Raw genomic sequence first — 72,089 nt, forward strand, 5'->3', positions numbered from 1 at the left:
ATTAGAAAGAATTTTGATGGAAACTAACGAACCTCAGAGCTAGAATCTGGTGCTACGAGTATATATATATATATATATATATATATATATATATATATATATATATATATATATATATATATATATATATATATATATATATATATATATATATATATATATATATATATATATATATATATATATATATATATATATATATATATTTTAGAGAATGCGGTTGAAAAGGTGATAGTCGAGTAATGTAGACTATGGATTCTTCGAATGGAATTTAAGTATAGTGAAAGTGCTCAAAAATGTTGTATTTATGCTAATAATTGATAAAACTATGTATATAATATTTAGATGACACGCTGAATTACATAAATACATCAATTTTTTAAAAGTAGTTTTTGGATTACTAATTTAGGATGTAATTTCGAAAGGTTTTATATTCAACTGTTTTTCCAGTACTTCAAGAGATCCAAATAATTAGCCTTTAATAGATATCCTCACTAATCCCAGACTTCAGGAAAGGAAACAAGTCAAATTATATGTCGAAAAATTAATGTCCTTGACATAAGTATCATAACTGCAAAATAAAAACATCGCGCTATAATCACAGAAGAATTTTCAGAAATTATGAAAGTTTAAAGAATACCTTTATTCACACATTCTTTAGCGTAAAATTGAGGAAAAACTGAATAAAATACGCTAAACCACCTTCGCTCTCCCCACAAATTGTATCACTTGAGAAAATGCAATAAAACGCTCCATTTGTCTCCCCTCCACTACATTTTCTAAACACTAGAAATACTCGTAAAGAGTCTTCGACGTTTATTTTCCCCAGAGTGCATCTTAAACACAATTAAAAATCCCACACATGAGGGGGGGAAAAAACTCTCTTTCTTTCTTTGAACAATTAAACTATAAACCTCGACCCGTACATAGGCCGCGGCTCGATGAAAGTTTTGCGCTTCTTCTTGCAAGTTTACTAAAGAAGTTGAACCCGACTAATTAAGGGAGTGAAGTTCCCTCCATCTCAGTGGAAAATTGTGAGACTTTCGAAATAAAGAATTCCATTATGGCGCTTAATATTTTATTAGTTTCTCCCCTCTCTTAAAGAGTAAAAATTTGAATATGGTTTTATCTTCTAAAGCTCATAGGCTCAACTCTATTTCTAAGCGTTTTTTATTATCTTCCTGAGATCTCCCGGCAAAAAAATGCACAACTTTTACCGCAGTTATTGTTAATTTTATTGATGTTGTGGTTATTGTAGTTGCAGTGGTTGTCGCCATTTTTGTTTTGGTTGTTGTTTGTAGATCAGGGTAATATACACACAGAGGAACATCTCACTGCATTTGCAAAAAACTTTTACCGTCACTTTGACACCTCGTCACCTACTTACCATCACCTCCCGTAACTTGTCACCCGTCGCCATCTATGCTCGGTCACCCTTCACTGCTTACCCTTTGTCATCTGTCCCCCGTCACCTGTTCCTTGTCATCTGGCACCGCCAAGTCTTGGGGAAGTTTGTGAGAGGCAACTCAGCTGTTGATGCCTCGTAGATCTCTCCTTCTTGCTGTAAAATTCTTGGAAATTCACTTTGCTGGCACTACCGCCAAGGAAAGGGTAGACGGGGGATGTGGCAGGGAAGGGAGTGAAGGGGACTACGAAGGGAATAAAAGGGAGAGAGTAGGAATTGCGAAATGTGGCGGAAAGGATGTTGGAAAAAAGAAGGGAGGGGGAGAAGTGGAAGAGAAGAGTGGAAGATGGCCAACATGAAGTGTGGGGGGAAGCAAGATGAAAAGGAGGCAGAGAAATGTGGTGGAGAACACAGGGAGAGAATAGAATAAGTGACAAGAAGTTCGGAGAGAGGAAGACACGTGGAAGAAAAGGAAAACGGAAAAGGTGGGGAAGAAGAAGAGGGAGGAGAGGAGCGAATGACGATAGGGGTAAAGAATGGAAACGAAAAAAAAGTGGATACAGAAAAGGAGCTGGAGATAGGGTAAGGAAAGCAGAATGAGAGATAGGTAAGCAGTTTATTCAACAAAGAGGAATTGGCAGATAAACGAGAAAGAGCAGATTTGAAGAAAGTTTTAAAGAAAGGAAGAAACTGCCCCATTTGTAAACTATCCAACCTCACTTACGAGTAATATTCACGTTTAATTATCCTACTGTAAGAGTGCGGTTACTTGTTTCATCTCTTTGTCAGTCCCCTTCATGAAGGGGGCTTCAATTCTGACGAAGTACTCTTGAGTCAAAGAACTGAGCCAAATGCTTCCCATCCTTGGATTAAATCTAATTATCTTCTTTTCAACGGTGCTGTATGATCTCAGTGGATGAAGCTCTTCCTCTTAAATAATATTGTTGATCAGACGGCCAGCGGCTCATCAAGGAGATTCTATCTCACAAACGCAAGCACAGAACTGAAGGTCTGTGGTCGTAGATGGTGACGTCTGCTAATATTTCCCAAGTGACTTGCAACTCCCTCAAGTAAAAAAGTTATAACCATTTATATATATATATATATATATATATATATATATATATATATATATATATATATATATATATATATATATATATATATATTCATTATCACACTGGCAGATTCCCACCAAGGCAGGGTGGCCCGAAAAAGAAAAACTTTCACCATCATTCACTCCATCACTGTCTTGCCAGAAGGGTGCTTTACACTACAGTTTTTAAACTGCAACATTAACACCCCTCCTTCAGAGTGCAGACACTGTACTTCCCATCTCCAGGACTCAAGTCCGGCCTGCCGGTTTCCCTGAAGCCCTTCATAAATGTTACTTTGCTCACACTCCAACAGCACGTCAAGTATTAAAAACCATTCGTCTCCATTCACTCCTATCAAACACGCTCACGCACGCCTGCTGGAAGTCCAAGCCCCTCGCACACAAAACCTCCTTTACCCCCTCCCTCCAACCTTTCCTAGTCATTCTGTTTCGCTCCATTCTCTCTACATGTCCGAACCACCTCAACAACACTTCCTCAGCCCTCTGGACAACAGTTTTGGTAATCCCGCACCTCCTCCTAACTTCCAAACTACGAATTCTCTGCATTATATTCACACCACACATTGCCCTCAGACATGACATCTCCACTGCCTCCAGCCTTCTCCTCGCTGCAACATTCATCACCCATGCTTCAAGCCCATATAAGAGCGTTGGTAATACTATACTCTCATACATTCCCCTCTTTGCCTCCAAGGACAAAGTTCTTTGTCTCCACAGACTCCTAAGTGCACCACTCACTCTTTTCCCCTCATCAATTCAATGATTCACCTCATCCTTCATAGACCCATCCGCTGACACGTCCACTCCCAAATATCTCAATACATTCACCTCCTCCATAATCTCTCCCTCCAATCTAATATCCAATCTTTCATCACCTAATATTTTTGTTATCCTCATAACCTTACTCTTTCCTGTATTCACTTTTAATTTTCTTCTTTTGCACACCCTACCAAATTCATCCACCAATCTCTGCAACTTCTCTTCAGAATCTCCCAAGAGCACAGTGTCATCAGCAAAGAGCAACTGTGACAACTCCCACTTTATGTGTGATTCTTTATCTTTTAACTCCACGCCTCTTGTCAAGACCCTCGCATTTACTTCTCTTACAACCCCATCTATAAATATATTAAACAACCACGGTGACATCACACATCCTTGTCTAAGGCCTACTTTTACTGGGAAATAATTTCCCTCTTTCCTATGTACTCTAACTTGAGCCTCAATATCCTCGTAAAAACTCTTCACTGCTTTCAGTAACCTACCTCCTACACCATACACCTGCAACATCTGCCACATTGCCTCCCTATCCACCCTGTCATACGCCTTTTCCAAATCCATAAATGCCACAAAGACCTCTTTAGCCTTATCTAAATACTGTTCACTTATATGTTTCACTGTAAACACCTGGTCCACACACCCCCTACCTTTCCTAAAGCCTCCTTGTTCATCTGCTATCCTATTCTCCGTCTTACTTTTAATTCTTTCAATAATAACTCTACCATACACTTTACCAGGTATACTCAACAGACTGATCCCCCTATAATTTTTGCACTCTCTTTTGTCCCCTTTGCCTTTATACAAAGGAATTATGCATGCTCTCTGCCAATCCCTAGGTACCTTACCCTCTTCCATACATTTATTAAATAATTGCACCAACCACTCCAAAACTATATCCCCACCTGCTTTTAACATTTCTATCTTTATCCCATCAATCCCGGCTGCCTTACCCCCTTTCATTTTACCTACTGCCTCACGAACTTCCCCCACACTCACAACTGGCTCTTCCTCACTCCTACAAGATGTTATTCCTCCTTGTCCTATACACGAAATCACAGTTTCCCTATCTTCATCAACATTTAACAATTCCTCAAAATATTCCCTCCATCTTCCCAATACCTCTAACTCTCCATTTAATAACTCTCCTCTGATGATTCATATATATATATTTATATATATATATATATATATATATATATATATATATATATATATATATATATATATATATATATATATATATATATATATATATATATATATATGAATCATCAGTAATAGACCAGATCATACAGTAGACTTTAATGAACACTGAGAAAATGGGTAAAAATTTACGGTTTCTATGAATTTAAAAAGACGTATATAACATTTTGGAGAATTACGTTAATCATCAATATTCAGTAAACGTCAAACGAGGACAAACATTTATAATAATTCACAGACGATCAAACAAAGAATGTAAGATGTCAAAGGAAACTAAAATACGTGAACAGATACCAAAGGTCAATGGGCGCCAGGAGAGGTTACGAAAGGTCCTTTGGGGTCAGGAAAAGCCCAAATTTCCTTAATTATTTCGAGAACTGTTTGGGGGTACCCTGCAGACAAATGGATTCTTGGATTAATTAAAGGCGACCTAGGAACGTACCTCCCAGTTGAGATATCTTGGATTCTGCTTCAGTTCTCTCTCTCTCTCTCTCTCCCTCCCTCTCTCCCTCCTTTACTCCTGTTTCGTGTCACAGAAAATATGGGGATACACTAGAGAGGATGCATAGAAGGGAAACAAAAGTGTAATCTTCATTAAGGATGAGACCCTTTGACGACGCGGAACACTTACTGTATACTCACGAAACCTGACTACCAGATGGGCGCATTCAAACTTTTAGGATAGGACTCAAAGAATCATTTGAAATGCATAGTAACACACTAACTCAACACAAGGGCATGAAATTCCGTAGAAAGAGGTTCAACATAAATGTGGAAAAAGATTGTTATTGTTGTGACCGCAGCAGGTTTCCTTCTGTAACTATATGTACTGAAACCTCTCGGGTGTTTGGAAATCGGTCTGACAGCAATATTACCCACGAGAGTTGAGAAGATGCAATTCTGTTGCTGGCTGTGTTGAGAGTTCAGAGCTGAATTCATCTTCATGCAGAGGGACTGATCACCTCAAATACTATCTCTCCAAGGTTGTTGGACTGATTGTATCATCTTCATTTCACTACTACACCCACTGATGAACTATTCATTCAATCTGTTCAAGTCATTCATAACATCATTCTCAGTTTGTAAACATCTTTTTTTTTACTCTTCATCATCTGGAAACCACAACATGTTGGAGTTGATTGTATTTGCCTTGTCGTTCTCATGTACCAGAAGTAGCATTTGTCTCAGGACTAATTCTTCTGAATGCTTGTTTCTTTTTTCCGTCTAATGTTTGATTCGTCACAGCGATTCTGTTTTTCATGTACATCCTGAATCGGTTTAGTGTACATCCATTCACTCCGAATTGAACCTCCGGTTTCTAAATAAGTCTTTGGTTAGGCATTGTCAATTGCCTTCGGATATTCTGACAGCTTTCAAGCTGCCGATCCGTCTCTGCTCTTCAAGATTACCGTCAGCCTTTTGTAGACTTTTTGTAGGCTCCTGAGGCAACACTTACTATCAATAAAAATCTGCTGGAGATAAAAAAACGAAGTTCAATCCCATCAAATGTTTCCTCAATCTTCAATTCCTTCAATTTTCCTTTCCATGACATGCATGTCAAGACTACTAGTCCGTATCCGCGCAACACTGATTTTTTTTTTTTGTCAGTCTTATAGTTTTTCTTTCGTGTGACTTAATATATTGTAACGAATAGCTCGTCAGTGGCATCAACTACGTCTTTCAGTATCATTAGTTGTATCTCGTCTGGCTCCTTGACACTTGTTTTATCTTCGTTTTATTAACCTGCAATATCCACCCTTGTTCCCTCGGGTAGACAGACAGAGTTTTCATTTCTTTTCTCACAGACCTCTTTGACTTTTCTCGTGGCTCTTCCCCAACTCCGTTCAGTCTCTCCACCTGATTTTGTCTCTTAATTTGCCTTGTCTACAGTGTCTTTTCGGTATTAATACGCCTATTGCCTTCCTTCTGTCTCTGAGAAACATTTTCTGATCTTTTACGTTTTTTTCATTCATGATGTGCTGTAATTCTATGATCGCTGAATTTTATCCACATTCCGTTGCTGTTCTACTCTGGCGATACTTTTCTGTTAGGTAGTTCTTCTTAGAGTCAATGATGAGTCCATTTAGTTCACTGATCCAACAAATCCAATACATGAACTTCCTCTCTCCTTCCTGAGCTCCATCCCGTATTCCAGACTCTGGATTATATGGAGAATAGACCATTAAAATGATTAGCAAAAAAAAAAAAACTCACTAAACCATCAGTACAGGCTTGACATCATTGTTTATAAATTCCCAAATATGAACATTTGCCTCTGAATTTCATAAATTTAATGCTTAAAAAATGTTCATTTAGGACAATATATCGCTCAAAATTAATTTTTTTAAAGCCAGAGAGTTACGTTTTCTAAAGTAAAGGTTCGTCGTCTCATTACTCGAGTCACTCATTCTGATCTTGTTTTGTACAACCCAAAATATAACAAAAAATGCATCTTAATATACATAAATTTGTGAAAATTATTTAATATAAAAAACAGTACAATTAAGTTATACAAAAGTTTGGCACTGTGCTGGTGACATAATTGTGCCAGTAAATGGCTGAGCTTAGTGTGACTAGTACAGTATATGGCTGAGCTTAGTGTGACTAGTACAGTATATGGCTGAGCTTAGTGTGACTAGTACAGTATATGGCTGAGCTTATTGTGACTAGTACAGTATATGGCTGAGCTTAGTGTGACTTGTACAGTGTATGGCAGAGCTTAGTGTGACTAGTACAGTATATGGCTGAGCTTAGTGTGACTAGTACAGTATATGGCAGAGCTTAGTGTGACTAGTACAGTATATGGCTGAGCTTAGTGTGACTAGTACAGAATATGGCTGAGCTTAATGTGACTAGTACAGTATATGGCTGAGCTTAGTGTGACTTGTACAGTGTATGGCTGAGCTTAGTGTGACTAGTACAGTATATGGCTGAGCTTAGTGTGACTAGTACAGTATATGGCTGAGCTTAGTGTGACTAGTACAGTATATGGCTGAGCTTAGTGTGACTAGTACAGTATATGGCAGAGCTTAGTGTGACTAGTACAGTATATGGCTGAGCTTAGTGTGACTAGTTCAGTATATGGCTGAGCTTAGTGTGACTAGTACAGTATATGGCAGAGCTTAGTGTGACTAGTACAGTACATGGCAGAGCTTAGTGTGACTAGTACAGTATATGGCAGAGCTTAGTGTGACTAGTACAGTACATAGCAGAGCTTAGTGTGACTAGTACAGTATATGGCAGAGCTTAGTGTGACTAGTACAGTATATGGCTGAGCTTAGTGTGACTAGTACAGTACATGGCAGAGCTTAGTGTGACTAGTACAGTATATGGCAGAGCTTAGTGTGACTAGTACAGTATATGGCAGAGCTTAGTGTGACTAGTACAGTATATGGCTGAGCTTATTGTGACTAGTACAGTATATGGCAGAGCTTAGTGTGACTAGTACAGTACATGGCAGAGCTTAGTGTGACTAGTACAGTATATGGCAGAGCTTAGTGTGACTAGTACAGTATATGGGAGAGCTTAGTGTGACTAGTACAGTATATGGCTGAGCTTGGTGTGAATCACTAGTATTTATCTGAGCACTGTGTGACTCACTAGTATGACTATACCATTGAGTATTGTGTGGCTAGTGTATGGCTGAGCTTGGTGTTATTTACTAGAATATGGCTTAGCATGGTGTTTCACTAGAATATGGATGAGCATGGTGTTTCACTAGAATATGGCTTAGCATGATGTTTCACTAGAATATGGATGAGCATGGTGTTATTCACTAGAATATGGCTAAGCATGGTGTTACTAGTACATGTCTTGCTTGCTGTGACTCACCAGAATATGGCTGTGCTGGTGTGATGTATCAGCATAAGGCTGTACTTTAATGTTTAATGTTATTCGCTTTTAAATACCTGAGATAGGTGAGGCTTTCTAATATATAGCTGTACTTTATGTGTTTCATTAGTTACTTTATTAGGAAAAATATTCTACGTAGAGATAGTATATACAAAAGGGTAAAATGAAGTTGCTTGTTTATCCCCGAAGTGACCAAGTTAATAACTCTAAAGAAACTTGGGTAAACTACCAAATGATTTTGTAGATAAGACTCACTTCACGTGTTAATCTTGTATTCTGAAAACATTTCCCATTATTTTTAGCTTTTTCATGACTTTATAAAACTTTGCAGTCTACCTGGAGGATGTTCCAGGGGTCAACGCCCCCGCGGACCAGTCCTTGACCAGGGCTCTCGATGGATCAGGGGCTTGTCAACTAAGCTGTTACTGCTGACCGCACTCACTCTAACGGACGAACCACAACCCGGCTAATCGGGTACTGACTTTAGGCACACTGTCCCACTAAAGATGATCTTTGAAGAGTATCTTATAAAAATTCCGTAACTGAAAATTAAAAAAAACAAAAATGTAGAACATAAACCACAAATAAAATTATATTCAAAAGCCCATGGAATGTGCACCATTTATTTTGCTTTAGTTGGCAGAACGCCATTTCGATTTAACTACAAGGAAATTCAAGAGAAGTGGGACCAGCACCAGGGTTGGGATACATGGAGAGCACAGCCATCACAGACAAGTGCCATCAATTACCTAACCTAACACGTCGAGGACACCATGAGAGTCAGGGGGAAGATCCTCTGCTTCCACTTACACTAGTAGCTGCACCTGTAACTACACCTGTAACTACGTTTCTATTTATATTTGTAACTACAGCCTTACAGATAGGTGTAATTATACTGTAATGCCAGCATCTGCTCTTACACCTTTACCTACACTTCCCACACACACACACACACACACACACGTAAAGAAACTAGAGAAAGTGCAAAGGTTTGCAACAAGACTAGTCCCAGAGCTAAGACGTATGTCCTACGACGAGAGGTTAAGGGAAATCAACCTGACGACACTGGAGGACAGGAGAGATAGGGGGGACATGATAACGACATACAAAATACTGAGAGGAATTGACAAGGTGGACAAAGACAGGATGTTCCAGAGATTGGACACAGTAACAAGGGGACACAGTTGGAAGCTGAAGACACAGATGAATCACAGGGATGTTAGGAAGTATTTCTTCAGCCACAGAGTAGTCAGTAAGTGGAATAGTTTGGGAAGCGATGTAGTGGAGGCAGGATCCATACATAGCTTTAAGCAGAGGTATGATAAAGCTCACGGCTCAGGGAGAGTGACCTAGTAGCGATCAGTGAAGAGGCGGGGCCAGGAGCTCTGACTCGACCCCCGCAACCTCAACTAGGTGAGTACAACTAGGTGAGTACACACACACACACGTACGTACGTCTCCTTGAGACCAACTTGCCGGAAATGCATCATCGCCTCTCTCGATCGATAGGTTGGTTGACGGGTAGAGGGAACCAATGAATTTATTGGTGGCGGAAGATCACTTCTCTCTCCTCTCTCTTGCTTCACCTGTCTTTCTGATTTTCTTCTCAATTTTTTTTCTCTTTACTATCTTGTGTTTCCTTTCTTCCTTTCGCCTCTCCAATGTTTTCATATTTCTGGCCTATTCACAGTAATTATTTTTATTCTATCTCTCTCTCTCTCTTCCAGCTCATCTCTTTATTTTCCCACTCTTCTCTTTCTGTTCTAGCTTTCCTCTATCTCTTCCACCTCTCATTTTTGTCTTTCCCTCCCGTTTTATCTACTTTTTTTATATTTCCTACCTCTCGTCTCTTAGACTCACTCTAGATTCACCCCTTCCCGTTTTCGTCTCTCCTCTTTCTCCTTTCATTCCTCCTGAATCTGATCTCTTTTCTCTCAGCATTCTCTGTACTCTCCCTTTTCTCTTCTGCCTCCACTCCTTTCTTCCATTCCTCCATCAAGCTAACAAGCTCACTTGTGTCTAATGGCCACTAACGTTACGTCCATTTGACGACAAAGGGTAACGATGGAGGAGGAGGAGGAGGAAGAGGAGGAGGAGGAGGAGGAGGAGAAGAAGATGAAGACGATGATGATGGAGGAGAACGAGGAGGAGGAGGAGGAGGAGGAGGAAAAGAAGACGATGATAATGGAGGAGAAAAAGGAGGAGGAGGAAGAGGAGGAGGAGGAGGAGGAGGAGAAGGAGGACGAGGAAGGACGAGGAGGAGGAGGAGGAGAAAGGGAGGAGAAGGAGGTGGTGGTGGTGGTGGTGGTGGTGGAGATATCAAGAACGACGAAGTAGATTTTGTCCGGAATATAATAAACAAGAATTTAAGCTTCAGTTATTCAATGAAAAAAATAGGAATGAAGTCAAAGACGCACACTGCGGAACAAACTTTACTGGGCAAGATCTATGCCAAGCCAAAATATTTCGGTTTGGCTACGTCGCTAGATTTTTTTTTTTTTGAAAAATAAAAGCATTATTCTTTGTTACATATTTTAACCTAGAACAATATACAATAACTACTAGATACAAACCAGTGCTTTGTTCATTAATTTAAGGGACACTGGCCACTCTATGGATTGGACTAATTCCAAAGAAACATTGGAAGCATCACTTTTTAAACATGATGCACAGTATATTTCAAATATGAGTTCTGGCATCTATAAACTTGACAGTTTTAAAGTCTATAATATAGTTTCTAATCTGAAGGGTGAAAATATTTTTTCAAAACATTTACCGCTGTTTTCTTTCCCAAAGAACCAATTTGCCCTATGAATTTAGCCTCTCTGTTACACACTGCACTGCATCTCATGCAACTCTTTGCACGTAGTAAGCCAACTGGAGTCTTTCTATGTACAATTTGTCTTTGAAACTGAATCTGTGTTGTATTGTTTTGGGTGTACGTGGCACTGCAGATCCGTTAGTTTTGTGCACTGGCCGGCAGGTCTCCTTCATTGTTCTTCTTTCAAAACATAGTCTGTTAGGTGTACTGCAGGACTGGTTACTGAAGCAGCTTGAAACACTCACAGACATATACACACACTCGTTCACACACACTCGATCACACACACACACACACACAGGAGAGCTTTCTGAAAAAATGGAGAAAGAGCTCTCTGTGAAATTGGAAAGGAGGTTGGAGCAGGAAACAAAGAATTGGGAGGCACAAGTCGAAACTGCAGTAGCCAAGATAAGGGTCCTAGAAGTTGAGATAAATAGGCTGGAGCGAGTTACAGGGGCAGTGACCAGAGAAGACACAGCATATGAAGCTGCGAGGCTGAACAGGAAGGAAGGAATTATGAATTATGCTAAGGTCACATCAATCTGTCAAGGAGGACCAAGGAGTGAAAGGGAAGATCAGCTGGTTGCAGATGGAGAGGGTGATAGGTCGAATGCTGAGGCACAACAAGGCTATCAAGAGCCACTGGAAAAATCAAGGGAGAAACTGACCACATACAGGCAGGATCCAGAGTCACAGAGGGTGAGGCAATGGGAGGAAGAAAGAGCAAAATCAGTGTTTATCCATGGGCTTCAGGAGAGAGAGGAAAGGACACACACTGAAAGGAAGCAGGAAGAAGGAAAGGAGATTGAGAAAATCATCACGGAAATAGGTGAAGAGATGGACGAGATTGTAAATTTTCAGAGAATAGGGGGGTACTCGAAGGGGAGAAACCGACCAATCAAGCTGATTCTCAGGACGGAAACAGTGCGGAACAGGATCCTCCAAGAGAAACCACGATTGAAATACTCGGAAGAGTACAAGAGGGTGTTCCTAGACAGAGACAGAACAAAATCAGAACGACAGCAGCTGAGGGAGAGGACAAAAAAACGAAAGGAGCTAGGAAAAGAGTCAAGGAGGGAATCAGCAGAGGTCAGTCAGAGCAGGACAGAACAGCAAGGGCAAGCACACACACAACTACTCTCAGAACCATACAACCTATCACACCATCCCAACACACACTACAATCCATACCCACAGCCTCCACCCAACATCGAGCTATAGAATCCCACAGTATGCCACCAGGTCTCCCACCCCCACAGGCCCCCCAAACCACAGTGTTGGAAAGGAAACTGAAGGTATGGTACACAAACGCTGATGGAATAACAAATAAGTGGGAGGAGTGGCACGAAAGAGTCAAAGAAGCATCACCGGACATCATAGCTCTTACAGAAACCAAGCTTACAGGTATGATAACAGATGCCATCTTTCCAACGGGATACCAAATCCCGAGGAAAGACAGAGGGAACAGGGGGGGTGGAGGAGTGGCGTTGCTGATCAAAAATCGCTGGAATTTTGATGAGCTGGAGAGAGGAGATAGCGGAGAAGAAAGTGATTACATAGTGGGAACACTTCACTCTGGAGGTCCCAAGGTGGTAATAGCAGTGATGTATAACCCACCACAGAACAGCAGGAGGCCAAGGCAAGAGTACGACGAGAGCAATAGAGCGATGGTTGACACACTGGCTAGAGCGGCCAGAAGAGCTCATGCATGCAGTGCAAAGCTCCTGATCATGGGGGACTTTAACCACAAGGAGATCGATTGGGAGAACTTGGACCCACATGGGGGCCAAGATACATGGAGGGCTAAGATGATGGAGGTGGTACTGGAGAACTTCATGTACCAACACGTAAGGGACACTACAAGAGAGAGAGGAGAGGATGTACCAGCAAGGCTGGACTTAGTATTCACCTTCAGTAGTGCAGATATCGAGGACATCACATATGAAAGACCCCTTGGGGCCAGTGACCATGTGGTTTTAAGCTTCGAATACACAGTAGAGCTACAAGTGGAGGGAGAAGCAGGAAGGCCAGGACGAATGAAGCCAAACTACAAGAAAGGGGACTACACAGGAATGAGGAACTACCTGAACGGGGTTCAGTGGGACAGAGAACTGGCAGGGAAGCCAGTTAATGAGATGATGGAATATGTAGCAACAAAATGCAAGGAGGCTGAGGAGAGGTTTGTACCCAAGGGTAACAGGAGTAATGAAAAAGCCAGGATGAGCCCATGGTTTACCCAAAGGTGCAGGGAGGCAAAAACCAAGTGTGCTAGGGAATGGAAGAAATATAGAAGGCAAAGGACCCAGGAGAATAAGGAGAACAGTCGTAGAGCCAGAAACGAATATGCACAGATAAGAAGGGAGGCCCAAAGACAATATGAAAATGACATAGCAGCGAAAGCCAAATCTGACCCGAAACTGTTGTACAGCCACATCAGGAGGAAAACAACAGTCAAGGACCAGGTAATCAGGCTAAGGAAGGAAGGAGGAGAGACAACAGGAAATGACCGTGAAGTATGTGAAGAACTCAACAAGAGATTCAAAGAAGTGTTCACAGAGGAGACAGAAGGGACTCCAGAAAGACGGAGAGGTGGGGCACACCACCAAGTGCTGGACACAGTGCACACAACCGAGGAAGAAGTGAAGAGGCTTCTGAGTGAGCTAGATACCTCAAAGGCAATGGGGCCAGATAACATCTCCCCATGGGTATTGAGAGAGGGAGCAGAGGCGCTATGTGTACCCTTAACAACAATATTCAATACATCTATCGAAACAGGGAGATTGCCTGAGGCATGGAAGACAGCAAATGTAGTCCCAATCTTTAAAAAAGGAGACAGACATGAAGCGTTAAACTACAGACCAGTGTCACTGACATGTATAGTATGCAAAATCATGGAGAAGATTATCAGGAGAAGAGTGGTGGAACACCTAGAAAGGAATGATCTCATCAACAGCAGCCAGCATGGTTTCAGGGACGGGAAATCCTGTGTCACAAACCTACTGGAGTTCTATGACATGGTGACAGCAGTAAGACAAGAGAGAGAGGGGTGGGTGGATTGCATTTTCTTGGACTGCAAGAAGGCGTTTGACACAGTTCCCCACAAGAGATTGGTGCAAAAACTGGAGGACCAAGCAGGGATAACAGGGAAGGCACTACAATGGATCAGGGAATACTTGTCAGGAAGACAGCAGCGAGTCATGGTACGTGGCGAGGTGTCAGAGTGGGCACCTGTGACCAGCGGGGTCCCGCAGGGGTCAGTCCTAGGACCAGTGCTGTTTCTGGTATTTGTGAACGACATGACGGAAGGAATAGACTCTGAGGTGTCCCTGTTTGCAGATGACGTGAAGTTGATGAGAAGAATACACTCGATCGAAGACCAGGCAGAACTACAAAGGGATCTGGACAGGCTGCAGACCTGGTCCAGCAATTGGCTCCTGGAGTTCAATCCCACCAAGTGCAAAGTCATGAAGATTGGGGAAGGGCAAAGAAGGCCGCAGACGGAGTACAGTCTAGGGGGTCAGAGACTACAAACCTCACTCAAGGAAAAAGATCTTGGGGTGAGTATAACACCAGGCACATCTCCTGAAGCGCACATCAACCAAATAACTGCTGCAGCATATGGGCGCCTAGCAAACCTCAGAACAGCATTCCGACATCTTAATAAGGAATCGTTCAGGACCCTGTACACCGTATACGTTAGGCCCATATTGGAGTATGCGGCACCAGTTTGGAACCCACACCTAGCCAAGCACGTAAAGAAACTAGAGAAAGTGCAAAGGTTTGCAACAAGACTAGTCCCAGAGCTAAGAGGTATGTCCTACGAGGAGAGGTTAAGGGAAATCAACCTGACGACACTGGAGGACAGGAGAGATAGGGGGGACATGATAACGACATACAAAATACTGAGGGGAATTGACAAGGTGGACAAAGACAGGATGTTCCAGAGTTTGGACACAGCAACAAGGGGACACAGTTGGAAGCTAAAGACACAGATGAATCACAGGGATGTTAGGAAGTATTTCTTCAGCCACAGAGTAGTCAGTAAGTGGAATAGTTTGGGAAGCGATGTAGTGGAGGCAGGATCCATACATAGCTTTAAGCAGAGGTATGATAAAGCTCACGGCTCGGGGAGAGTGACCTAGTAGCGATCAGTGAAGAGGCGGGGCCAGGAGCTCGGACTCGACACCCGCAACCTCAACTAGGTGAGTACAACTAGGTGAGTACACACACACACACACACACACACACACACACACACACACACACACACACACACACACACACACATGCACACACACACACACACACACACACACACACACACACACACACACACACACACATACAAAATACTGCGTGGAATAGACAAGGTGGACAGAGACAGGATGTTCCAGAGAGGGGGGACCCAGAAACAAGGGGATGTTAGAAAGTATTTCTTCAGTCATAGAGTAGTCAGGAAGTGGAATAGCCTAACAAGTGAGGTAGTGGAGGCAGGAACCATACATAGCTTTAATATGAGGTACGATAAAGCTCATGGAGCAGGGAGAGAGTGGACCTAGTAGCACTCAGTGAAGAGGCGGGGCCAGGAGCTGAGTTTCGACCCCTGCAACCACAATTAGGTGAGTACAATTAGGTGGGTACACACACACACACACACACACACACACACACACACACACACACACACACACACACACACACACACACACACAAGAGTCAGAGGTATCCCTGCTCGCAGATGACGAAGCTAATGAGAAGACAAGCAAACGAGAACTAGGAAAGGCAGGAGAGGTATCTGGACAGGCTGGAAGCCTGGTTTGACAAATGGATCCAAGTACAAAGAGTTGAAGCTTTGGGAAGGAGAAAGAAGACCGCAGACGGAGTACAGACTCGGGGAGGAGGGGAGGGAAAGACGGCAAACATCACTCAAGGAGAAGGACTTTTGGTGAGTATCATCCCGAGAAAATCCCCTGGGGTGCACTTCAGTGATATAACTGCTGCAGCAAATTCGTGTCTGGTAAATCTGAGAATAGCTTTTCGGCATCTAAGTAAGGAGTCACTGTACACCTTGTACGTCAGGCCCATATTAGAGTACACAGCACCAGAATGGAGCCCAGACCTGGTGAAGCACAACAAGAAATAGGTGAAAGTGCAGATATTTGCAACACGATGTGACCCGGAATTCAGAGGTATGTTTTATGAGGAGAGGTTAAGGGAACGTAATCTGTTGACACTGGAGGACAGGCAGACTTGGGAAAGAGGGATATTAAAATGACGTACAAGGTACTGAGAGGAATACAAGGTGAACTGGGACAGAATGTTTCAGTGATGGGAAATTGGAAAAAGAGAGTATGACTGAAAGTTAAAAATCCAGATGAGTCATAGGAATGTTAAAAAGTATATCTATAGCCTTATACTTGTTAGAGAGTTGAACAATGTGCAGAGTGATGTAGTGGAGGCAGGAGCCATATATAACTTTAAGAAGAGGTACGACAAGGCCTTGAAGCCAGGATAGGGTGGATCTATTAGCGAAAAGGCTTAGCCAGTAGCTGTGAATCGATCTCTTTAAACACAAATAGTTGAGTACATATTGGTGAGGACACACACACACACACACACACACACACACACACACACACACACACACACACACACACACACACACACACACACACACACACACACACACACACACACACATTGGCTGGCTGTTAGCCGATCCGGCTAACAACCGGATCCAAGACCAAATTTCCTGTTATTTATGTGTATATTCCCTAATAGAAAAGACGAGTGTATAAATTAACTAAGCAGTAAAGATACCATCTGTGCTTTGCTGTAAAATAAGCAGAGATAGAATAACAGCTCTTATCTAGTAATGTATTTGCTGGAACTCTTAGGCTAACTGCCCTGGAAACGTAAAATTAGAGAGAAGACAGAAACAGAGAGTAAGAGCTTCACGTTTTGTAAATGGCTGCTACATTAAAGCCATAAAAGACTTGAGTCAGATCTTCCAAGCATAACACACTAGACATGAGTCAGGTCTTCTAAGCAGACCACACTAGACTGGAGTCAGGTATTCCAAGCTGAACACACTACACGTGAGTCAGGTCTTCCAAGCAGAACACATTAGACGTGAGTCAGGTCTTCCAAGCAGAACACACTAGACATGAGTCAGGTCTTCTACGCAGACCACACTAGACGGGAGTCAGGTATTCCAAGCAGAACACACTAGACGTGAGTCAGGTCTTCCAAGCAGAACACACTAGACGGGAGTCAGATCTTCCAAGCAGAACACACTAGACATGAGTCAGGTCTTCCAAGCAGAACACACTAGACATGAGTCAGGTCTTCTAAACAGACCACACTAGACGGGAGTCAGGTCTTCCAAGCAGAACACACTAGACGTGAGTCAGGTCTTCTAAGCAGACCACACTAGACTGGAGTCAGGTATTCCAAGCTGAACACACTAGACGTGAGTCAGGTCTTCCAAGCAGAACACATTAGACGTGAGTCAGGTCTTCTAAGCAGACCACACTAGACGGGAGTCAGGTCTTCCAAGCAGAACACACTAGACGTGAGTCAGGTCTTCCAAGTAGAACACACTAGACGGGAGTCAGGTCTTCCAAGCAGAACACACTAGACATGAGTCAGGTCTTCCAAGCAGAACACACTAGACATGAGTCAGGTCTTCTAAACAGACCACACTAGACGGGAGTCAGGTCTTCCAAGCAGAACACACTAGACGTGAGTCAGGTCTTCCAAGCTGAACACACTAGACATGAGTCAGGTCTTCCAAGCAGAACACACTAGACGTGAGTCAGGTCTTCCAAGCAGAACACATTAGACGTGAGTCAGGTCTTCCAAGCAGAACACACTAGACATGAGTCAGGTCTTCCAAGCAGAACACACTAGACGTGAGTCAGGTCTTCCAAGCAGAACACATTAGACGTGAGTCAGATCTTCCAAGCAGAACACACTAGACATGAGTCAGGTCTTCTAAGCAGACCACACTAGACGGGAGTCAGGTCTTCCAAGCTGAACACACTAGACGTGAGTCAGGTCTTCCAAGCTGAACACACTAGACGTGAGTCAGGTCTTCCAAGCTGAACACACTAGACGTGAGTCAGGTCTTCTCCAATGACCATACTAGGCGTGAGCCATGTCTACCATGTAGACCACATCAAACACGAGGTAGGTTACTCCCAAGGCCACTACAAAGGTAAGTGTGGAAAAGCACGGAGACTCGTGTAGTGTAATGTCTTCCCCTGTGTATACTTACACTACGAACACTTTTCATCCAAAGTAGTGTACTGCACTCACGCGTCTGCACGTTGTGATTGTGTGTGTGTGTACTCACCTGACTGTGGTTGCAGGAGTCGAGTCATCGCTCCTGGCCCCGCCTCTTCACTGGTCGCTACTAGGGCCACTCTCTCCCTGCTCCTTGAGCTTCCTGCTACCTCTTCTTACAGCAATGTATGGACATGAGTCCACTACATCACTCTCTAGACTATTCCACATCCTTGCAATTCTATCGCCGAAGAAATACTTGATAACATCCCTGGGACTCATCTGAGTTTTCAGCTTCCAGTTGTGACCCCTTGTTGCTGTGTCCCATCTCTGAAACATTCTGGCCTTTCCACCCTGTCATTTCCTCTTATATGTTGTTATCATGTCCCCCCCTATCCCTCCTGCCTTCCAGTTATTAAAGTATCATGTAGGCTAGCCGTTGCTGGTTGAAATGAGGCCTCCATAACTATTCAAGCTTCAGGGCCCCAAAAATTTAGGTTCGCCACTGTATAGAATTAAATTTATTAAATTTTTCATCCTCCCACACACCCCCAAGAATATATTCACAGCTTATAGTCCACTGCTTCTCCATCCATCAGTTTATCCTTCAATTCCTCCCTGTGATAGATTATACGTGTCTTCCACTAGACACATGGCACATAAGTGTGTCCGTAGCTGCAGTGAATCATGTAGCCGAACACAGGATGCATTCATTCCTGGTCGTAGTGTATGACGGAGTCAAAATGCATGTCTCCATGGCTGCAGTGTATCATGGAGCCAGACAAAGATATGTGTTCATAGCTGCAGTGTATAAGTAAATCTGTGGCCATAATGTGTCACGTAGCCAGACGTAGGGCATATGTGTCTGTGGCCGCAGTGTATCACTGAACCGGACACAGAAGACATGAGACCAAAAATTGATGTGACGTTCAAGATAGAGGAAGGAAGGAAAAAATTAGGAATTTGATGAGCTCGTTCTTGTGGGTATGTGGGGGAAGGTGGGAGAGGTGGGGAGAGGCGGGGGAAGGTGGGGGAAGTGGGGAGAGGTGGGGGGAAGGTGGGTGAAGAGGTAGAAGAGAAGGTAAACAATCTGAAGGTGAGAAAAAGTAAAGGAGGTGAAGAGAAGAGGAAGGAGGAGGAGATGCAAGAAAGAGGGATGTGGTGCAGAGATAAGATAGAAGGAAATGGTAGATGTGATGGGAGGAAGAAGGTGGGAGAAGAAGGGAGGAAGTAGGGGAAAGAAATGAAAGAGATGAGGAGATGAAAAGAGAATGTGACAGAAGAGAAGGGGTAGGAAGAAATGGAGAAGGATGTAAAGAGTCAAAGATGTAAGGAAGGAGAGAGAATGGGGGCAAGGTAAAGAGAGAAGAACGATAATAAAATAGTAATGTGAGGTAGTAAATGGATGAGAATACACACACACACACACACACACACACACACACACACACTCTCTGATACACTCACATTTGCTCACACTCAAACTCACTCTCTCTCTCTCAGAGTTAAGGTTCCTGGGAATGGAAAACAGTTAAGCTTCATCCAAAGGAGAGAAGTAGCTTCAATTCCTTGAATCAATCTCACTTCCCCAGCACCTGGGCACCTTCACTGAAGGTGCTCACAAAACAGCTAAATGCATTAAAGCGAAGCATTTACCCAAAACATTCACGGAAATTAAAACTGATTCATTCTCGACTTCATACAAACTTCATCTTAAAATATATACCCATTCGCAAGTTGTTTTTTTTCTAATTAAACAGAGAGAGAGTCGAACATCCCATCAATTTCGTGGATCATTGTACGAACCCCAACATATATGGATGGGGCTCGTGGCCGCCATAATTCACCAGAATTCGCTTTAAAAAGAGTTTGGCCTTCTGTAGCCCTTGTCTGCGTCGCTTCCACCACGGATTTACGACCAGAGGTGGAGCGTGTGTGTGAGGGAATATAATTCGAATCGCTGTTCTTGTTCCTCCACTGAGTGTAAATGATCTTTTGGACCATTTCTTCGTCTTCTTCTTCTTGATGCTGCTATTGCTGTTCTTTTTCTTCTTCTTGTTTTCATTTTTCTTCTGAAAGTAAATTATCTTTGGGAACTCATTCACTTTCTTTTATTGAAAGAAAACGAGCTTATGGAACACATTCTTGTTTTTTTTTTACGAGGTGTAAATGAAACCAGTTTTCTTCTATCACTGAGTGTAAAGGATCTCTTGAAGCCCCTTCTTTTCATTTAGAATAAATAATTTCATTAAACAACACTTCTCTCACTGAGTGTAAACGATCTTGTGAATCCCTCTTTTTCACTGAGTGTAAATGAAATTTTAGAACCGTTTCCTGTTCTTCCACTGAGTATAAATTAGTTTACAGAACCACCTTCACTCTGCACAGGGTGAAAATAATCCAATTTATCTTCTTGATCTTCTTGCATAAATGACCATTTGAATTTGTTCGTTCTCCCACTGGGTGAAAATAACACTGTGGATCCTCTTCTTTTTTTTTAACCACTTTGAATGAGCGGTCTTGCATGTCATCCTCTTTGTTTTTTCCCTTGAGTGTAAATGATCTAAGTAAGTAAGTTTATTCAGGTATACACAAATACAGTTACAAAGATTATCATACATAACAGCATATCTTGTAGAATCATTTCTTGCTCTTCTCATGGGTGTTAATGATCTTTTTCTTTCACTGGGAATCAACGATCATGCGGTTCCTCTTCTTATGATCCCACTGGGTATAAATTATCATGTGGGTTCTCTTCTTGTTCTTCCACAGGGAGTAAATTATCATGTGGGTTCTCTTCTTGTTCTCCCACAGGGAGTATATTATCATGTGGGTTCTCTTCTTGTTCTCCCACAGGGACTATATTATCATGTGGGTTCTCTTCTTGTTCTCCCACAGGGACTATATTATCATGTGGGTTCTCTTCTTGTTCTCCCCCAGGGAGTATATTATCATGTGGGTTCTCTTCTTGTTCTCCCACAGGGAGTATATTATCATGTGGGTTCTCTTCTTGTTCTCCCACAGGGAGTATATTATCATGTGGGTTCTCTTCTTGTTCTCCCACAAGGACTATATTATCATGTGAGTTCTCTTCTTGTTCTCCGACAGGGAGTATATTATCATGTGGGTTCTCTTCTTGTTCTCCCACAAGGACTATATTATCATGTGGGTTCTCTTCTTGTTCTCCCCCAGGGAGTATATTATCATGTGGGTTCTCTTCTTGTTCTCCCACAGGGAGTATATTATCATGTGGGTTCTCTTCTTGTTCTCCCACAGGGAGTATATTATCATGTGGGTTCTCTTCTTGTTCTCCCACAAGGACTATATTATCATGTGGGTTCTCTTCTTGTTCTCCCACAAGGACTATATTATCATGTGGGTTCTCTTCTTGTTCTCCCACAAGGACTATATTATCATGTGGGTTCTCTTCTTGTTCTCCCACAAGGACTATATTATCATGTGGGTTCTCTTCTTGTTCTCCCACAGGGACTATATTATCATGTGGGTTCTCTTCTTGTTCTCCCACAGGGAGTATATTACCATGTGGGTTCTCTTCTTATTCTCCCACAGGGACTATATTATCATGTGGGTTCTCTTCTTGTTCTCCCACAGGGACTATATTATCATGTGGGTTCTCTTCTTGTTCTCCCCCAGGGACTGTATTATCATGTGGGTTCTCTTCTTGTTCTCCCACAGGGACTATATTATCATGTGGGCTCTCTTCTTATTCTCCCCCAGGGACTATATTATCATGTGGGTTCTCTTCTTATTCTCCCCCAGGGAGTATATTATCATGTGGGTTCTCTTCTTGTTCTCCCTCAGGGACTATATTATCATGTGGGTTCTCTTCTTATTCTCCCACATGGACTATATTATCATGTGGGTTCTCTTCTTGTTCTTCCCCAGGGACTGTATTATCATGTGGGTTCTCTTCTTGTTCTCCCCCAGGGACTATATTATCATGTGGGTTCTCTTCTTGTTCTCCCACAGGGACTATATTATCATGTGGGTTCTCTTCTTGTCCTCCTTCAGGAAGTAAATTATCATGTGCATCCTCGTCTTGTTGTGCCACAGGACTTAAATTGTCATCCGGATCCTGCTCTTTGCCAATAATGTGTAAATCAACATGTGAGTTTTGTTCACTTACTCGGAGTAAATGATTTTATACATGATCTTATTCTCTCTCTCTCACTGGACGCAAATAATCTTCTGAAAACCCCAACGTGGAACTTTTAACCACTGATTTAGAGTCCTTTAAATTTTTGGACTTAATAATCTATATGTTTTCCTGTACATCAAGACCTTTCTGACATTCAACCTTGGGTCATGTTTTCCTATATTCTTTCTAAATTTCATTGATATGTTCTCCTTCAAGGAAGGTGACCTGATGCCGCTGAAGGGATCTTTAATCAAGGAACCGGAATAGCTCTTCCCTTACTTGGATCAAATCTGATTGCATCTCGTGTCTCAGACGAAATATGACACCAACGGATTTAGCGCTTTCCCTTGTGTTGCTGCTACTATTATTACTACTACTACACTATTGCTACTGATATTTTCGCTTCTGCTAGCGTTTCTACTGTTGCTACTACTGATACAACAATAACTTTTACTACCACTGTTGCTACTCCTAATGCTACTGTCGCTGCTATTACCACTATTACAGACGAAGAGCATTCAAATAGGGCTACACATTTACACACATTTACCGCAAATGCGTTTTCTTATTGGTTTTGAGTACATATATGTGTGTGTGTGTGTGTGTGTGTGTGTGTGTGTGAGTGTGTACTCACCTATTTGTGGTTGCAGGGGTCGAGTCTTAGCTCCTGGCCCCGCCTCTTCACCGGTTGCTACTGGGCCCTCTCTCTTCCCGCTCCATGAGCTTTATCAAACCTCGTCTTAAAACTGTGTATGGTTCCTGCCTCCACTACGTCATGTTCTAGGCTATTCCACTGCCTTACAACTCTATGACTGAAGAAATACTTCCTAATATCTCTCTGACTCATTTGTGTCTTCAACTTCCAATTGTGGCCTCTTGTTTCTGTGTCCCCTCCCTGGAACATCCTGTCTTTGTCCACCTTGTCAATTCCACGCAGTATTTTATATGTCGTTATCATGTCTCCCCTGACCCTCCTGTCCTCCAGTGTCGTCAGGCCGATTTCCCTTAATCTTTCTTCATAGGACATTCCCCTTAGCTCTGGAACTAACCTTGTCGCAAACCTTTGTACTTTTTCTAGTTTCTTGACGTGCTTTATCAAGTGCGGGTTCCAAACAGGTGCTGCATACTCCAGTATGGGCCTGACATACACGGTGTACAGTGTCTTGAACGATTCCTTACTAAGGTATCGGAATGCTGTTCTCAGGTTTGCCAGGCGCCCATATGCTGCAGCAGTTATCTGGTTGATGTGTGCTTCCGGAGACATGCTCGGTGTTATACTCACCCCAAGATCTTTCTCCTTGAGTGAGGTTTGCAGTCTTTGGCCACCTAGCCTATACTCGGTCTGTGGTCTTCTGTGCCCTTCCCCTGTCTTCATGACTTTGCATTTGGCAGGATTAAATTCGAGAAGCCATTTGCTGGACCAGGTGTCCAGTCTGTCCAGGTCTCTTTGAAGTCCTGCCTGGTCCTCATCAGATTTAATTCTCCTCATTAACTTCACATCATCTGCAAACAGGGACACTTCTGAGTCTAACCCTTCCATCATGTCGTTCACATATACCAAAAATAGCACTGGTCCTAGGACCGACCCCTGTGGGACCCCGCTCGTCACAGGTGCCCACTGTGATACATCATTACGTACCATGACTCGTTGTTGTCTCCCTGTCAGGTATTCTCTGATCCATTGCAGTGCCCTTCCTGTTATATGCGCCTGATGCTCTAGCTTCTGCACTAATCTCTTGTGAGGAACTGTGTCAAAGGCCTTCTTGCAGTCCAAGAAGATGCAATCAACCCACCCCTCTCTCTCGTGTCTTACTTCTGTTATTTTATCATAAAACTCCAGAAGGTTTGTGACACAGGATTTGCCTTCCATGAATCCGTGCTGGTTGGCATTTATACTCTTGTTCCGTTCCAGGTGCTCCACCACTCTCCTGATAATCTTCTCCATAATTTTGCATACTATACACGTCAATGACACAGGTCTATAGTTTAGTGCCTCTTTTCTGTCTCCTTTTTTAAAAATGGGAACTACATTTGCCGTCTTCCATACCTCAGGTAGTTGCCCAGTTTCCAGGGACGTGTTGAAGATTGTGGTAAGTGGCACGCACAACATATCTGCTCCCTCTCTAAGGACCCACGGGGAGATGTTGTCCGGTCCCATTGCCTTTGAGGTACCGATGTCCCTTAGCAGTTTCTTCACCTCCTCCTCATCTGTATGTATGTCGTCCAACACTTGTTGGTGTATTCCTTGCTGGTGTCCCCATCTGGTCTGTGTGTGTGTGTGTGTGTATGTGTGTGTGTGTGTGTGTGTGTGTGTGTGTGTGTGTGTGTGTGTGTGTGTGTGTGTGTGTGTGTGTGTGTGTGTGTGTGTGTGTGTGTGCTGGAAACTTAACTTATTTATGAGATTTTCTAGGCATTTTAATTTTCGTTCTCTAATTGAATTCCAAGTTATCTGAAACCGCTGATATGAATTAGATCGTATTTTATCCATGATAACCGGGGTACGGCTTTAATAAATTTACCTTATGATCAATTTGAATTTCGGGGTAGGCTGCATATTCCGCTTGTATTGTTTGACGCTCTACGCTGCAGTCGCTATATTTTCATGAATATAATAATTGTGTATGTGTATATGTGTGTGTGTGTGTGTGTGTGTGTGTGTGTGTGTGTGTGTGTGTGTGTGTGTGTGTGTGTGTGTGTGTGTGTGTGTGTGTGTAAACAAGCATTCTCAAAAAAACAGTAAAATTCTAGGTGATTTCGTGATTTTCATACATTATCAAGAAAATATAAAAACAATAGAACAGCAGACGGCATGTGAACCGAGATTTCATCTCACTTTTCCCTTGATAATGATGCTGGTGAGATGGTCAAGAACCTGTCAAACAAAACTCAAGTTCTTCCCAAATTTTATTAATTATAAATGAATCTAATTTGTATAAACCTGAACCAATATTCATATTAAACCTGAACCAATGTTCATATTAAACCTGAACCAATATTCTTATTAAACCTGAACCAATATTCATATTAAACCTGAACCAATATTCATATTAAACCTGAACCAATATTCATATTAAACCTGAACCAATATTCATATTAAACCTGAACCAATATTCATATTAAACCTGAACCAATATTCATATTAAACCTGAACCAATATTCATATTAAACCTGAACCAATATTCATATTAAACCTGAACCAATATTCATATTAAACCTGAACCAATATTCATATTAAATTCAAAACTACTTTTTAGTTTAATTCTATCATGCAGTGAAGAATAATCGTGCACATAAGAAGTGTTTTTGTATATTTTGAATTTAAAATCATGGTTCCTCATGATAATTAATACATCTAGAAAAAGCTATGAGCTATTTTGCTCAAACTCAACAGTAAAAATTTATAGAATGAGCTAGAATATTTAATTTAACAAGGATATGGTTTATATCTATTCTTTTAGGCATTAGACTCAAAAAATTATCAACATAACTATATATATATATATATATATATATATATATATATATATATATATATATATATATATATATATATATATATATATATATATATATATATATATATATATATATATATATATATATATATATATATATATGTATATATATATATATGTATGTATGTATGAATATATATATATTATAATTTAAACTGGCAAAAGATAAAAGCTTTCTAACTTTCTCCGCAGAAACGCAGGTACTCAACCCAAAAATGCACGCGGAAAATTGCTTGACTTTGCATGTTGTAATGCAATAAGGTTGCAGTCACTTCAAAGCTCCATTCCTCTTGTACAAGTGCCTGGCGGGCCGTCTCCTGCGACACCCAAAGTTGTGTCAAGATGTAGGTATTTGTAGCTTGTCTGTGTGTATACGAGCATGTGAGTGACCTATTCTCAGTTTACAATTGTGTGTGTGTGTGTGTGTGTGTGTGTGTGTGTGTGTGTGTGTGTGTGTGTGTGTGTGTGATAGAACTTCAATTGGTTGATCTGAACTTTCATCCGGTTAGTGTATTTGGTTCGTAGAAACTAATTATTTGTCATATCTACACTTGAAATCATGAATAGAGTTGGTTTCCAGTGCCCCATTATGTCCACTCCGCTTGTTCTCATCACTCATACAGCTGTATAATCCCTAGTGGATTTAGCTCTTAGTTTTGATTGTGATGATAATAATCACTTATTCTGGAAACGTGTTTCCCAATAACCATTTAGCGAATCTGGATAATTACAGAAGCTTAACTCCATGCACTCTTTTTTCTGGTAACTTCTAGGCCAACAATCTGTTTTTTTTTTCCAGTTTCTCAATTCTCATGAGTATTTTGTATGTTGTTATTAAGTCTCTCTTGCCTTTTCGCTCTTTCAGTGACATGAGTTTCTGTTTCCTCATTTCCTCCTCTAAGCCCATGTTTATTTCTTCTGGGACTAGTTCGGTAGCAATTCTCTTAACTTCCTATTTTTGTTTTTCGTGTGTATGCATCTTAGCATGTTTGGGCTCAATACTTGTGCAGCATACTCGAGAAATTATTCTGATATATGTGACATTGATCATCTTCAAGGATTTGCTGTTTAAGCTCTTGAAGGCAGAAGACAGGTTAGGTGAGATGTCCACTCTCATAATCTTTATTTATCTCTGATTTGTGAAGTTGCTGCCTAACGAGGTAACATGCTGCCATCGGTCGCTTATCTTTATCTCTTACCTCCAGTGCTTCGCACATATTGAAATTGAACTCCAGTAGCCATATATTTACCTGTTCCTGCTATTTGTAGAAATTCTGCATTTTCTACCATTTTCAATTTGCATTTTTTATAAACAGTTTTGTAACCATCAGTGACATAGGAGATTATTCACTACTGACAGAACGAGTGTGAACATCAAAAGTAACCACTTGGGAACTGCTTGTTTCTTAAACCAATCTGATGTAAAGCTAACCATTTCCATCTGTCTTTCCCATTATATGTGCACCAGGAAGCAGTCTTCCCGTCACCACAACTTGCTCCTCAAGTTTGTGAATCACACTCTGGGGAAACGATGAATCTAACAGCAATCTAGTAGTAGGTTGACAGTGGTTAGTATACGGAGCTGGTCACCCTCTAGAATCGCTGGAATCCGTGTCATCACTGGAGAATCACTCTTCTCAGCAGAATCAAATTTCCACCGCTGATGAGGTTTTCTGAACATAGGGATCATGCTGGTATTGTGTGGCATAAGTCCCATTATGCTAATTTTCAAATTTGCGCCTATTCAAACTAAACCTACGTAGAATGCATTACCAATAATATTTCGAAGATGCATCCTGTCGTTATTTAATATAAATGAGTATCATATTATTCATTAAAACTGGTAAATCGGGAGTTATACCGTCCAGTAACAGCACGAAACTTGCGTTCAGATAACAAAAAATCATTACATAATTTTTGAAGGGGTGGACCGGTAAGCCAGCGGAAGGCTTCGGTCAGATGACCAAGAGCTCCAGCTGTGGGTGATCCTATGACAAAGACCCCCATCAGGAAACACTTGTGTTCCCTAACAAATGTTACCTAACCTAATCTTGCGCTCAGGAAACCACATCAGTTCGTGATTTGCTCCGAACACAATAGGTGACGGAAAACCTAGATATATACTATTTATATAGTTCTAGATATTACTTCAGATGTAATTCTAGATATAATTCAAGATAAATTCTTCATTTTACTCATTGTTAGAAAATGAGATGCAATGGAGAATTTGCAATAACCTAATTTAGCTTTTTACAAAAATGAAATGTAGTCTGCTCATCCTTCTCTGTTCGGCTGGATTTGCATGATCGTTTTTCATTTCAAATGGAATCTTAAACCAGGATTTATCTTCGGAAAACCCGTGTTAGTCAGTCAGATATAAAGCTCTTTCTCTTCAGTTGTTCTACCAGTTTCTTTACTATCATTTTTTCACTATTATCACAGACCTGCATTGCTGACCTGCAGTTTAGAGCTTCCTACTCGTACTTTCCATTAGATCGGTGCTATATAGGACTAAGTCTGATATGTCTTAGAAGTAAACTATTGTATATTTCTGTAGGTAGGCTCCTACTTTCAGTTCGTGTGTTGATAATCTGTCAGGTGCCATAACTATTGCCGTACCTATCACACCTAGGTATTGAAATTCCTCTTCAATTGTTACTAAGAAGTTCCTCAGCTTGATATTGCATTTATCCTCTTGACTTCCAGCATTGGTCTTTGTTTACCCCATAATAGTCTCTTGAAATTTTCAATTTAGTTGTTTTCATGGATCTTGTCGTTGTGTGTATGTGTGTGTGTGTGTGCTCACCTATTTGCGGTTGCAGGGTCGATTCACAACTGGCCCCGTCTCTTCACTGGTCGTTGCTAGGTCCACTCTCTCCCTGCTCCAAGAGCTTTATCGTACCACTTTTTAAAACTATGTGTCGTTGTTGGAAATAGTTCTACTTCCTGACAACTCTATGACTGAAGCAATATTTTTTTCACATCTCTGTGGCTCATCTGAATTTTCAACTTTCACTTGTGACCCCTGTTGCTGTATCCTATCTCTGAAACATTCTGTTACTATCCACCTTGTCAGTTCCTCTCAGTATTTTATATGTTGTTATAATGTCCCTCCTATCCCTCCTGTGTGTGTTTGTGTGTTAGTTACAAGTTGTCAAAGGCACTTGTCGATAGACATTTGGCTTGAGTGATGTGTGTGTGTGTGTGTGTGTGTGTGTGTGTGTGTGTGTGTGTGTGTGTGTGTGTGTACCTAAAATAAGCCTCATCCTACACACCAGCATCACGTACCTGGCGTAGATTGGGGGGAGAAGACTGTCTTCGCTACCAGTGTCCACTCTTCGAGGCTGAACCAGCAATTTTCCGGACAAATAAGAGCATGCGGCAGAATGAGTGCTGCTTGCAGCCGTGGCGATCGTTACACAGCTGAAAGACTGACATAACAGAGGATTGCAAGGAGTTTTTCCCCACTAAACCTGGGATAATTTGCTCCTCTCTGAAGTCCTTTGGTGAAAGGTCAAACGAGGCAGTACAGAGTCAAGAGAATCCGGATCAGATTTCCTGAGGATAATCTAGGGAACCAGACGGAAAGCCTGGATAATAGTCGCTGAACGAAGGCAATAGACGGAAAACTCACGTAACAGGTGCTAGACGAGGGTAATAGACACTTAACTAGTTTAAATAAAAGCTAGGTGAGGGCAATAGATGCTTTACGAGAGCAATAGACACTAAGCTACTGTAGTAGATGCTAAGGGAGTGCAGTAGATGCTAGGCGAAGGCAACAGACACATGGAATGGGCAATAGATGCTAAGAGAGTGCAGTAGATTCTAGGCGAAGGCAACAGACACAAGGAATGGGCAATAGATGCTATGCGATGACAATAGATGCTAAGCGAGAGCAATAGATGCTAAGCGAAGGTAATAGACATTAATTAAGCGAGGGAAATAAACACTAAGAAAGAGCAATAGATGCTTAGCAAAAGCAATAGACGCTAAGTGAGAACAGTAAATGCTAAGCGAGTGCAGTAAACACTCAGAGAGGTAACATGCTAAAGGAGGACAAAAGACGTAAAGTGAGGGCAATAGCCACTGAGAGCAATAGCCACTGAGAGCAATAGCCACTGAGAGCAATAGCCACTGAGAGCAATAGCCACTGAGAGCAATAGCCACTGAGAGCAATAGCCACTGAGGGCAATAGCTACTGAGGGCAATAGCCACTGAGGGTAATAGCCTCTAAGTGAGGGTAATAGCCACTAAGTGAGGGCAATAGCCACTAAGTGAGGGTAATAGCCTCTGAGGGCAATAGCCACTAAGTGAGGGTAATAGCCACTAAGTGAGGGCAATAGCCATTAAGTGAGGGCAATAGCCACTGAGGGCAATAGCCATTAAGTGAAGGCAATAGCCACTAAGTGAGGGTAATAGCCACTAAGTGAGGGCAATAGCCATTAAGTGAGGGCAATAGCCACTGAGGGCAATAGCCATTAATTGAGGGCAATAGACATTAAGTGAGGGCAATAGCCATTAAGTGAGGGCAATAGTCACTGAGGGCAATAGCCACTAAGTGAGGGAAATAGCCATTAAGTGAGGGCAATAGCCACTAAGTGTGAGCAATAGCCATTAAGTGAGGGCAATAGCCACTGAGGGCAATAGCCATTAAGTGAGGGCAATAGCCATTAAGTGAGGGCAATAGCCATTTAGTGAGGGCAATAGCCATTATGTGAGGGCAATAGCCACTGAGGGCAATAGCCACTAAGTGAGGGCAATAGCCATTAAGTGAGGGCAATAGCCACTAAGTGAGGGCAATAGCCACTAAGTGAGGGCAATAGCCACTAAGTGAGGGTAATAGCCACTAAATGAGGGCAATAGCCACTGAGGGCAATAGCCACTAAGTGAGGGCAATAGCCATTAAGTGAGGGCAATAGCCACTGAGGGCAATAGCCACTAAGTGAGGGCAATAGCCATTGAGGGCAATAGCCATTAAGTGAGGGCAATAGCCACTAAGTGAGGGCAATAGCCACTAAGTGAGGGCAATAGCCACTAAGTGAGGGCAATAACCCCTATGCGAGGGATATTGACAATAATCGAATTCACTGGATTCTATGAGAGGCATTTAATAGCTAAGCGACGGCTATTAGACGCTCAGCGAGGTCGAACTTGGTTAAAAAATGTCAAATAGGTCAAATGAAATCAAGGTAGGTCACACGAAGTCAAGAAAAGTCAAACGATGTCAAGGTGAGTGAAATGAGGTTTTGGTAAGTCAAACGAAGTCAAGGTAAGTTAAACGAGGTCAAGTTAGGTCAAACGAGCTCACGTCAAACGAGGTCACGATAGGTCAAACGAGGTCAAGTCGAACGAGTCAAGGTAGATCAAATGATGTCAAGGTAAGTCAAACGAGGTCAAATAGGTCAAACAAGATCGACTTATGTCAAACGAGGTCAAAATTTACAGGTTTACTAGCGAAGGGATGAAGGGTCATGGAATATACCCTAGTTCATTACTTCACCCTCTCTCCCCCTACACTAATATTTGTTCTGCACGCGTTGTTTCGCTGTTTACGAATCCCATTATCCCATCTTCCTTTGAAACCCCTTTTTTGCCTCCTTCCCCCACGCTTCCCTATTTTCCCTACCTTATCTTCCTTCTCTCCTCCTTCTTTTTCCTCCACCTTGCGCCTCTTCCTTCTCCCCGATAAAGCTTTAAGCGACCCGTAGAAGAAGAGGCAATAAAAGAAACAGGAGGAGGAAGAGGAGGAGGAGTAGCAGCAGCAGAATCAGCATCAGCAGCAGCAGCATCAGCAGCATCAGCAGCAGCAGCAGCAGCGGATGTAAAAGTGTAATGCTGAGAGATGTGACAATGAAGTCAGGCAACAGCTGCTGCTGCTGCTGCCATCACCGCTGCCGTCCCAGTAAGAGCTTCCTCTGCAAACCGTGTCTTCACTGTCACATCTTTCAGCGTCACACTTCTACATCCACTTAATTATAGAGCTGTTCCTTCATTAATATATAGCTGCGTCGCTGTTAGAATCCTGTAAATGAATTCCCGTCGCTGTATTATTTGTTGCCACTCGTCGCAGCAGTTGATTTTAAATCACTGGCTACGTCATATCCACAGAAAATTTTGCCAGATAAGCGACATCAAATTGCATTTTTTTCCTTGTCTCTCGGTGAGCGTTGTTCTTAGTTTACGAACAAGGACTTTTGTCAGCAGTTTAATTATATCCAACCATAGGTTGTTTCAAACCGATGAATTTACAAGCTCTGAGCAGTTATCCTGCCGCAGTTCCCGTCAAAGCCCAATCCTATGTAATATATACTGTCATTCCCCCAGGATGCGACCCGCAAGGCAACTTACTCATTCGTCACAACTCTACAAAGACTGAACCCGGGTCTCTGTGAGCTGCAGGCTCTGTCAGTGAGCGATGGACATTAAACCATGAGACGATGTCTCTCTTCTGATAAAGAAGCATTATTTACACATCTTCTTTTTTAAGCTGACAGACAGAACTCTTTAAGAAGGACGTCTCAGTGATCTCATAAACCATGCACATTATTACTCCTCTTGGTTTAGTGTTTCCCTAAATAATAATAATAATAATAATAACAATAAAAATTCTAATTCTAATAGCAATAACGACAACGATAATCATAATAATGATAATAATGATAATCAAAATTATTAATAATAAGTATAATAACAACTAATAAGTATAATAATAATGACCAGAAGATAGTCACAGTGACACAAGGAAACTCTGATGCTCTCGGAGTTTTAGTGTAATTAATTTTCATGGAGGCTCATTATCCGTTTAAGGAGGGTAGGAAGCTGCCTTTCAGCTTGTGAAGGTCTATTGATCCAAATTCTTGGAGCTATTCTCTCTTTTTCTCTGGCTTACACCTGATAACCTCCCATTCCCCCAGAGGCTGTATAACTCCTACAGGTTTAACGCTTTCCCATCACTTTAATAAACGATCACCCCTTTTTTTAGACTCATGTAAGTGAATTTCTCAAATACGGTTTTCAGCATTTTTTTGATTTAGTTAGATTAGGGAAGGTTACTATACACTGCCGCCTATCCATAGAAAATAATCAATTATAACATACCACAACGGAAATAAATAAATTATATGATAAAAATATCCGCCGAGCGAACAGAATACGATGACCCAAAGTCCTTATTAAAGATAGCTATGTGAGATTTTTACTGTTTAAGATGCCTTCATCAGTCACCCATTTGGAATGCCTTTATATCAGTGAAATACTGTATGTGATTATGAGGATGAGTTGCCTCAGTCTTCTTTAACTCAATGCAAGTAGAGGAGTAATATAGCTGTGCCTTAAGTCCATTTATAGGCAGAGGAACGACAGCTCAGCTACAACGCACCAATTATAACACGACGTTCTCTCGAGGTCCGGGAGACAGAAATGAACAGATTCAAGACATCCAGAGATTTAGATGTACTCACTCGAGAAATCCAGGGACTGTAACTTAACAGTCTCAAAAAGTGAGGAAACGGTGATCAATATCCGAAAGATGCATAGACACATAAATGCACTATAATGTAATTCTTTATTGACAGCGTTTCGCCCACGCAGTGGGTTTTTTCAAGTCTTAGAAAAGCCCACTTCATGGACATAATGTTGTCGATAAAGGATAGAAGGATAGACTCATAATGCCAACACTTGACGTGCCATTTCCGTAGACTTCTGTTAACTAAATACCAGAAGTCAGGGAAACCGGTTGTCAGGGTAGAGGGAAGGTCTCCCTGTTCTATCACAGAAACCAGTAGATTGATCGTAATAAAACTCACTATTTAGCCTGGTTGTCCATGGGATATGCTCGATCGTAACAATATAAAAATTCGCAAATAACCCGTACATAGGAGAAAGAAGCTTATAACGATGTTTTGGTCCAATGGTATTGTGCCTTTGTTGTTAACGAAGAAGATTTACTAAGTATTTGAATACGGCTTTTTTTGTATGTTTTCGATATAAAATATCTCATATACGGTAAAAGGGGATTGTATAAAAATTATATTGTGTAAGTTCGAGGCGGTGCGAAACGTGCCTCTGTACAGTTTTTGTCTCCGAAACAGACTGTGTGATACTTGCAACCCTCATTGGTGTTACCGTGAATATGTTAGGTTTATCGTAACAGAGGAAAAAGATGTTTATTCGGTACTTGACAAGTAATCTGAAAAATCGACGCATTTCCAGCTGTACTCCTTGTTAGGGTGTCAACAGAGGAAAAAGATGTTTACTCGGTACTTGAAAAGTATTCGGAAAAATCGATGCATTTCCAGCTGTACTCCTTGTTAGGGTGTCAACAGAAACCATGTGATACCCATGAATCAGTTACAAATTAAATTAGAATAAAACTTTTGCGGAGAATTGAGGAGAAATTGTCGAGTGTGGCCAGACAGAGTATCCATTGTCCCTCCAGCAGTTTCACTTAAACACTGAAATTAAGTTTGCAACATAGTTAATTATTCAGTTTTATCAGATACCTTTCTAATTAAATTATTTATTAACTGTTGCAAACTATTAACAATTTTACTATTTAATAAACTTAATTTCTTTTATTGTTTTAATTTACATAGTTTGATTTACTGACGGTTTCCACATGTTATCATCTTTCCCCCTATCACGAACTCATCCATACAATTAAACCCAAAAAAGGAAAATCAAAACAATAGTCGAGACAAGGAACTATAAAACTTTTTCTTCTTCCTTCTTGTCTGGAGAGAATCAAAAGAAATACCTCTGCTTTTGACCTGTTCTTGCTGAAATATCCCAGAATTAGAGGCTCGGTTTACCGTCTCAAATTGCTAGCAGAGTAAGGTAGAGCTGGCGGCTATTTCTACACTAGAGCAACAAAATAGCCTTTATGTCTTCGTGTAGAAGGGTGAATCTCGTTAACACACTAATAGCATTCTTTATTTATATACTTTTTGTTAGTATATGTTGTAATTCGTAAAGCGTTAATTCAGCGGGGTAATTCAGCGCAAGTGAAGGTTCGATCCTCCGCCCGCTAATCGCGGTAATGTCTCCAGGAAGCGGTCAAGAAAATTATGTACGTCCGCAATGTGTCGTTATCTTACTCTGTATGATAGTTACGTCTGCAATGTGTCGTTACCTTACTCTGTATGATAGTTACGTCTGCAATGTGTCGTTACCTTACTCTGTATGATAGTTACGTCCGCAATGTGTCGTTACCTTACTCTGTATGATAGTTACGTTCGCAATGTGTCGTTACCTTACTCTGTATGATAGTTACGTCCGCAATGTGTCGTTACCTTACTCTGTATGATAGTTACGTCTGCAATGTGTCGTTACCTTACTCTGTATGATAGTTACGTCCGCAATGTGTCGTTACCTTACTCTGTATGATAGTTACGTCCGCAATGTGTCGTTACCTTACTCTGTATGATAGCTACATTGTGGGAGCAAAAGTTAGCTGTTCTACTCAGGCATAATTCTTCACACAGGATGAGATACACATCCAAGGGAATGAAATCTGTTAGTCTGTGATGGAAAACTTCAGTAGATAAGGATAATGTTAAGAATTTCCGATGGATGTGGATATCGTCAAGAATTAAAAAAAGAATGAGAATATCGAGCACTGAAGAATTGCGAGAATATCGTTAAGGATTCCAAAGCGATGGGGATATCAAGTAGTACTACACTGTGCTGGTGCACGGTACGATAGCATTGGAGGCTCAGAGGTTCTAGTCTCTCTGTTCCTTTACTTAAACTTTTCTGTCTTAGAGCCTAGGTAGAGAAAGAGACAAGAAAACTAAATAAAATCTGAGAATGAAGTACACACACACACACACACACACACACACACACACACACACACACACACACACACACACACACACACACACACACACACACACACACACACACAAACACACACACACACACACACGCAAACACACAGGGGTCCCACAAGGGTCAGTCCTAGGACCAGTGCTGTTTCTGGTATTTGTGAACGACATGACGGAAGGAATAGACTCCGAAGTGTCCTTGTTTGCAGATGACGTGAAGTTGATGAGAAGAATTCACTCGATCGAAGACCAGGCAGAACTACAAAGGAATCTGGATAGGCTGCAGACCTGGTCCAGCAATTGGCTCCTGGAGTTCAATCCCACCAAGTGCAAAGTCATGAAGATTGGGGAAGGGCAAAGAAGACCGCAGACGGAGTACAGTCTAGGGGGCCAGAGACTACAAACCTCACTCAAGGAAAAAGATCTTGGGGTGAGTATAACACCAGGCACATCTCCTGAAGCGCACATCAACCAAATAACTGCTGCAGCATATGGGCGCCTAGCAAACCTCAGAACAGCATTCCGACATCTTAATAAGGAATCGTTCAGGACTCCGTACACCGTGTACGTGAGGCCCATATTGGAGTATGCGGCACCAGTTTGGAACCCACACCTAGCCAAGCACGTAAAGAAACTAGAGAAAGTGCAAAGGTTTGCAACAAGACTAGTCCCAGAGCTAAGAGATATGTCCTACGAGGAGAGGTTAAGGGAAATCAACCTGACGATACTGGAGGACAGGAGAGATAGGGGGACATGATAACGACATACAGAATACTGAGAGGAATTGACAAGGTGGACAAAGACAGGATGTTCCAGAGACTGGACACAGTAACAAGGGGACACAGTTGGAAGTTGAAGACACAGATGAATCACAGGGATGTTAGGAAGTATTTCTTCAGCCACAGAGTAGTCAGTAAGTGGAATAGTTTGGGAAGCGATGTAGTGCATATACATCGATAAAATATACATTCCTGCATATATACAATGCATTGCCAGTAGGGCCATCATAAATTACTGTTACCAGCAGAAAATTAAATAAACGCAGTATTGGGGATTCCATATCATATTAGGTAATTTTATAATAACTTATGAATATATGGATGGCGTAGTGCTGGTATAGGTTTCGTAATATATTTTGGGCAAACACGATGGTTTGAAAACAAAATACAGATTAAAAGAATGAAAATATCCAGGTCTTTAATGAGAAAACGTTTTTCTCACAGCTTTTTGAACCTCGACTTGAAAAAGTTGAACACTTATCGAAACATCGAGTGTTTAGAAAGACACTCGAGCAAACACTAGGACATACTTATTAGGAAACGTTTCGGTCCTAAGACCTTGATCACTTCTAAATATGCCTAGTGTTTGTTCACGAGTCTTTTTAAACCAATTTGTCTGTATCTATTACCAAGGTTTATAATGAAACGTTGAGTAAATAAAGATCTGCCATTTTAAACCATTTTAAAATGTATGTGGAAAGGTAGACAGGGAGATTTCCTTTTGACGTACGTGATAAACAGCAAGAGACAGTGAACGTGAAGCTACGTCAGCAGAAGCGTAGAAAATGTTTTTGGACTTCCACTGATGATGTGTTATGGGACTGAAACGAAATAAAAAATATAATGTTTGGCAGCTATCGGGAATTAAGACTATAATACGATAAAAATATAAAAATGGACGGTGCATTATGGGCATTAGCTTTATTCCAGTTGCTACAAATAGTTAATTATATAGGGATAATCATAACCACGCAAAAATACAGTTTTTGGAGGCCATTTGTCGATTGTCAAGTGCATTTGATAGATGGTAACTTACATACACACGCGCACACACACACACACACACACACACACACACACATACACACACACACACACACACACACACACACACACACACACACACACACACACACACACACACACACACACACACACACACACACACACACACACAGGGAGATTGCCTGAGGCATGGAAGACAGCAAATGTAGTCCCAATCTTTAAAAAAGGAGACAGACATGAAGCATTAAACTACAGACCAGTGTCACTGACATGTATAGTATGCAAAATCATGGAGAAGATTATCAGGAGAAGAGTGGTGTAACACCTAGAAAGGAATGATCTCATCAACAGCAGCCAACATGGTTTCAGGGACGGGAAATCCTGTGTCACAAACCTACTGGAGTTCTATGACATGGTGACAGCAGTAAGACAAGAGAGAGAGGGGTGGGTGGATTGCATTTTCTTGGACTGCAAGAAGGCGTTTGACACAGTTCCACACAAGAGATTGGTGCAAAAACTGGAGGACCAAGCAGGGATAACAGGGAAGGCACTACAATGGATCAGGGAATACTTGTCAGGAAGACAGCAGCGAGTCATGGTACGTGGCGAGGTGTCAGAGTGGGCACCTGTGACCAGCGGGGTCCCGCAGGGGTCAGTCCTAGGACCAGTGCTGTTTCTGGTATTTGTGAACGACATGACGGAAGGAATAGACTCTGAGGTGTCCCTGTTTGCAGATGACGTGAAGTTGATGAGAAGAATACACTCGATCGAAGACCAGGCAGAACTACAAAGGGATCTGGACAGGCTGCAGACCTGGTCCAGCAATTGGCTCCTGGAGTTCAATCCCACCAAGTGCAAAGTCATGAAGATTGGGGAAGGGCAAAGAAGGCCGCAGACGGAGTACAGTCTAGGGGGTCAGAGACTACAAACCTCACTCAAGGAAAAAGATCTTGGGGTGAGTATAACACCAGGCACATCTCCTGAAGCGCACATCAACCAAATAACTGCTGCAGCATATGGGCGCCTAGCAAACCTCAGAACAGCATTCCGACATCTTAATAAGGAATCATTCAGGACCCTGTACACCGTGTATGTTAGGCCCATATTGGAGTATGCGGCACCAGTTTGGAACCCACACCTAGCCAAGCACGTGAAGAAACTAGAGAAAGTGCAAAGGTTTGCAACAAGACTAGTCCCAGAGCTAAGAGGTATGTCCTACGAGGAGAGGTTAAGGGAAATCAACCTGACGACACTGGAGGACAGGAGAGATAGGGGGGACATGATAACGACATACAAAATACTGAGAGGAATTGACAGGGTGGACAAAGACAGGATGTTCCAGAGATTGGACACAGTAACAAGGGGACACAGTTGGAAGCTGAAGACACAGATGAATCACAGGGATGTTAGGAAGTATTTCTTCAGCCACAGAGTAGTCAGTAAGTGGAATAGTTTGGGAAGCGATGTAGTGGAGGCAGGATCCATACATAGCTTTAAGCAGAGGTATGATAAAGCTCACGGCTCAGGGAGAGTGACCTAGTAGCGATCAGTGAAGAGGCGGGGCCAGGAGCTCGGACTCGACCCCCGCAACCTCAACTAGGTGAGTACAACTAGGTGAGTACACACACACACACACACACAATAATATATATATATATATATATATATATATATATATATATATATATATATATATATATATATATATATATATATATATATATATATATATATATATATATATATATGCAGGGAGAGTGACACGGTAGCGACCAGTGAAGAGGCGGGGTCAGGAGCTATGACTCGACCCTTGCAACCACAACTAGGTGAGTACACACACGCAACCACACCACACACCGATACACACGACACACAAACACCCACTGAGAGATAGCTCGAATGCTAGTGCACTCAGCTTATACATTAAGGTTCGTGGTTCTATCCCCGATACATGTGGAAATATTTAGTTATGTTACCTTAAGACACCTGCTGTCCATGTTCACCTATCAGTAAAAATAGGTACCTGGGTGTTGGTTGACTAGTGTGGGTCGCATCCTAATTTGCCTGAAATGCTCTGCATAACAAGGGGCTTTCTATACAATAATATCTTATTGATATCAGCTAGGCCTGTATACCTTGTACGTGTACTTAAGGCAGGATGACCCGGAAAAGAAGAAACACTTTCGTCATCATTCACTCCAGCACTCTCTTGCAAGAGGCGAACCCACACTACAGTCATAAAACTGCAACTTATCAAGCCTCCCCTCCTTCAGAGTGGAAGCACTGTACTTTCCACCTCCAGAACTCCAGTCTGCCGGTTTCCTTGAATCCCTTCATAAATGTTACCTTGCTCACACTCCAACAGCTCCTACCTAACTTGATCACGCATGTGATGAATGGTTTTGAAAACCGACAAGTTGAAGAAATGAGACACTTATACAACACATGGGAATCTTTATTGAAGAAACGTTTCGCCACACAGTGGCTTCATCAGTCCAATACAAATTAGAAATGGGTAAGGAGAGGAGGAGTTCGAGGTAATCAGTCTCTCAACCTGGAATCGATGTGTTCAGTCCATCACTCTTGTAGGAAGTACAGCATAGGGCCAGAGAGGTGTCTTATATACTGCCGTCAGATGAGTCGAAGCAGGAGGAGGCGGGATCACAGTGGGACCTGCCACTAGTGTAAGTAGGTCGTCGTCCTAAGGTTGGACAACCGTTGAAGTCTTTATACCAAGATCCCATGATGTTGCAGTGTCTGACAGATGTGATGAATGGTTTTGAAAACCGACTTTCTTATTGAAGAAACGTTTCGCCACACAGTGGCGAAACGTTTCTCAATAAAGATTCCCATGTGTTGCATAAGTGTCTCAATGCTCACGCATGCTTGCTGGTAGTCCAAGCCCCTCGCACACAGAATCTTCCTTACCCTCTCCCTCCAATCTTTCCTAGGGCGACCCCTACCCCGCCTTCCTTCCACTACAGATTTATATGCACTCTCAAGTCATTCTATTTCGTTCCCTCCTCTCTAAATGTCCAAACCACCTCAAGAACCCCTCCTCAGCCTTCTGGATAATACTTTTAGTAACCCCACACTTTCTCCTAATTTCCAAACTACGGATTCTGTACATTATATTATTATGACAGAGAAATGGGCGTGTACCCAATAACGAGTATACGAGTACCAAAGGGAAATAGACATACGTAGCAAACTCATTATCATTAATATGAACAGAGTCCGATGTTGGAGTATTTAGGGAAGCATTAATTAATGTTTAAATTAATTTAAATGAATTAGTACTGTGCTTACGACTAAGTGCTTGACAATCCAGAGCTTCTGCTGCGACTAGAACCACTTATCTACTCCATAAAAGGTGTGAACTTTGCCTTTGAACTGCAACACGATGAGAAATGCTGGCACCATGTTTGTAGTGGTGCTTACTAGCCACAAGGCTTCATAATTATGTAATATATATATATATATATATATATATATATATATATATATATATATATATATATATATATATATATATATATATATATATATATGTAAACATTAAATATCCTGATAACAGGCTAGGTGTTTTCGGTTACCGATTTATAAGATGTCTACACTTATTTTTATGATGTATCTACTTGCAAAATAGGGATATAATGATTTTTAAATCTTTGTTATTATTTTTAGATGATTTAGATATAATAAAATCTAGAGAAAGTTATCTACAAAATTAAGAAGAGGTTTTTGCATTGAATCTGCCAGACCTCCCGTTAACCAGCAGCTATATGATCCCTATAGGTTTAGCGCTTGCCCCAAATTAAAGCAAAAAATAATACAAAATCACAAGCCGACCGAAGTTATGATAGCTGAAATGTTAGTAGCTGAGAAATACATAGTAAGGTTGCATTTCATTTTTGAAGATTGAGACACTTAGGCAGCATATGGGAATCTTTATTCAGGAAACGTTTCGCCACACAGTGGCTTCATCAGTCCAATACAAAGAGGAAGGTGTAAGGAGAGGATTGATGGACTGAACACATCGACTCCAGGTTGAGGGACTGATTACCTCATACTCCTCCTCTCCTTACACCTTCCTCTTTGTATTGGACTGATGAAGCCACTGTGGCGAAACGTTTCCTGAATAAAGATTCCCATATGCTGCCTAAGTGTCTCAATCTTCAACTTGTCGGTTTCTCAAACCATTCATCACATTTCATTTTTGTGTGGGAATATGTGTGTGTGCATTCTCACCTAATTGTGGTTGCAGGGGTCGATACTCAGCTCCTGGCCCCGCCTCTTCACCGAGTGCTACTTGGTCCTCTCTCTCCCTGCTCCATGAACTTTATCATACCTCGTCTTAAAGCTATGTATGGTTCCTGCCTCCACTACTGTGTATGTGTGTGTGTATTTATGCCGTACTGTATTACACATTATGAAATAAAATACAATAAATTCACTTGAAATTCTGGGGTGAATCTTAGGCTTGATTTACTGTTTTCAAAGATATCTCAGGCTGATCCACAGGAATTCACCTTTGCGTCACTCTGACTTGAACATTTTGAACTAACAAATAGTTACGTAGCAGTTTTGAACTCTGACATACAGAAAATTCATATCATTCAGCCACGTGTTCTGGGCAGCACTGACCTATGACATAAAAAAGCATAAGGAATTAGGTCACAAGGGATTAAGTAAAAGGTTGAGAGCAGTTTAAACCACAGATACCGACAAAGTGGTTTAAATATACACTTCAGAAAACGCATGGATAATTCTAAATAAATGTACAATGGTGTTTGTTCACTTTTCTTTTTAAACTTGGGATGAGGCTGAAGGTTTGAAGGGGAGACATCAAGCCATACGGCTGCCTGAAGGGCGAAAATACAGACGAGTATGAGAATGATTATAACAATACGTATTATACACATTAAACATTACTGTACAACTGATGCTATCGTTGCTTCTGTTGCTGCTGCAGCTGTTATCATTGCTTCTATTGCTGCTGCCGCTGCTAAAGTTAATTCTATTGCTGCTGCCGCTGCTATCGTTCCTTCTATTGCTGCTGCTGCTGCTGCTTCTATGGCTACGGACGCTGCTACCGTTGCTTCTATTGCTGCTGCCGCTGCTACCGTTGCTTCTATTGCTACAGACGCTACTAACATTGCTTCTATTGCTGCGGCCCCTTCTTCCTTTGCTTCTATTGCTGCTGCCGTTGCTTCCGCTGCTACCTTTGCTTCTAATGCTGCAGCCGATCCTTCCATTGCTACCGTTGCTTCCATTGCTACAGACGCTACTACCATTGCTTCTATTGCTGCGGCCGCTTCTTCCTTTGCTTCTGCTGTTACCTTTGCTTTTATTGTTGCGGCCGATGCTACTGTTGTTTCTATTGTTGCTGCCGCTGCTACCGTTGCTTCTATTGCTGCTTCTGCTGGTGTCCTTCCTTCCTTTCCTCTTCCTTCTCCTCTTCCTCTTCTTCCTATTGCTGCGGCAACTTACACAACTATATAAAATAAAATTATCATTTTAATCATCATCATCATTTTGTGATTATATATTATTTCTGTGGGTGTTGATTTATGATCAAGGTCTGAACTTTGTAGTAAAATCATAAAGTTGACAATCAAGGTAATGGGATGTGACTGTGCAATGTTTGTGGTGATGGTGACTGGTGACTGGTGACTGGACTGGTGACAGTGGAACGTTTGTAGTGGCTATGAGTTAGTTGTGGTGATTTTGGGTCGTTTGTGGTGAAAATTAGTGGTTTGTCGTTACTGTGAAAGGTTTGTAGTGCAGGTGACTGGTTTATGGTGACTGTGGAACGTTTGTTGTGCAGGTGACTGGTTTATGGTGACTGGGGAACGTTTGTTGTGCAGATGACTGGTTTATGGTGACTGTGGAACGTTTGTTGTGCAGGTGACTGGTTTATGGTGACTGGGGAACGTTTGTTGTGCAGGTGACTGGTTTATGGTGACTGTGGAACGTTTGTTGTGCAGGTGACTGGTTTATGGTGACTGTGGAACGTTTGTTGTGCAGGTGACTGGTTTATGGTGACTGTGGAACGTTTGTTGTGCAGATGACTGGTTTATGGTGACTGTGGAACGTTTGTTGTGCAGGTGACTGGTTTATGGTGACGTTTGTAGTGCAGGTGACTGGTTTATGGTGGGAACGTTTGTTTATGGTGACTGTGACACGTTTGTTGTGGTGACTGGGGAACGTTTGTTGCAGGTATGGTGACTGTGGGGAACGTTTGTTGTGCAGGTGACTGGTTTATGGTGACTGTGGAACGTTTGTTGTGCAGGTGACTGGTTTATGGTGACTGTGGAACGTTTGTTGTGCAGGTGACTGGTTTATGGTGACTGTAGAACGTTTGCAGTGATGGTGACTAATGGTTTTAATATCAGTGTGACTTTTTCTTTTAAATGCAGAGCATTTATAATGAAGGTGAATGATTTTTACTGAATGATAAACATTTGTAACGAATATTATTTACCAATATTAACCGTCTGTAAAAGGGATAATGGTTTGTACTCTGTATCAACCCTAAGTGATGGTGATTTTTTGTGTGTTACGTCTGTTGTGATGGTGAACGGTTTGTGACTGTAACAGTCATATCCGTCACATCCTCCTCAGTCATTCATTGCAATCACATTCTTTTAACATTCCCGCTTCATTCACCTTCATTCAGCCCGTCTTCCACCTTCTCTCTAGCCCCCCAGCAACGCAGTTTAACGTTAAAAGAATTGTGTTAGTTTAGCTGTGAAAGGGAATGTCTGGTGAGTAGTTAAAGGGTCTAGCTGGGACTGAACAATCCCAATAAGGAGTAAAGCACCTAAAATTAACCCCATCTCTCTACCTAGCTATTAACGTCGGAAGTGAGTGACAGTATAAAGGAGAGGGAGACAGAGAGATGGAGGGATGGGGAGATCTAGTGGGGAGGGTCAGAGAGGGGAGTGAAGGAGAAAGGGATGTATAAACTGTATTTGTTAAATATGTTAACAAAATCTTGAATGTCACTTTGCCTCAGTAGCTAGGAATCTATTCCCCTTTGGTTTTTTGCGAGTACGAACACAGTGTTTTTTCCTCTTAGTACTACAGAAGCTAGGCACCTACCTCTATTATCATACCGAGGAACCGTATTTATTATAGTAGTCAACCCCTCCTTCCCCTGTTATTATAAATGCTACAAATCTTTTCCCCTCCCTTATCAGAAAAACTAGGCACCCACATCCTTTATCATTATAGCTAGGAACTCATTACAGCAGCTAGGAGTTCTTATCACGGTAGATTGGAGCTCTTATTACAGCAGCTAAGAGCTCTTATCATATCAGCTAGGAGCTCTCATCACAGCAGGTAGGAGTTCTTATCACAGCAGCTAGGAGCTCTCGTCACAGCAGGTAGGAGCTCTCATCACAGCAGCTAGGAAGCTCTCATCACAGCAGCTAGGAGCTCTCATCACAGCAGCTAGAAGCTCTCATCACAGCAGCAAGGAGCTCTCATCACAGCAGCTAGGAGCTCTCATCACAGCAGCTAGGAGCTCTCATCACAGCAGCTAGAAGCTCTCATCACAGCAGCTAGGAGCTCTCATCACAGCAGCTAGTAGCTCTCATCACAGCAGCTAGGAGCTCTCATGACAGCAGGTAGGAGTTCTTATCACAACAGGTAGGGCAACTTTTATTAAGATAGCACCTAGGACAACCCACACATAAGTCTTCGTATTACTTAGGTAAAAAAAAAAATGTTACCAGGCCACGATCTTCACCCTAGGATGTCACTGTATTTTGAGCCTTGATCTCTTCAGGGGCATCTTTCGGGTCCTCTAAGATTAAGCATCACCTGGATTTTGTTTTCGATCTTTGTTGGAGAGTCGTTGTCACAGCTTTTCTGAGGTCATGTTATTAGGTGAGCAAATCTCTTTGACCTTTGCTGGGGCATCTTTCAGGGTTTCTAAGGTCAAGGCATCACGGAGTTTTCGACCTTTGTTAAAAGTCGCTGTCAAATATCCTCAAAGATCGTCTTTCTGAAGAATTTGATCTTTGCTCTGACGTATGGTACATAGAGAGTAAGAAGCAGATACAAATCTCGAGTGACTTACGAGTGGGTCAAAAATAAAAGAAGAGAGCTTGTGTGTACATTGTATGTCTGTACATTGCGTGTGTACACATTGCGTGTGTATACATTGTGTGTGTACAACGTGAGTGTACATCGCCATTACATGGGCAAGCTTTCAGACCAGCCTTGCTGGAATGTCACTGTTATGGGGCAGCTAACGCTAAGTACAAGGCTTACAGGAGGAACATAAAGGCTTACGTCAGCCTACAAGAACATCCTTCATAGAAAAGCATGTCAGGAAATTCAAAAAAGTCCATCAATACGAACCGTAAATGAAAGTGGCATCAACAAGAGTAAGCTCCAAAATCTGGTGGTCCATGGTCAAAGACCTACATCAATATTAACCCGAGGCCACAAGTTCAAACCATACCACGGGTGAGGTTTAAACCCGCGGTCAGAGTCTCAAAACTCCAGACTGGTCTGGAGTTTTGAGAGATTTTGGCGGCGGGTTCAAATCCCACCCGTGGTATGGTTTGTTTGCAATCGTATTATTACGATTTCGTGGGACTGTTGCAACTAGAAATTAGACAAAGGACGAGTTACTTGCAAATCGTTTTATGCTAAATCATAAATTCGTTCCATAAAGTCATTCTCTCTGGTTATTTGTAAGATTCACTTGAAAGTTTTGAGGGGTAACAGAAACAGTCTTCCCATTTAATTGTATCACTGGACTCAATAAACACTTCACCGAGGAACCTATTACTAATTACCTTCAAGATGGGACTCTTACAGTAGCATTTCTTACTGGAACACATATCAAAAGCCCACCACTCACTGCCAACACATCAAAAGGATATGTGCTTAGTCCATAATTTTAAAACGTCTACTTCACCAACCAGCTAAAACTTATCCCTATATCCTATGACAACACATTTGCTTCTGCTAAATAGAAGATGCTGATGGCCAGATACAATCAATCACAAACTTGCTGATACATCTACCTGACGTAGGTGACTGAAAGCTAATTTTGCTACTGAGGGAACACTTCTCAGTCAACAGAATGTTATCTCGCTCAGTTGGAACCTGTTAAAGGTCAAGGATGGACCAGAATGTCGTCTATTGCTTCTTCTCGAAATTGTGGGTTATTCGTGAATTATTTCAGCAGCAGTATTGTGACATATTCGTGTATTACGTCACAATACTGCGACATATTCCTGATAAGGGAATGAATAGCGAGAAATTTATCACAAAATACAAAAGTGAATATCACTGAAGCTCAACTTAACTCTGCAATACCGATGAATCACTACGTGTTAAGTGTTGCAAGCAAGACAGCTATGAAATACCATATTCCGTAGGGTATGAATAAAATACACATGTACAACCTTAGGAAACTATTCTTAGCAGATGTTTCGTTCACCAGGAGTTTCCTCAATCTAGTAGATTGCTATGATTCCTGGTAAGCAAAACATATCCTAAGAAAGGCTTTCTCAAGTTGCAAAGGTCAATATTTTATTCATTTGTCTGTATTATATATCTTGTGAGATAAACTTAAAGGGCATCTTGAATCAGCTTGACAGCGGTGACTATTAAACTTTATACTAGACAGAAGTTCGCTTAACAATTAAGTATGCAAGCCTAGGCCATCATATTATCTATTTCATCTCAGACTTGTGAACAAGGTAGACGAGAGTAAAAGGCGATTTATCTCCAGCCTGACTTCATTCTGGCTACATTTGTCGTTCCAATGGAGTCGTAAATACAAGAGCGATGTAAGCAGCTTTGCCATTTTAATAAAAATAATATCTTTATTTACAAGTACATGTAAAAGGTATACAGTCCTAGCTGACATCAATGACGTACTACTATACAGAAAACCGCTTGTTATGCTGAGCATTTCGGGTAAGTTAGTTCAATTTTGTTCCAGGATGCGACCCACACCAATCAACACCCAGGTACCCATTTTATTGATGGGTGAACACAGACAACCGGTATAAAGAAACCCTCCAAATGTTTCTACCCACGCCCGGAATCGAACCCGGACACCTCACCATGTGAAGCGAGAGCTACAGTCACCAGGCCACGGGGAACGTTCTCTAAAAGTTTCCCGTTAGGCTCTTGTTAGACATCCAAAAAATTACTATTATGCCACAAGATAGGCAGCTATTTGTAATTTATATCTGGATGTACCTTTTTCAGGGACATCATTAGATATAATCTATAAAAAATACAGGAAGGCACAATACCGTGACTGGAACAATATACAAATAAGCCGCACATTGGAGAGAGGAACTTAGGACGACGTTCTGTCCGAGAAATCGTAATTACATTCTTTCTCCTATATGCAGGTTATTTGTAAATATAATTAATTAAAAATTATAGCTTGCATTTTTACCATGTTCCTGTAATGAAGATAATCGAAAAATCGAATCAATTACAAACTGGCTAACAGTGTGTACTTTGCTTCACGCTCACTATACAGAGATTATAAACACTGCTTATACGAGTCCACCCCCATCGACCGTAATGATAAGGGTTGGGCTATACTATTAAAGTGAAGCAAGATAACGCCAATTAGCTTGTAATATATATGGTAGGAAATCCCACCCTTAATTCCGTAGATCCCTTTATCGTTGGTTAAGAAAAACGGAGAAAGGTAGGGAGGGAGAGAGTTTAATTATGGCAGTATTTACCTGTGGGAATTTCTGGTCTTTCACTGTTATTGGGAGACTGCGAGGGGATTATTAGTGTTGTGTGTGTGTGTGTGTGTGTGTGTGTGTGTGTGTGTGTGTGTGTGTGTGTGTGTGTGTGTGTGTGTGTGTGTGTGTGTGTGTGTGTGTGTGTGTGTGTGTGTTTTACGTTGTCTGTACTATTCTTTTCGTGGTTGCATGGAATCGTGTCATGTCCTGATCCTGCCTCGTTGGCCCTTTCATAACTATGCTTAAAGCTATGTATGGAGCCTGCCTCCACTACTGCTTCTTCGTCCATGTCGCTCCTCTTCTGACTAACCTCGGTCTGTAGAAATTCTGACATTCCTGTGACCCATCTGTATCCAACTGTGCCCTTGTGAACCTGTTTCCCACCTTTCGAGCAGTTTATTCCAGTCCACCCTATTGAGTCTGTATAATGTCGTCAGTTTCAAGTCCTTTCCACATTCCTTAGAGCTCATTTCTCATTGATCTGGAACTAGTCTTGTTACACATCTCAAACTCTCTCCACATTCGTAACATGCTTTACTATATGAGGACTCCATACTAGTGTTGCTTACTGCAAAATGGGCCTAACATATATCATATGTAGGGCCGTGAGTCACTCTTTTTCGTTGAGATTCCTGATAGCTACTCTTAGATTTGCCAAAGGAACAGTCTCTGCGAAGCTTATTAGTTCAAGTGCTCGCCCCGATGTGGTTTGCAACCTCGTGTTCCTCGAATCTATATTCAGTATCCGGAAGTTTATTCAAATCCATCTGTAGCCTTTTCTTTTCTACAACAGATTTCATTCTCCCCATTAATTTTACATCTTAAAGCAAGGATACATCTAATTCTCACTTCCGGTGTGTCATTTACCTATACCAGAAATAGTATTGGCGTCTACGCCGATCCTTGCAGAACCCTACTATTGTATACCTCGGAAAATCGCTCCATTACCTTCGATAAAGTGCTTATTGGTTCACTGTAGCGCATTCCTGCCTTCTTCTCAAGTTTTTACTGCAATCTTGAGAGAAATGATTTGTCATCTTTGAATTCGTCTTGGTTGTTTATTGAATCACTGTTCTTCTATTTGTCTTATTACTTATTTAACATAATATGCATATTAGTGACACTCGCCTGCAGTTTAGCGTCTCCTGTCTGATTCCTTTCTTAAATATTGTGATAACATTCATGACAACTTCGTGTAGGGGTTCAGATAGTACTTCTGTTCTCTTTATCAGACACTATGATGACTTTTTTTTCAGTTCTCATTACCTCTGATGTATCCAGCTCATCCAAAATAAAAAATAATAATAATAAAAATATTACTTCTTCCCTTGTTTGATATTCAATACCCTTTAGCGTACTCGTACTCCTTCAATTACTGATGCTGCTTCTGTCTCCCTGACTAGTTCTCTTTAATTTACTTAGCTCTTCACAGAGATTTCTCATGAACTCTCTTCCTTCATTCCACTGTCTTATCACCTGATTCTTTACTGTCTTCTTTCTTCATATGAAGCTGTGAAGCAGTTTTTGTGAAGAAATTTATTATGTCATTCTCAAATTGCTGCTCAGTTCTTCTGCTAACGTGTTTGTTTTCTGCCGTCTTTCGTTTTTTTTTTAATCCCTGCATCTTTGGTTGAACCGTGGGCTCATTTTGTTTTTACAGTTTCTTCTTCTATTTTTCGCCTCAGTGTTTACCATCAAGAGGCCTGTCGTTATCTCTCCTATATTAAGAGCACTTGTGATAAATACTTGATGGTTCATCTCATTCTCTTTCTTGTTAGGGTCTTGACAAGTTGATGCAATGTTTTCCTTCTATTTTTCTGGTTCTCCATGTAGGTCTCGATTCTCCCAGTTATTTTCCTTGCTCAAATGTCCCATAATTAGTGGCATTGCTTTGTCTATATGAATTCTTCCTGCTGATTCTGCCATGGTGCAAACAACCTCTATGTTGTTACCTTTTTAATCTTCTCTTGATTTCCTAATGTTGAATAGAGGATTGTTTATCACTGCTACTACTACTATGGATTGTATCTCCTCTTCACTGTATCCACAACATAGCCATTAGACTCATTTTAGTTTATCCCTCTCATCTCTTCAAAACTCCGTTGGTTTCTGATTTGCAGAGCACCTCCTTTACCTTCCTCATTTCCTCTTTTTCACGTTTTTTGATATCCTGCTGGGAATATCACGTCTGCTATTATTTTAATTAGTTTTGTCTCTGTGATAGCTATAATGTCTGAGGGTTGTCTATACTATCAGTTCTTTTAATTCGTCACTCATGTTTAATAATCCATCTGAATTTGTGTACCTTACTCTGAAATTCTTTTCTTTAATTTTGGTCTGGTTTATAATTACCAAGATTTCTGTTATCTTCATATATGAAAGGAGGAAGGCAGATGAAGTTAGGATTGCAGTTTGCGTAGTTACATGAAAGAGTGATGGGATAACTGGCACTGTGCCTGCTGAGAGACGAGCAAGAGATGATCACAGAGAGTTCTAGAGGCTGGGGAAGGGTTCCTTTCTCTTGCCACACACACTGCTTCCCCTTTCTATACTTGACCCCATGTTCTGTCAACTGTTTCCTCGCCACCTCTATCCTCTCTGTCTCACTCCAGGTATACACTGTGATTTCTTGTGTTCCTCAACAATGTTTTCAGTTTCAAGATCCTGTTTCAACCTATGAATGTCTAGAAGGTTAGTCTGTTGTTTACCCTGGTAGATATTCGTGATCCTATGAAATTATTCAGTCTGCTCTCATTTCTGTTCTCCACCTACATTCTCAGTGACCAACATATTCGTATCTCTTTCCTCCTCTCATCTCCTTCCTGACCTACCCTCAGCTTCCTCAAATCCGTATATCATCAACGACTTCCCTTTTTCTTCCTTCAATTGTCTTACCTTCCTGATTACAAAGCTGTTCGACAGAGAACTAAAATTTAATAGAAATTTTTTTCCTCAGAATTCAGGGCAATTTGTTCTTCCATCATGAAGAGAAAAATTCTTCCGAAAATTCAATTACTGGAGGGATTTCTTTGTGAGGCAGAGATAAAAGATTCATTAGAGTTTATTCGTAAAATGATATGGAAAATATATTCGATTAAATATACAGGTGTTTGGGGTAATGTATTCCAAGAGTGGTCATAATTTTGTTTCTAATGCAACTTAAAACTCTTTCTCACACCGTAATTAAATTATTTACCAAAAAGAAGATTTTTGGTTAGGCAAGCACGCACCAGATGATGCAAATTTTTAATATAAATTTCGGAAAATTTATTCATAACGAGATTATTTCTGCTTGGCAGAAGATTCTCCAAAAAATTTATTTATCAGGAGATAGACAATTTATTTTACGAGTTATGTTGAGATGTTTTCTTAAGTGGATACAAGTAACGTGTGTATTTATATGGCACAGGAGTAAGTGGTGAAGAAATTTATTCTTGGGAGCCGGAGAATTTATTCTCTTTGAGTGGGGTCAGGGGTCGATACCAGCAGAAGAGAGGAAGTAAAAGAGGGAGAGTAGAAGGAAAAGAGGAAGAGAGATAATGAGGAAGACAATTGGATCGAAGGAAGGGAATGATAGAGAAGAAGCAAGAGCAGAAGGAAGTTATGAGAAAGAGAGAGAGAGAGAGTTCACACCGGTCTGACTGGCCAATAACTAGCAGGTGACTTTGCCTTGAAGGCGTAGAGACAGGAAGGTGGGTGTTATGTTGCTGTCTAAACACTGACAGCGAGTGCTAGATTGGCTCTCTGAGGGATGATCTCTACTACATGGAAGGGAGGAGGGTGGGGAATGAAGCATGGAGGCAAGAGGGAGGGTGGGGAATGAAGCAGGGAGGAAAGATAGAGGATGGGGGGGGGAGGGACAGAGAGAGAAAGAGAGAAGAAAAAGGAAGCGAAACACTGAGGTAATGAACGAGAAAAGACAGGAACTGACGAAGAAACTGATGGAGCAATTGAAGACAGAACTGAAAAAGGTGGGAAGTAAAGAAGGAAGAAGTGAGGGAGCCAGGGAGAGAGAATTTCTATCTTTTAGGCTCACAACGAGTGTACCTTCTTTGAAAACTAAATGTTTGTCAAACTATTACCGACATTCAAACAGGATATATATATATATATATATATATATATATATATATATATATATATATATATATATATATATATATATATATATATATATATATATATATATATATATATAATAAACTGTAGTGTAAAGCACCCTTCTGGCAAGACAGTTATGGAGTGAATGATGGTGAAAGTTTTTCTTTTTCGGGCCACCCTGCCTTGGTGGGAATCGGCCAGTGTGATAATAAAAAAAAAAGATATATATATATATATATATATATAGATATATATATATAGATATATATATATATATATATATATATATATATATATATATATATGTATATATATCGTATTTAGGTAAGGTAGAAAGAAATGGAAGGTGAAGGAGAGGAGAAGGGAAAGAAGATGATGGAGGGAGAAAAGGTGTAGGAAGGAGAGAGATTTGAGAGCTAGAAAGGATTAGAAGCTGGAATTGATATAGTGGGGAATGGAAAGGGAGAGAGTGAGGAGGCAACGAGGGAGGAAAGAAGAGGGGTATGAAAAGGACTGACGAGATTATAGTAATAAGCTGAAGGAAGGGAGAGAGTGTAGAGAGAAGCGAGAGGAAGGGAAGGAGTATGTAGAGAGAGAGAGAGTGGAGCGAGAGGGAGTTAGAGAGAAGAGGGGAAAGAGAAAGAGCGAGGGGCAAAAGCAATAAATTAAGCAAAACAGGGATAGAAAAAACAAAAAAAAGAGAGATAAAAGTGGAAACACGTAGAGGAAGAATAGAAGAGAAAGCAATAAGAAGAATAGAAGATAAAACACGAGGAAGAAGAATAGAGAAAGAAATAAGAACAGAAGAGAAAGCAATAGTAAGAGGTAACGACCCAACAAAGTGCAGGTCTCTATACTGTCTCTTGCTAATCCACCACCACTGCTACTACCACCACCACTACCACCACCACCATCTCCACCATCACCACCACCACTACCACCATCTCCACCATCAACACCACCACTACCACCTCAACCACCAATACCACCACTACTACTACTATCACCATCACCACCTCCACTATTACTAGCACCACCACTACTATCACCACTACGACTTTCACCACCACTACCAATACTACTATCACCACAACCATCACCTGAACACCACCACCACCACCACCACCACCACCACCACCACCACCACCACCACCACCACTACTATTACCAACACTATCATCAATGCTGTCACCATACGCACTATCACTGTTACCAACATCATTACCATCACCATTATTACTCTCTAAACCTCCACTACCAGCATCACCACTACCATTACCACCAAAATAACTGTCACTGCCACCACTGCCACCACCCCCACCACCACCACCACAACCACCACCACCATCACCACCATCATCCACAACAGACACCACACCATCCCCCACCACGTCTACCATCACCATTATCACCATCATTGCCACCACCATTTCTATCACTTCCATTACAACCACCACCACTATCACCAACAAGAGACAAAACAGTCAGCTTCAGGGGACCAAGACTGTTCAACTGTCTCCCAGCATACATAAGAGGTTATTACTAATAGACCCCTGGCTGTCTTCAGTAAGGCGCTGGACAGGCACCTAAGTCATTACCTGATCAACAAGGCTGTGGTTCGCACGTCGGTTTGTGTGTGACCAGCAGTAACAGCCTGGTTGATCAGGTGCTGAACTTCCGTGAGGCCTGGTGTGGCATGCAAAGAGTACGTAACCTTTATTCGGCGCACGTACACACCCTCATTTACAGGCTATCTCCCCCAACCAGCGAACCAGGTTGCTAAGAGTTGATGATGGGGCCCCGTCGTTCAACTAGTGACCAGGTTCTAGCCAATAAGAAGATGGTTTTGGCAATCGCAGAGGTTATGTGGGTACCGCTCTCCTGTCTGCCCTTGTCATTCCCATTCTAGAGCTGGTTGAAGCACGGTCTGCTATCTTGTGGCTTCTATTTCTGCTTTGCTTACCGTGGAGTGCACTATACTTATCACTGTACATAGTGTACATATTGCTGTTATAAATTGGTGAAGGATAATATAAGTCTAAACTTTTTCTACTGTGTTTATTTGCTGCCATTACACCCGGGGTAACAGGCCATTTGGAATCCTGGGTTGTACTGGTCACAGACCGGGTCGCGGGGGCATTGACCTTTGAAACCCCTCTCCAGGTATACTCCAGGTATACCATCACTACTACCACCACCACCAATATAACTAGTACCACTCTCACCCTTACCACCACCATCACCATCCAAAACTACCTGTCCGCTAACCACCACCACCAATACTACCATCACTGTCACCTCCACAACCAGTCATGTCACTACCACCACCACTTTTTCCTCCTCATTCTCTGGCATCTCCTTAACCGGCTCTTCCTCTTCCTCCTCCTCCCACCTACCACAATCATCACCAACACGACCACCACTATAATACACACCAGGTCGTCTAAGATCTCTGCCTTGCTGACATCATGTCGTGGACTTACTCTTGTTCAAGCTCTTTATGTATTTACGTGAAAAGTTCAATCCATATTGGTTATTCAGCACAAGGCGTGCTGGAGGCTCGATCCTCCATCCTTTAAGTGTAGCAAGACAGACAAGGTTTCTAACTCTACTTGCTAATTTGCTTATGCTAAATGTACCTTCAAAATACAGACTCAGAAAAGTTAACAACACTGGCCATTATCTGACCGTTTGCCTCATTCGGCAAGAAGTGTGTTGCTATTTAAGCTAAAATCGCAAGTTTTACCTATTCGGCACGATAATATATATATTATATATATATATATATATATAATCAATAACAACACTGCGACTAGCCAAGGAGTCGAACCCATGCTGCTTTGGCCCGCCTCATGGTGAGCGAAAACACATGAGGCTCTAGTCCACGGGACCCGTGGACTAGAGCGTCATAACAATCACATACACTGAATACTCTTTAAACAGAGGTGAAACATTATATAAAGATCATTTTTTACGAGCAGCAAGGATAACAACATGCCAGAGTTGTCAACTGAGCAAAAACGAAAAAAGTGCAGCCGAAAGGGGTACTGGTGGAAGTTGAAAATACAAATGAGTCATAGGGATGTATGGAAATATTTCTTTAGTCTTTGGGTGACTGAGCAATCAAACGACTTGGATGAGTAAGTATTGCTGACAAATGGAATACACGGCTTCGAAAAGATATATGATAAGGCTCAGAAGACCATAAATCAAAGTGGCCAAAGAAGCAAACATTAATCGGTGTGTACAAATCTGTCTCTCTCTCACACACCAGGAGCTGTGACTCGACCTCATCAACCACAAACAGCTGAGCACACACTTTCTGAAAGGAGGAAAAGAGACAGGTAGTACACCGGGAGGTACCTCTGTCGTATTTTATAAGACACAAAACCACCTGCTGAGCAGAGATAGGAGTCACTTAGTGTTCACCAGTTCTGAGATTCTGCTGGTTTGTTCCGAGAATAAATCACTAATGAACTGGTTATCCTGTTTGTCAAGTTCCTGTGGCCTCCTTGATGTCTCATCTTGGGGCTGTATTTGCACCTGGTATCTCGCAGGTGCGCCCATTCAGTCACCTGAAGGGGCACAAGACTGATCTCCTATTTCCTACTCTTCTTGTGTATCACTGCTGATTCAGCAGCTGAATTTTATGTACTGCTTCTGGTGAGCCTGATGGTTATGTGCTTAGAGGGCGTTTTTCGGGGTCTGTGTTGGCAGAGGTGAGACGGCTGTGGGTAGCTGTCTTTTTCTCTGCGACGTCCTCTTCCACGCCCTCTTCCACGCCCTCTTCCACTCCCTCTTCCACGCCCTCTTCCTGATATATCTCTGCTACTCGAGCTTCAGCTCGACATTTGTTATTTGCAGTGTCGGTCAGCTGATTGTTAGCTAAAGCAATCTCTGGTGGAGAAAAACCTGACTCGGGGTCGGCAGATGGACCACTGCTGTCAGGTGTACCAGTAGATGTTGGAACAGTATTGTCAGGTGTACTATTAGAAGTACAGCTGATAGAGCCAAGGCTTGCTTCGTTGTTGGATAATGGATGTTCCCTCTGCGGTGGCCAAAATAAGTTGTACCTGAATTTTCAGAAGCGATATTTTGAGCTATATCTGCTTGTGGAGTTCTAGTGCTGACAGATTCCCTGTACTTGATATAGGCTTGTAAGGTGAAGCAGTCTAATTATTTTAGGAGCTTAAGAAGTGATTTCTTTCTCTCTCTTTCTCTCCCTCTCCCTCTCTCTCTCTCTTCGTCCCTCCCTCTTTCCCTCTCTCATTCCGTCCTTTCTCCGGACACCAAGAGATGGCTCACGTCTCGAGCTGTGTTGACAGGAAAAACTTAAATTGAGTTTCTGGATTCGTTTAATTATCCTCTTTCACACATTTTTCCTTTCATTTATTTCAACCTGCATAATTTTTTTTCTAATGAGGTAGCGAAATTGCATCAGGTTTTGTTTGTTTGGTTAGATACCACGTTTGTTTACTAATGAACCGTGTGCGTAGTGTTTAAATCTACTTCCTGGACCTAATTTCAAGTAGCAGCTGCAGGAGGTTCCTAATTCCACACATATACAATTGACTTGGGTTACCTGTTTTCACAAGTCGATTTCCTTTCAACGTGAATATTGCAGAGTTTCCTTCTGACATCCTTCCTTTACTCTGAGTCGTGAGTTTAAATCTTTCTGTCCTGATTTCACGTCCTTGTCTATCCTCTATGATAATCGTTTTTCGTCTTGATTATATTTTCCATAATCTTTCGCTCCTATGACACTTTTCAACTCTAATACTATTTTTCCATATCTCGTCTCTTTTAGTTTGGAGACTTATCTGGTAGCAATCCAGTTCCCCAAATTAAGCCTGAATGCCTTCCACATCCCCATCCCCAGGCGCTGTATAATCCTCCGGGTTTAGTGCTTCCCCCTTGTTTAGGTAAGTTCTCTAAGGTTCTTTTGATACAAAATTATTAATTTTTACATTAACTATAATGAAAAAAAATGTCTAAATGTATAGGAGAAAATTTTAGAAAGAACTTAATTTTAAATGAATTCTTGCTAATTGACCAGTTTTAAATATTCAGGACGACATTATATATATATATATATATATATATATATATATATATATATATATATATATATATATATATATATATATATATATATATATATATGTATATATATATATATATATATATATATATATATATATATATATATATATATATATATATATATATATATATATATATATTTATTTATTTATTATCACACTGGCCGATTCCCACCAAGGCAGGGTGGCCCGAAAAAGAAAAACTTTCATCATCATTCACTCCATCACTGTCTTGCCAGAAGGGTGCTTTACACTACAGTTTTTAAACTGCAACATTAACACCCCTCTTTCAGAGTGCAGGCACTGTACTTCCCATCTCCAGGACTCAAGTCCGGCCTGCCGATTTCCCTGAGCCCCTTCATAAATGTTGCTTTGCTCACACTCCAACAGCACGTCAAGTATTAAAAACCATTTGTCTCCATTCACTCCTATCAAACACGCTCACGCATGCCTGCTGGAAGTCCAAGCCCCTCGCACACAAAACCTCCTTTACCCCCTCCCTCCAACCTTTCCTAGGCCGACCCCTACCCCGCCTTCCTTCCACTACAGACTGATACACTCTTGAAGTCACTCCGTTTCGCTCCATTCTCTCTACATGTCCGAACCACCTCAACAACCCTTCCTCAGCCCTCTGGACAACAGTTTTGGTAATCCCTCACCTCCTCCTAACTTCCAAACTACGAATTCTCTGCATTATATTCACACCACACATTGCCCTCAGACATGACATCTCCACTGCCTCCAGCCTTCTCCTTGCTGCAACATTCATCACCCATGCTTCACACCCATATAAGAGCGTTGGTAAAACTATACTCTCATACATTCCCCTCTTTGCCTCCAAGGACAAAGTTCTTTGTCTCCACAGACTCCTAAGTGCACCACTCACCCTTTTCCCCTCATCAATTCAATGATTCACCTCATCTTTCATAGACCCATCCGCTGACACGTCCAATCCCAAATTTCTGAATACATTCACCTCCTCCATACTCTCTCCCTCCAATCTGATATCCAATCTTTCATCACCTAATCTTTTTGTTATCCAACTCTTTTAACTCCACGCCTCTTGCCAAGACCCTCGCATTTACTTCTTTTACAACCCCATCTATAAATATATTAAACAACCACGGTGACATCGCACATCCTTTTCTAAGGCCTACTTTTACTGGGAAATAATTTCCCTCTTTCCTAAATACTCTAACTTGAGCCTCACTATCCTCGTAAAAACTCTTCACTGCTTTCAGTAACCTACCTCCTACACCATACACCTGCAACATCTGCCACATTGCCCCCCTATCCACCCTGTCATACGCCTTTTCCAAATCCATAAATGCCACAAAGACCTCTTTAGCCTTATCTAAATACTGTTCACTTATATGTTTCATTGTAAACACCTGGTCCACACACCCCCTACCTTTCCTAAAGCCTCCTTGTTCATCTGCTATCCTATTCTCCGTCTTACTCTTAATTCTTTCAATAATAACTCTACCATACACTTTACCAGGTATACTCAACAGACCTATCCCCCTATAATTTTTGCACTCTCTTTTGTCCCCTTTGCCTTTATATAAAGGAACTATGCATGCTCTCTGCCAATCCCTAGGTACCTTACCCTCTTCCATACATTTATTAAATAATTGCACCAACCACTCCATAACTATATCCCCACCTGCTTTTAACATTTCTATCTTTATCCCATCAATCCCGGCTGCCTTACCCCCTTTCATTTTACCTAGTGCCTCACGAGCTTCCCCCACACTCACAACTGGCTCTTCCTCACTCCTACAAGATGTTATTCCTCCTTGTCCTATACACGAAATCACAGCTTCCCTATCTTCGTCAACATTTAACAATTCCTCAAAATATTCCCTCCATCTTCCCAATACCTCTAACTCTCCATTTAATAACTTTCCTCTCCTATTTTTAACTGACAAATCCATTTGTTCTCTAGGTTTCCTTAACTTGTTAATATCTAGAGATATATAGACACAGCAGATTCCCATACATAGCAAATTGTCAAAAATCCGCCCCCTTCCTTTCAGTGGAGGGTGCTCGTTGCCGAGGAAGGGCTTTAGATCCAGGGAAAAATGGAGCTCCTTCCACTTCCTTGAATCAGGTTTAATTACCTTTAATTTCCAAAGGTGCTCTTCGACCACTGTGGCTTTATTACTTCCTGAGGCTAATAAAGGGTTCTTGATCCACGGAACTAGGAATATCATCTGAATTAAACCTAATTATGTCTCATTCCACAAATGCTGTATAGCACTTAAGGGTTTATGGCTCTTCCCTAGTATAATAATAACAACAATAAAACATTTATAATAAAACGATAAAAGTACAAATAACAACAATAATTACATAAATAATAATAATCAGCTAATTTAGTCCACTAAGAAGTCAGTCAAATAACTTACTGACCATACATAATCGATCAGCTGATGATGTCAAAAAAAGAAATCTTCTGGATTACTGACATCATGCCCCCAAATCATATGATTGCATGATATCAAACAGTAAATAAAATTATATTTCTGGTGGCCAGGTAAACAAATCACGTGAATAAGATCACGGAACATCTGTGCTCAGGAATGACGCAAGATCAGGTTTGCTTCAGGAATGACGTCAAAACACGAGTCTTTTTGAAGTCATAACACAAATAATTAATTATTATTAAGTACTATATGTATATCCATGAATCAATTAATGAATGATGTATATCGACGAGTCAGTTGATGAATGGCGTCATGCACATCATGAAGACCAACATGTATATATATGTGTGTGTGTGTGTGTGTGTGTGTGTGTGTGTGTGTGTGTGTGTGTGTGTGTGTGTGTGTGTGTGTGTGTGTGTGTGTGTGTGTGTGTGTGTGTGTGTATGTGAAAAATAATCGGGTCACCAGTGTTCGAATCCCTCTGGGAGGTGCTGGCTGAGGCGGGAGTATTGACTCCTGCCAAAAATACTCCGCCACTTCCCATTCCTTGAGAGACCAGCACGCGCTGCTATGAAAAGGCAAATTTGGTAGGAACTGTAGGAACAAATTTGGTATTTTCCTCACTGTGTATGGGATTAATGTGTTTCTTATTTAATACTTGGTATTTGTTAAAACCGTTGTTGACAGGTCTTCTTGCTGACCCTTAACACCGGATTACTTGGTAGAGAGAGACACTGTGTATCGACAAAATTTTTATTTACACACTTGATAAGACTGTCTTTCCTTCCTACGGATACGTAATCTGTTTTATATTAGAATTTCACTAACAACAGCATCAAACCATTATATAATGACTTATGAATCTGCACATTTTGTGAATGAATTCCAGTAGCCACATGTCTATAACTCCTGGAGACTGCAGACATTCGTCATATGACTGAGTAATCTGAAATCATCTAATAAAGAGGACCCACATGATACAAAAGCCACTGACAACTTTAACTATATGTACTGGAAGGTATTAATGAGTGTGAAATGGCAACATAAAATGTGTTTCACAATGATGGGATTGCTTACATGAACACGTATGTGTATACACATCTATTTGAGTTTTCTTCTGTTTTGTTAATAGTTCTTGTTCTTTATTTCCTTTCATCTCCATGGGGAAATGGAAGAGAATCCTTCGGTTAACCTTGCGTGTAGTAAGAGGCGGCGAAAATGCCGGGAGCAACAGACTAGTAACCCCATCTCCTGTGTATAATACTAAATATTAAAAGGAAAGCTTTCATTTCTTTTTCGGGTCACCCTGCCTCGGTGTGAGACACCCGACGTGTGTGTGTGTGTGTGTATATATATATATATATATATATATATATATATATATATATATATATATATATATATATATATATATATATATGTATATATGTATATATATATATATATATATATATATATATATATATATATATATATATATATATATATATATATATATATATATATATATCAGATTGGATGGAGTATGGAGGAAGTGAATGTATTCAGATATTTGGGAGTGAACGTGTTGGCAGATGCGTCCATGGAAGGCAGGGTGAATCATAGAACTGACGAGGGAAAAGCAGTGAGTGGTGCACTGAGGGGGAAATGTATAAGAGTATAGTGGATATCTCGTGTCTGAGGGCAATGTATAGTGTGAATATTATGCAGTGAATCCGTAGCTTGGAGATTAGCAGGAAGTGTGGGGTTACTAAATGTATTATCTAGAGGGCTGAAGATGGGTTGTTGAGGTGGTTCGGTTAGAGAGGATGGAAGAAAATAGAATGACTTGGAGGGAGTATTAATCTGTAGTGGAGAGAAGGTGGGGTAGGGATCGTTCTAAGCAAGGTTGGAGGGAGGGAGGGTAAACGGGGTGGGACATGCAGCATAAGTGAGGGTGTTAGAGAGGAATGAGTGGAGACAAATGGTTTTTAGGATTTGATGAACTGTTGGAGTGTGAGCATGGTAATATTTTGTGAAGAGATTCAAAGAAACTGGTTAGCCGGTTTTGAGTCCTAGAGGTGGGAAGTACAGTGCCTGCACTTGGCAAGACAATAATAGTCTGCCATTTTTGCCCTAGGAATTCTGCATTTAATTGTAGTTACTCCTCTGCCAACTTTGCTCGCCCCTCTTGTTGATGGATAAGTCTTTTGCGGAACACTGAGTTTAAAGCTGTCTTGGAATTCAGGAAAATGCAGTACACCCATCTTTCTCTTTCTGAATAAAATTCAATACCTCTTTAAAGATCAACAGTTGGTTCACGAGAATAGATTTTCCTGTCTTCAATACCGGCTGTCGTTTCAGTATTAATTCCTCTACTGATGCTCCACTACTTTCACAGTTTAAAAATATGTACCTGTTCTTTTTTTTCAAGCTTACTATCATATGCCCATTTTCCATTGAATTGTTGTAGACTGTGGGTCGTCGATTACATAGCTGTTAGGTAAGACACATATGCAACAGTTAGGTATCTTTATTTTGAAACGTTTTGCCTACACAGTAGGCTTCTTCAGTCGAGTACAGAAAAGTTGATAGAAGCAGAAGATACTTGAAGACGATGTAATCAGTCCATCACCCTTAAAGTTTTGAGGTGGTCAGTCCCTCAGTCTGGAGAAGGGCATTGTTTCATACTACGGAACAATGCTCTTCTCCAGACTGAGGGACTGACCACCTCAAAACTTTAAGGGTGATGGACTGATTACATCGTCTTCAAGTATCTTCTGCTTCTATCAACTTTTCTGTACTCGACTGAAGAAGCCTACTGTGTAGGCGAAACGTTTCAAAATAAAGATACCTAACTGTTGCATATGTGTCTTACCTAACAACCTGTCGGTATTTTATACCATTTAATGTTCGATTACATAGCTCTTCTGCGCCTCTCAGTGTCCAAAGTGAAACTTTGTCAGATAAAATAGCTTTTGATGTGTACAGCTTCCTTAGTTGCTTCTTCAGCTGCCTTGTGATTTCATTCATCACCCTATATCATCGACTCCTTTATTCTCGTCTATATTGAAATTTCCTTGTTTCCTTTATAAATACGTTCATAAATATGTTATTCAGCTCCGTCTGATCAATTATTTTCCTTCATATGTGGCTGTAGGGCAATTTTAGTTATGATTTATCTTATTGAAGCGTTACTCGTCTTTCCTTCGTCCTCTTGTATATTTGCTATTATTTTTAGGGTCATTTTCTTGTTTACCATTGTTCTCATTCTTCTGTTGATTTGCTGTGATCTGCTACATTTAATTTTTGACCCGTTACTGATTTGAAACACTTATCAGCTCTCTACGTTCTTCAAGATACAAATCTTCTCAAGAAATAATTTTCTTATCAGCTCTCTACGTTCTTCAAGATACTCCTCTTCTCAAGAAATAATTTTCTTTCCAGCACCCGGAAAATCGCAACTGGTCATTTTATCACATTGTTCATTGTCTTTTCTTCCAGTTCTGTTTGTTTATCATACTTGGTAGACTTCTTCAAATTTTAGGACAGTGATGGCTTGTACCTAGCAGCATTTAATTTTCAAGTTTTTTCTTAGTATTATATGTAATGACAAGATCCAGTCATACGAACTACTTTCCTTCCATTCATGTTTGATCACCAAACAGCCAGACTAGTCAGAAACCGATTTTAACAACCCTACTGACTGGAACCCAAGCTTAACAAATTGTCTTGTCAGAGATCGGGCTGCGATTACCAGACGGAGGGACAAACAGCCACCATTTCTTACACTGAATGACCCACACGGGTTGAGCTCTTCTTGAATTACAGCACAAAAAAATCCCATCGTTATGATATTCTTGATGTGTTGTCCTGTGCGGTTTTGCATTGCTGCTGCTATTAGTCTCGCTTTCCACGTGTCTGGGTCTTAATTATCTTCCAACATCTTCCAGTCAATTTTCTCATGAATGAATTCTTAAATAATCAGTGTTTATATTTTCTTTGCCTTCTCTTCAGTAATGCCTTTTGTGGCCCCGTTGTGCTCCTCGCGCATTTCTGCTTCCGTATTCTGCTGTATGACGTTTGGATATAAATTACTGTAGTGGCGGAGAAAAGTGGTGGTGATGGAGAAGAGGGAAGGGTGAGTGCATGGGGTAGGTACTATGCAGTGATGATCGAAGATGGGAGGTGGAGGTAGTGGCAATTATGTTGTGGTTTTCACGAATGTGAATTGGTGGGTAGATGATATGGATGGAAATGAGGAAGAGGTGTTGGAAGGAAGGGTATCTAAGAAGATATGAAAATGGGTAAATGAGTAGCAGAAGTTGGAAGGGGAAAAAAAGGCTTGTGGCAAAGTGGATGTGATAAGATGGGTTAATGGGGAAACATAAATCCATAGAGGTTATAAACCTCGGAGGAATGGGAGGTGACGTGGTTTGTTCCAAGGAAGGGGTGGGGTAACTTTAGTTTCTTGAATTAAAAGCCTTTCGCCAGAATGACGGCATCTCATTTGAAGGAGGGAGATGAAGAAAGAAATTGGAAATGTGGGGAAGTGTTAAGCTTTGTCTTGTTTGGCGACTGTTGAGGAGTTGGTGGTGGAGTTGGTGGTGATGGTAGTGTTGGTGGTAGTGTTGGTGGTAGTGGTGGTGGTAGTGGTGGTGGTAGTGGTGGTGGTAGTGGTGGTAGTAGTGGTGGTGGTAGTGGTGGTGGTAGTGGTGGTGGTAGTGGTGGTGGTAGTGGTGGTGGCAGTGGTGGTGGTAGTGGTGGTGGTAGTGGTGGTGGTAGCGGTGGTGGTAGCGGTGGTGGTAGTGGTGGTGATAGTGGTGGTGGTAGTGGTGATGGTAGCGGACTTGTGGGCTCCGGTGTTGTTGTTGTTGGTGGTGGTGGTAGTGGTGGTGGTAGTGGTGGTGGTAGTGGTGGTGGTAGTGGTGGTGGTAGTGGTGGTGGTAGTGGTGGTGGTAGTGGTGGTGGCAGTGGTGGTGGCAGTGGTGGTGGTAGTGGTGGTGGTAGTGGTGGTGGTAGCGGTGGTGGTAGCGGTGGTGGTAGTGGTGGTGGTAGTGGTGGTGGTAGTGGTGATGGTAGTGGTCTTGTTGGCTGCGGCGGCGGCGACTATGCTTGTCGAGGATTTTGTAGGACGTGGACAAGTGTGGAGGTGATACAGAGATGTAAAAAAATGTGAGGGGGGAAGAAGGGAAGGGCAATAACGTAAAGTGGAGAGGAGAGAAGGACTGGAAGAGGATTAGGATCCAGGAGGAGGAAGGAAGGAGGGAGGAAATAGGATGGAGAAGGGATGCTGGCGAAGAGAGGATGGGTGCGGTGGTTGAGGCAGTGACAACGACCTTTTTTCTTCCGGTTAAGCAAAATAGGAAACATCAATGTGTTACTTCCCCTATTCTATATGATAGTTACGTTCTGGGAACACCAGTAGCGTGCTGGTTCCCTACTGTAACCTACATGATAGTAACATTGTACGAACACCCACAGAGTGCCGATGCACTGTTCAATATCATAGTCATCCTGTTAAAATCTAGTTTCTTGTCACACTATTCTGTATGGCACTTCCACAGTGAGAATAAAATCTAGCTAAGTTTTCCTGTCATAGTCCATCCCACAGGATAAGTCACAAACATTGTGTAGAAATATGTCAGCCTGAGCTAGAAACTTAAGTAGGGCTGTTGAAATGTACTCAAATACCCCGTTAAAGGTTCAGCAGCTCCGGGGGTTTCAAGTTACCACCTTCACACTGGCCTAACCCATACATAATAAAAAAATAAAATTTGTATGGATATACATGTATCTCTAACATAACAGATTTATATATGAGACAGAAAGAGAGAAACAGACAAGAGACAGAGAGAACAAAAGAAGGAAATGAAACTTGGATTATTTTATACATCACTACGCATATATAGAGACAATCGGGACTCGTTGTTGCACTAGCCTCTCGATATTATAATGAAGCAACATTTCATGCCTCGGTATACACACTTGCGTTGCGCTTCGTGACACCTTGCCTGAACATCATTAAATAAGTTCTACTTCACGAATTCGTGTACTAAGCGGCATCTGTTATAAGTACTCTGACAAAATATAAGCTGGGCAGAGCTGAACTTCAGAGAGCTCACCCTCTCTTTTAAAGAGCTGACCCTCTCAATCAGTGAGTAAAAAATTTCCCTCAATGAACTTTCTTCAGTAAGGTCATCTTCTCCTTCACTGAACAATTTAAAATCTTTATTTTTAAAGGGTAAGCCAGCGGAAGGCCTCGGTCAGATAACTAAAAACTCTAAAGTCAGGTCATCAAATGACTAAGAACCGCGTCAGGAAACACTTGTCCTGTTTCCTGACAAATCTTACCTAACCTAAACCTAATCCTTCACTCACTGAGTTCACCCACTCATACAGATAGGTCACTCTGCCTCCTTCCTGTTCCCGATCTGCTCGTCTCGTTTACACTCTCTCCCTAATGTTCTCATGTTTCTTCTCACGTCGGTGTTTATCCAGAAAAATACGTCTGTACTTCGTTAAGTGTGCCAGTTTGTTTGCCCAAGAATTTTATTTCAAGCCATTGTCACTGTGAAGACTAATCTTATCGGCCAGCATTTCTCTTGGCTCTAATGGACAAACTTCCTGTAGCTTGGCTAAGAGGCTACACAGTCGTGGACTTGCATATATACTATTATTATTGCATATCTCGACCTTTCAGACTAGTTGGATGATTTTCTAACATACTACATTTTTTATTTAAAATATGTTGATTACACTTGTAATGAAAACTAATGATAATTTACGATTTTTCAAACAATTCCAGCTTACCAGTCTGTTCCATCCTTAATAGGTTTTACAACCTCTGTTATTCTTTATGAGGAAAACTATTATTACACATTTCATTTCATCTCTACTTACAAATGTAGTTTCTCCTGAGTCTCGTAGCTTTTTGTTTTTGTCCTTCTGTGTCTGTCAGGTTTAATTTCACTCAGAATTTCTGAGAGCCAAGTTAGTGAAATGTCTTCACATTAAGATTCCCAGGTTCGCATATACGTATAATTCCTCATATACACATACATACAAACTCACTCACTCACTCTCTCGCGCACACACACACACACACACACACACACACACACACACACACACACACACACACACACACACACACACACACACACACACACACACACACACACACACACACAAACACACACACATAAACACACACACCCAAGGGTAACAGGAATAATGAACAAGCCAGGATGAGCCCATGGTTCACCCAAAGGTGTAGGGAGGCAAAAACCAAGTGTGCAAGGGAATGGAAGAAATATAGATGACAAAGGACCCAGGAGAATAAAGAGAGCAGTCGTAGAGCCAGAAATGAATATGCAGAGATAAGAAGGGAGGAGAGACAACAAGAAATGACCGTTAAGTATGTGAGGAACTCAACAAGAGATTTAAAGAAGTGTTCACAGAGGAGACAGAAGGGGCTCCAGAAAGACGGAGAGGTGGGGCACACCACCAAGTGCTAGACACAGTACACACAACCGAGGAAGAAGTGAAGAGGCTTCTGAGTGAGCTAAATACCTCAAAGGCAATGGGGCCAGATAACATCTCTCCATGGGTCCTGAGAGAGGGAGCAGAGGCGCTATGTGTACCCCTAACAGCAATATTCAATACATTTATCAAAACAGGGAGATTGCCTTAGGCATGAAAGACAGCAAATGTAGTCCCAATCTTTAAAAAAGGAGACAGGCATGAAGCACTAAACTACAGACCAGTGTCACTGACATGTATAGTATGCAAAGTCATGGGGAAGATTATCAGGAGAAGAGTGGTGGAACACCTAGAAAAGAATGATCTCATCAACAGCAGGAAACATGATTTCAGGGACGGGAAATCCTGTGTCACAAACCTACTGGAGTTCTATGACATGGTGACAGCAGTAAAACAAGAGAGAGAGGAGTGGGTGGATTGCATTTTCTTGGACTGCAAGAAGGCGTTTGACACAGTTCCACACAAGAGATTAGTGCAAAAACTGGAGGACCAAACAGGGATAACAGGGAAGGCACTACAATGGATCATGGAATACTTGTGAGGAAGACAGCAGCGAGTCATGGTACGTGGCGAGGTGTCTGGGTGGGCACCTGTGACCAGCGGGGTCCCACAGGGGTCAGTCCTAGGACCAGTGCTGCTTCTGGTATTTGTGAACGACATGACGGAAGGAATAGACTCCGAAGTGTCCCTGTTTGCAGATGACGTGAAGTTGATGAGAAGAATTCATTCGATCGAAGACCAGGCAGAACTACAAAGGGATCTGGACAGGCTGCAGACCTGGTCCAGCAATTGGCTCCTGGAGTTCAACCCCACCAAGTGCAAAGTCATGAAGATTGGGGAAGGGCAAAGAAGACCGCAGACGGAGTACAGTCTAGGAGGTCAGAGACTACAAACCTCACTCAAGGAAAAAGATCTTGGGGTGAGTATAACACCAGGCACATCTCCTGAAGCGCATATCAACCAAATAACTGGTGCAGCATATGGGCGCCTGGCAAACCTCAGAACAGCATTCCGACATCTAATAAGGAATCGTTCAGGACCCTGTACACCGTGTACGTTAGGCCCATATTGGAGTATGCGGCACCAGTTTGGAACCCACACCTATCCAAGCACGTAAAGAAACTAGAGAAAGTGCAAAGGTTTGCAACAAGACTAGTCCCAGAGCTAAGAGGTATGTCCTACGAGGAGAGGTTAAGGGAAATCAACCTGACGACACTGGAGGACAAGAGAGATAGGGGGGACATGATAGCGACATACAAAATACTGAGAGGAATTGACAAAGTGGACAAAGACAGGATGTTCCAGAGATGGGACACAGCAACAAGGGGACATAGTTGGATGTTGAAGACACAGTATTTCTTCAGCCACAGAGTAGTCATGAAGTGGAATAGTTTGGGAAGCGATGTAGTGGAGGCAGGATCCATACATAGCTTTAAGCAGAGGTATGATAAAGCTCACGGTTCAGGGGGAGTGACCTAGTAGCGATCAGTGAAGAGTCGGGGCCAGGAGCTTGGACTCAACCCCTGCAACCTCAACTAGGTGAGTACACACACACACACATACATACAAACATACATATATATATATATATATATATATATATATGTATATATATATATATATATATATATATATATATATATATATATATATATATATATATATATATATATATATATATATATATATATATATATATATATATATATATATATATATATATATTATATTATATATATATATATATATATATATATATATATATATATATATATATATATATATATATATATATATATATATATATATATATATACATATATATACATATACATATATATATATATATATATATATATATATATATATATATATATATATACACACACACACACACACACACATAACCAGAGGGGGAGGCGGAGAAATGAGGTTTGCTCTAAGCACTCTGTGTTGCAAATTGCAAGCGCATGGAATGGGGAAAGAATAGGAATCTCAGTGATAGTCTTGAGAGAAGCGTGCGTCTAGGAGCACAGTCCAGTCCAGTCCTTTCTGGAGAGTGCATTTCTACCTCTATGCAGAGCGAAACCTTGTCATAAAAACTTATTTTGCAACGAGTGTCTCCTCTTCACATTTGTGGTGAGTTTAACTAGGTGGATGTGTGCCGACCGACCCGAGATGAAATATTGTGGACAAACAGGCTGTATTGAAAGCCTTGTTCAGTGAAACATGGATTCAAGACGAAGGAAAATACAGGGCTGGTACTCCAAGAACAACTCTCTACGAGATCGCTGGACAATCGTTCGCCTCCGTCAGCATTAGATATTTCAGCAGAGCCATGTGTTTTTTCTTTTGTCAGGGTGAAAACTTTAGAAAACAACTGCCTGACGCACGTACGTTTCACTTGTGTTCCTCCCTCATTGTAAAGAGACAAGTCTGGCTAAGCAGTTATCTCACCATTCACGGATATTTCTCTCGCTGTTGTGGCATTAAAACGAAGCTTCGATTTAAACTCGATTAAGAATTTCTTGGCACTTTTATGGGATGGGCGCCGGTGAAGTGCTCTGAATCCATCGTTATAATAATAATAATAATAATAATAATAATAATAATAATAATAATAATAATAATAATAATAATAATAATAATAATAATAATAATGATAATAATAATAATAATAAGGAGAAGAAGAAGAAGAAGAAGAAAATAATAATAAAAAGAAGAATAAGATAAAAATAACTTTGAGTCAGTGTGTCAACTGAAGGTCACTGTAATAAATAAAAGAAATGAGTGTGTGGTAAGAGACCTTCGCTACCATGGCTGGGCTCGGCTGTTTCTAAAGCTCATCAACACCACTACAATCACTTGTATTTCTACTACAACCATCAACTATCGCCAACCACAATTACCTTCAACTATAACTACTACCAACTATTATCACCATCAACCACGACTTCCGTCTACCATTACCACCATATTTCGTTACCACCATCAACCATTACCTCCATTAACCACTGCCACCATCAACCATCAGAACTCATCAACCACAACCACCATCAACCACTGCTACGGAGTTCTACACCGATATTAAGGTGAGTGAAATGTTTGTGGTTGAGCAGTGCTACTAGATGTCGGTTTAATGTCCAGATTTCCATTGCTTAAAAGACTGTCGCCCATTTAAGTCTATTTTTTTTTCTGACGCCTTATAGTCCATCTTCACCTACTCGACGGAAGGCCATAGAGATGCTGGTCCCCCATTTCTAGTCAAGGGAAATAGTGGAATTACATAAGATCTGTAAATTTTAAGTGTAACCAGTGGTAAGTAGGGGGTTGTACCATGGAATCACCTTGATGCCGGCTCCCCTGTTAAGTATTCCCTGTGAAGTTCTCATAATGTGTGCTAAAGCGGCTCTGTAATAACCTAAGAAGACTGGATGTTAGTATGAATTAAGGAAAGGAAAAAGCGTTTATATTAGTAAGGCAAAGTAAAGCTTATTTGAAAAAAGTAAACAAAAAAAAAATATGTTCCAATTGAAAATGTCTAATTTCAAAAGGGAATATAAGATTATAATATTTTTTTTTGTATTGTATTTAAAAGTTGTTTTTTTTTTACGTAGAGGTTTTTAATTTTCTTGTCAATATATGCCTTTATACCTTTGATGAATTCTGAGAATCTTTCTACTTCCAGAGCACGGTCATGAGCCAGACTCTTCCGGTGCCTGCCTGGTCAACCAGGCTGTTGTTACTGCTGGTGGCCCGCTGCTCCACATATCCACCACAGCCTCGTTGATCTGCCACCTAGTGAAGATACTTGTCCAGTTTCCTCTTATCGACGGTGACTTTTAAATTATATTGACATGATTATAAGCAATTCTCAAAAGAGAGTGTTCGAACCTATGGCAAACCAGATCGTTGTCCTCTGTACTATGTTGGCCCAATAAGATCCGAAAAACTAGGTGCATTTCTCTGCACCATAGAAAGATTAGCATGAGCCCCAGTGTGGCGAGATTCATCTGCACTTTTGCAGATGAATCTCACACCAGTATGGCAGTGGCGAGTTCTAGCACGCCACTGCCCACACCTTCCTTAATATATGGTCCGTATAAAAACAAATCTCAATGAACAAATCTTGCTAGGCCAACATTGTACAATGGACAACGCCATGTGTTCCAATCATCCGTTCTGTTAAAAATAAATATTTTCTAATTCTTTGTGGTTTAATATAAGAAGAATTACATTGTAGTGTGTTGTGATATTTTATGTAGATCGTAAAAAGAGAGGTAATGTACCTGATTAGCGAAGTTCGGAGGTTCTTTAGGAATGGGAGGTGATACGTAGTCTGGTGTAAGTTTTGTGACGCTTAAACTGACCTAGTGATCCTAGACTCCTTAATATATGGGGAGGCTCATTTTTGAATCCTTGCTGTTAGGGGCTTTAAAAA

This window comes from Cherax quadricarinatus, chromosome 45 (genome assembly GCF_038502225.1).
Source record: "Cherax quadricarinatus isolate ZL_2023a chromosome 45, ASM3850222v1, whole genome shotgun sequence".
NCBI classification, from domain to species: Eukaryota; Metazoa; Arthropoda; class Malacostraca; order Decapoda; family Parastacidae; genus Cherax; species Cherax quadricarinatus.